The 72,089-nt window shown below is 41.2% G+C and overlaps 2 protein-coding genes across 5 annotated transcripts in view; both read right to left on the bottom strand.

Annotated features, from left to right (window-relative positions):
* LOC146521086 (butyrophilin-like protein 2) overlaps positions 1-6,276 on the bottom strand; it is an 83,243-nt gene extending 76,967 nt beyond the window's left edge. For both annotated transcript variants that reach the window (XR_014873142.1, XM_085154477.1), the window contains exon 1: positions 6,065-6,276. Coding sequence is in view for 1 of the 2 variants with exons in the window: in XM_085154477.1 (XP_085010603.1) it covers positions 6,065-6,209 (145 nt within the window). In the remaining variant the exon portion in view is untranslated. The remainder of the gene's footprint in view (positions 1-6,064) is intronic.
* A 14,179-nt stretch (positions 6,277-20,455) lies between these two features.
* LOC146521085 (butyrophilin-like protein 2) lies at positions 20,456-69,533 on the bottom strand. Of its 3 annotated transcripts, none has more exons than XM_085154379.1 (7): positions 66,701-67,916; positions 66,268-66,606; positions 66,003-66,101; positions 61,057-61,383; positions 56,981-57,310; positions 35,700-36,047; positions 20,456-21,219 (listed from the first exon to the last, which is right to left on the bottom strand). In XM_085154379.1, the coding sequence occupies exons 2-7, from the start codon at positions 66,407-66,409 to the stop codon at positions 20,753-20,755; spliced, it is 1,713 nt and encodes a 570-aa protein (XP_085010505.1). In that variant the 5' UTR covers positions 66,410-66,606; positions 66,701-67,916; the 3' UTR covers positions 20,456-20,752. The 3 variants fall into 3 exon arrangements, with proteins under 3 accessions (XP_085010505.1, XP_085010504.1, XP_085010506.1); XM_085154378.1 differs by lacking the exon at positions 66,701-67,916 and adding an exon at positions 68,772-69,533 and having other exon boundaries at positions 20,458-21,219; XM_085154380.1 differs by lacking the exons at positions 56,981-57,310; positions 66,701-67,916 and adding an exon at positions 68,772-69,533 and having other exon boundaries at positions 20,458-21,219.
* Positions 69,534-72,089: the final 2,556 nt, after the last annotated feature.

Below are 72,089 nucleotides of genomic sequence, written 5' to 3'. Positions count from 1 at the left end.
GACATCCTTTCAAACCACACACTCACAAACTGCAGTTGTTCTGTCCTCCCAACTGTTGTTCATGAGATCTGAGTTTGATTTCATCTTTTTGTTGTTTCATGTTTTAAACATGAAGCTGGATCCATCGTACTTCTCCGTCTCCTAAACCCACTCCGATATCTTTTATTTTCCACATAGTTTGTTAATCTGTTGTTTATCATCGTCTCCATTATGTTGCAGATGTTGGATGTTGAAACCATCCGTCTGCCATTTCCTGGTTTCATGTTGGTACAATCCTGCTTCCTTCCAGCTCTGTGGAAGTTTCCCACCCTCCCAAACTCTGTGATATTCTAATAAAATATCTTTAGAGATGATTTGACCTGATATAACAACAGAATACATGCCCCAAAATGTATTTTGTAACGTATTCCAATACGTTACTCAATGACAGTAACGTATTCTGAATACTTTGGATTATTTAATATATTACCATGCTTTTTACAGCTACATGAATGTACTATTGCTGTGATTTATTACTATTACTGAAGGTTACTTGCCATACCAACACCAACTAGATGTTTAAATCTTAATATAAATGAGTAACAGTAGGTGGACATTAGGCAAGGCTGCACTTTTTGCAGCGATCTCGTATAGAAAACTGTTTCACGCGTATATAAAACAGGTCCGAGGCTTGAACCGTAGTAAAGGGACCTCTGGCTAATACGTCGGGTTCTGTGTCGGCTCGTAGCTGAAAACTAGCTTTACTTTGTTGTCTGGGTCAACTTTGCTAGCAGAGACAGAGAGAGGCGTTGAAAGGCTGCTCCAACAGAACTTATTGTTTCAGAGGAAAACACGAACACGGTGTACAGTCGAGTCTTAATAGCTTACTTACAACTGGGCTCGTCAGGCTCTCTTCTTGGCTGCAGTGGTTATTATTATATTTACATGCTTCCAGCTCCCGTTTCTGCTCGATGACAGCTCGTACTTTTCCTTTTTCTCCCTCCTCGCTCACAGACACATAATGGGTATGACCGTTCTCCCTGCAGCACGGACTACACTGCCCATCAGGCTACATTCTTTAGGGCGATGCCTGTAACACTCTGCCTTTTGCCTTCATATTCAATAATTTTTTGAATAATAATTTTAAAAAATGTTTCTTCACGTCATCATGCAGCTGCAAGCAGAGGTGACATGGGCAGTGAGATTGAGACACAGACATTAAGCCTCTTAATCGTGTTTTGTTTGGGTTTCCACCAGCGTGGAATTACCAAAACTAGAGAGAGCATAGCCTAACATATGAAACAGGTAAAGACCGCGTGTAATCCATTATTTCAACAAAGTAACTGTATTCTCATTACCACCTATTTAAACGGTAACTGTAACAGAATACTCATATTTTGTATTTTAAATAGGTAACGCTGGTACATGTATTCAGTTACTCCCCAACACTGCTGTAATAACTCCTGATATTCTATAACTGTTTTCCTCACTAATATTATCTGAAACTATATTGATCTTTCACTGCTGTGACTTCACCAGCCTCCACTGTCACTGCTCCACCCTCCCCTACAGCTGAGCTACAGACCCTCCACAGATCTTTAATCACACTTTGTTTGTGACCTTCCCTCCTTTCTTCCTCATCGCCTGCTTTGCTGCTTCTAAATCAGCGTTACAAACAGAACAACTTAAATCATCAACACTCACATCACTTTGTACAGTTTACTAACAAATCTGAATGTCCTCCAGTCAGCAGCACTGAAACACCACTTCATCACCCCCTGTATCGCTCCTCTACACTCAGCTCTGTCTCATCCTTACAGGAGTGAGGTCACTTCCTGCAAGAGTGTCTGTGACTTCCTGCCATCAACAAACACCTGACAGCCAATCTGAGACCATCCTGAGATCAGCTGCTGACTCTGTCCCTGCTCTAATATCTACTCTTGTACAGCTTCTTTAACTTCATTCATTCTTCACTGACTGCTCTGCTCACTGTGACCATTAAAATCCCCACACCACATTATTTTCACTGCACTGGTTTCATCCACTGGTTCTGATGACAGTCTGCTACATGGGCTGTAAAAGCTGAGCTTAAACTGTCCCAGTGTACAATAACCAGCCTGTCCTCTCTCCTGGTCCTCCCCCAGTCTCTTATTAACATGACACGTCTCTGAGAGCAAACACGTCTCTGCTGCCTTCAAAGTTACTTTCATAGCCTCTCATGTGTCCATTTGTCTGTACACTTTATTACAGATGCAATGGGTAGAATCATCTTCTCTAAGCGCTGTATGAGCTTCCTGTATTTTTCTGACATCTGATTCTGACACTGAACAAATGTTTCTCGTCCTCTCCCTTCTTTCCTTTGACAGTTACTCTGTAACTTCATGTTATCGACTGCTCTGACTTCTTCTACTTCCAGCAGTTTGTAGCACAGCAGTGATCCTTCTATCAGAAACATGCTGCTTCTCCTTCATCCTCCTCTCATTGATCTGAATCAGCTGTTTTCACAGAGAAACGCTGCACAAATCCTTCACTCCACTATTTCTGTCAGCAGATGACTCGCTCTATCATGGCTGCTGCTCCTTTTTCACACACTCATTTGTGCTTTGAATCCAATCTGTTTCTCATCATCACCATGAACAGGCTGCTCATCAATCAGCACATTAGCTGTAGATCAGCTGCACACTGATGAAGATGCTCAGACAGACGGGCTGGGCACACAGAGGACTTTATGATCTGTTCTTAAATTCAGTCCAACATGGATCATTTCTGCTCACAGTCCAATCATCTCTGGAAACTTGTGCTTCCATGTAGGGCTGGGCGATATGACCCAAAATTCATATCTCGATATTTTTTACCTGGACGCCGATATAAGATATATATCTCGATTTTTTTTTTTTAAAGCCATAAAGTAAGAACAAAAAGAGAGTTCTTAGTCAAAGCTGTGTCCCAGATGTCACACAGGCACTTTTATTAACATAGAGCATAGATGTACATAAAATTTACTCAAAAATAAATTATGAGCATTTATTAAATAATCACGCTCCATAAATAAAAGAAAACAATGTTGTTTTTGTGCATAACAAAAGCTCACAATTGTGCAGTCAAAATGTAAACTAAAAGATGCAGAGCATAATAACAAAGACAGATTTCACAGCTGCTCTGTTCCCAACTTCTACTGTGTGACTGACAGCATTGAGTTTGAAATCCTCTTCGTAACCACGTCTCTTAACAGGTGCCATTTATGGTCCTTATACACAGTAGGGTAATATTACGTTGAAGCACAGTACGTATCACTCCGCGAGGCTACTCGGTAGCCGTAATGCTCTGACAATCCATCAAGCGGTGCTGCTCCGTAGCTTACCAAAGTCGTACTAAAACATTTTTTGACAGATTGCTGAGCGCTGTGTACCACATAAAATCGGTTCGCGACCATCAAGCACAACCAGAATTCATACATAAGGCGCACTGTCGATTTTTGAGAAAATGAAAGGATTTTAGGCTGTGCAGCGCCTCTGGGCTGCATGGCGTTAGCGTGGTTAGCTCGTTAGCGTGGTTAGCTAGCTAACACGTTGACGGCGTCCAGCCCCACGCACGGGGCGATGCGCAGTAACTCGTTAACGGAGATTTGCCGTGTCCATCTTGTCGCTTCCTGCAGGTGAAGCGATGGGGGAGGAGGGGGAGTTGTGTTCAAGTGAAGGAGAGGCGAGGCCGAGTAATGTTGCGTAAAGACAAAAGTGGATGAAAGAGAGGCAAACATTGCGGCTCCACAAGTAACATAGACTATATCGATATAAAGGATATTGTCACATCTTATATCTCGTATAAAAATATATCGATATTTTTAAAAACTCGATATATCGCCCAGCTCTACTTCCATGGCACACGGTGCGCTGGGCTGCTTCAACAAATAGCACTACACCTCTGGTTGTCAGCTTCACCTCTCCATCGCTCTCCCCGTGGCTACAGTACAAGTGAGCTGAGACATCCATCAGTGGAGACTGTGGGCCAGTAAGGAGCAGCAGCTGCCTGCAACATGGGCTTTACATTGCAAACAGCCACAAGTCTGGGCCTAACCACGCCTTTGACTTCTTCTTCATTTCCATGAGATTTACATTTCAGGGAGTTCCCCTGGAAAAAGAGCCATTTTGAAAGCTGTTTGCTGACTTCATCAATAATCTGCTTCAATCATCCAGATGAGAATCCTGAGAATGGAGCAGCCCTGATAGCAGCTCATAGGATCACAGTGTTTTTCATTCAGCTGATTGATTTCACAGGTTAGGAGGTGAACCATCTAACTGTGCTCCTCCTTCCACCTTTGGACCACTCATTTAGTGACAGCCAGGATTTGACAATCAGCTGTGACACAGGAAAACATGAGGTGGGAAACTCTGGAGAAGATTCTGCTTTTCTCTACAGGGAGGCTCGCACATCTGATCTGCTCACCATCACTCAACTCACTTCAACAACATGCTGACTCAGTCATTTCTGCACGTTTCCTCATGTTACAGCCCTGACTTCAGTTCAGCTGAGGAGGAGATGAAGGGAGGAGAGAGCAGTGGTGGAAGAAGAGGGAGGAGAAGATCCAAAGAGGAGGCAGGGGGAGAGGCTCAGGAACAGTTAGCATCAGAGACTTTGAGCCATCATGGACTCCCACTCCTTCCATCCAGCCCTGTGTGGATCAGCAGCTCCAAATGTCTGCTCACTCATGTTCTTACTGTCTGTGCTCTTCTTTCATTTCACTCATTATATATGAACTGCTCCTAAATCACACTGGATATGGATTTTCTGTCCATCCACACTAATTCTCTTCATTCTCACCTGATTGTTTGGATGCTCTTTGATAGCACATTGAAAATCCTCACAGTGACTTCTATTGCCACACTGACTGGACAAATACAAAGTTGAAGGCTTCATGTGTTTGGCACAAATAATACTTTGGTAGGTCTGAATTGTGTTTTGAACCATCTCTCAGGACCAAAGTCTTTTGCTTCATTCAAAAAGAGCTGAAGGCTTTTCCCTCACAGTTTGTCCTTTGATATTATTGGATGATGGACTGTGAAAACACAAATGTGCACTTCTTAATGGCTCATATGTGCTGTGAAAGAGCTCTTTGTGATCCTGAAGCTTTCAATAGTTTTTCTTTTGGCTGTTTGTAAAGTTTTCTGTGTGAACTCTCAGGAATCTGGAGCAGGTCTAATAGAAGTCTACTGGGGTATAGAGGGAGGAGCTTCTGTCAGACTCTTTCTGATGAGGAACTGAAGCTGCTCTCATGGTCTCATCAAATCCATCAGACTGAGAAAAACTGTCATGTGACCTCTCAGAACAAACAGCCTGTTAGTTTCCTGCTGCCTCCATCACTCACTTTCATTCACTCTCAATCACACCAACATGTTAAAGCAGCGCTATAGCTCACCTGGCTGAGCAGGTGGGCTGAAGGCGGGGCTTACTACAGGTGCCTGTGTGTTCCTCACTCTCTCCCCACTTTCCTGTCTACTCTCTGCACCTATATAATAAAGGCAAACATGCCTCCAATAGAAATCTACGTAAGCGGCCTCAGCTTCTTCCTCTTTCCCCTGTCTTCTTCTGCAGACGCTCCTCTGTAGCTTCAAGCTCTTTCTCTTTACAAGGAGAGCTACAAACCTTTGCATCCAGCCACAAACACCCCATGGGCTCCTCGGGATCATCACAACATTTTCACAATAAAAGCCTCATATTTATGGCTGCTCCACCTGACATGTGACAACATCCAAATGACTGGATCAAAGTGTTTGAATGATCTCAGCAGCTTTAAAACTATTGATATTTACATTTACACTGATTTGGACTAAACTAACAAAACTATTGATTTGATCCAAACTCAAATCATGCCAGAGGCTTTTATTTTGAAGTTAGGATCATTTTAATGGTCTTCTTAGTCTGTTCATTTAAACACACAGTTGCTCCGCCTGACATTTTTGGCTTCTAGATCAAAACATCAAAGAATTTATTTTATTTGAATGAACTGAAAATAGATTCAAACTAAAAGCTTTTAGAGAATAAACTCCTACATGACCTCTGACCTTTGACCTGTATCTACAGCACTGACCTCTGACTTTCAGCTTCACTTGTTTCGTCAGCAGGATGTTTCCCTTTCTGCTGTAGACGGTGCAGGTGTAGGTGTAGTTGTCTCCATCTGTGGGGTGTTTCAGGGTCAGACTGAGGTCTCCAGTTTTCAGCAGGTCTTCATTCATCTTCGTTCGGTCTCTGTAAAGCTGGTTCTGTTCTTCAGGCTGGTCAGAGCCGTTCTCATACACGTGGACAGTCCTTTGATATATGCAATTCCTTTCATATATGCTTTCCATCCACTCCACTTTAGCATCTTCAGGCAGGTGAAGTGTGGTGTTGAAGGGCAGCTGGACAGACTCCACCCTGAATCCACCTCCACCTGGGGGACTGAGAGGACAACAAAGCACAACATGAGCTTGGATGGAGACATTTGTGTTGACTCTAACAGGCTGATGCTGCTGCTTCACTGGGAGCTCACAGTTAGATAGAAAGTGGTCAGTGTGAAGAGGAGACGCAGCAGAAAGATGAAGACTGACAGGAAGAAAGCAGTGAACAGACTGTTGGAGCTGCTGTTAGTGGGACAGGACTTTATTCAGTCTCTGAGGACCAGATTTGACTTGATGAAGCAGAGAAACACAGTCTGAGTGTTTCTGTCACACTCACTTCATCACACAGCTCAGTTTGACAACATTTGGAAGAATTTGATAGAAGCGTTCCTTTAGTAAAAGCACCAAGAAACACCATGAAAACACCTCACTACACACAAAACTGCAGTACTGGCAAATTGTACATAAAGTATGAAAAGTCAAAGTACTTATTGTGCAGAACAATGTTCCCATCAGTGTTCTATGGATCAATATTACTGCTGCACATGTTTAAGGCTGAGCTCATTTCAAATCCTTTCTATTGTGTTGAATCTGCAGTAATGCATCATATTCTATAAAATCATATGTTTGTAGTGGCTGTCCTGTGAGGACCACGTATCTCTAAATAAACAGCTGTTAATGAGCTCACAAACACAGGCCTACAGCTGGATTTGAAAAAGTCCATTCAATAGAAAATCAACAATCACAGCTGGATTCAAAGGCTTGAGCTCTGTGTGACATGGTTACCTGTCAGTATCTACAGGGGGATTCAAATATGAAGGAAACATGAAGGTGGTGCATTAGAAAAACTGCTGCTTTCAAGTGCAGAGCAACAAACTGTTTGAACTGATCCAACTTTATTAACACAGACAAATATTTGTGCATCAGCTGCTGTAACATTTGTAATGAGCATTAATATTAATAAGTGTGAGTGAACAGAGCTGCTGCAACAGTGAAACTCTCACTGACTGATGTTACGTGAGGCCTTGTTGGCTCATTGTTAGTTCGCTGCACTGAAACAGGAAAATCCAGCTGTTAGTCATAATGTTTGTGTTTGTAAAGCACTTTATAACTGAGGACAGTGTGGAGGAGAGTCTGTGTGAGTCAGCTGCACCAGTGCTTCATGCTTTGCTGTTTTTAACATAAAGTCATCCCTGTAGACTGCTTTTAGTTTCAGTGTCCTTATTTTGCCCTCAGTTATTGGTTCTCACTGTCTCCAGATCAGGTTCAAACACAGAGGAGATCAGGGCTTTGCAGCTGCTCCTAAACTGTGGAACAAAGACCCCACGCAACATTAGAGACTTCAACACCCTCCATCCTCTTCCTCTTCTCCTTATCCCAGCACACAGAGAGGAGTGTCGGGGGAAAGGCCCCACTCAGGTGGTGGAAAATGACCTCAGGAACTTGTTGCTGTGAGGCAAACAATGATCAGCACCACCATACTGTTTGTTTCACTCATGGTTTTCTCATTTTATGTTGTTTTTAATCTGTTGAATATTTCAGGACTTTGACTCATTTAAATGTGCATCACTTGGTCAGCAGTCTGTTTCCAGTACACTTTATAACACGACCTGCAAATAAGGCTCAAGTAGCCTGTAGTTACCTGTAAGTTTGTGTAACAAGTAGGTTTTGTACAGAAAGAATAAAATAATTACACTGTAAGTACATTTAAGTACAGCGTCAGTCCATTTTAAGTGCTGGTTATTTCATGGGAAATCTCCAGAACAACAAACAATATTCCATCTTGTGTACTTTCCGGGCCGCGCTCATATTATGGAGCGACTCAGCCTAGCCTAACATCCTGGTATTTTATAGCAAAGGACGCTAAGAAGGAAACCCAGCCACACTGTAGCCGACTGTCTGCATTGTAATCAGGCTGCAATGTAGGGACGTGTCTACAAAGAAGCTCCAGCTGAAAGGATTACAGCAGGTTAGTGTGATGACAGATAGAGGTGTAAATGTACTGCCATGTAAAGAGGGTGTTGAGAAGGTGGAAGAGTGACGTGTGAGCAGCAGCTTCAAGAACAAGCACTTCAGATGTACAGAGAAGTGGCCAGGAAGTGTGGTAGTAATGGCTTGGTTTGTAAAAGCCAAAAATCAAACACATGATTTTAGCTCTGTACATTTGACTTTTTGGGTCTCCAGATGATAAAGAAAACAGATTTATTTACATCTATAACTGCTTATTCAGTTCCTGGTGGTGGGAGGTGGATTTAGGCCGATGTTCATCAAACCTAAATGAATTATTTGTCCTAACAGTAAGAGGGCCAAATGTATTAATGAGTGCTGAAAACCTCCATGTGTGTCTGTACAGGTGGAGATCCCTGGAGAAGCTGAAAGCTTTGGTGCTTTTCTACTAGTTGGGACGACTCTGTGAAAATCTGCTGACAGTCTGAGCAAGTTTTTGGACTCTTGCTCACAAAGTAAAAGACATTTTACAAAGTGAAGAGAAAAGAAACTTGTTCTGAGTGTAAGTGTTGTTTTGGATGCTGATGGATTGTTGAAGCTCATGTTTGAAGAGTTATGGATTGTTTCATGTTCTTCTGTTTTAAGTTGAATGAACAGCTCAGCTCGTCTCCATGTTTATAAGATCACATGATGCCTGTGCTCTCCACAGTTTGATCGTACGGATCAAAGTATCAGTGTGTTCATCACTGTGTTCATTTTATATGTAACATGTAAAGGACAGCTGAACAGTGAAACTTCCATTATGCAGAAAATGACTGAAGCAGAACTTACTCAGTATGACTTCGGCTGCTACGATACTGAAAATGATTCACAGACAATTTGCATCTTTCCTATAAAATACCTGAAAGTTAAACCAGATTAAGACTCCATGACACGGCCCACAGCCCAGGAGGTTCAGGGTACTTGTTTCATTGTTTCCTGCAGAAACCTGACTTGTTGCTGAAAATTACGCGTAAGTACAGGATACTTGTTTGCAATTAAATGAACTGATGAGAAGAAATATGTGGCGCTCGACTCTAAACACTCTCAGCTTTGAGCCGATTAACGCTCGTTCTGAAAACATCTTCCCCTCAATGTCCAAAGTCATGAACTCTCCTCAAAGAAACAATCACAACATCTCCATCTTTATTTACACTTTTAGGTTTTAAATTTTGTTCAGTTTGCAGTAAAGTTAGTGTCACAGACCTGAGGAACTCATTTTAATACTTTACTCCAAACTTTGTGCTCTGAAAGTGAAACTCCTACAAACACATGTGAAATAATCCAGCCACAGAAACTGTCCACAGCTTTCAGTCTGTTTGCTGCTATAGATATAATCCAGCTGATGTGGAGAACTACATGTGACACTTTGATGCAGCCATGAATCTGACTGATTTCTTTCCATTTTCAAAGGTTTATGCATCAGTTAAAGTCCTTAAAAAGCTCAGAAATAAAGAGAAAGGTTGGTTAAAGCAAAGAGAGGCACTGGCAGCATTGAAGACACCAGGCATGTGCAGAGGGGGGGGCTAGAGGGGCTTGAGCACCCGCCCCTTTCCTGATGGGTGCCCAAAGTGCCCTTTTGTTGAGGCAACTTTTAAAAAAAATTATTATTATTTTTTTTAATGTGTGTGGGCGTGCGGAGTCCCTGTCTGTGCCCCTCAACAATAATATTTAACTATTAATCACAGTTTTGCTAAATAAAAGGATCTGGCTTGCATCAGTCACATGATCACATTTAACCAATGATCGCCCTTGAGGGCAGAACGCCGCTGGTTACGAGCCGGGAACGAGCTCACAAAGAGCACGCGCATTTTTTGCGGTGCTGTAGGAGAAACACAAATTAACTCAGAGACACAGACTGATGCAACAAAACCAGTAAGTCGTTGTACAGCGTACACTGTAGTGTATAGCACACAGGAGTGTTAGCTTATTATGTACACGTTGGTAAGTTGTCTTGTTGCAACTGACGAACTGAAACAAACGAGCGTGCTGTGTGTGCAACAGCGCGACAAACATTACCTGTTCTTTATTAACTGCACAGGTAGTGCTGGTCATAGCTGCTGGCTACCTGTGTAAGGCTGTCATGGGTCTGTAGCTCTGTCACCGTTTTAGGGAACATATTTAGTTTTAAAGTTTCCGGGCTTTTCCTGCCTTTCTGGAGGGATTATATTTCACTAAAAACAGTCTAATATGCATGTCCACATAATTATGCATTATTATAATTATAATATATTAAAAAACACACGCTGTATTTAAAGAACATACATTAAGAAGCAGATTATATTAGATTTATATTTTAAATAAGACAAAATTTGGATTTTACAGCAGTAAAATGATTGTATCTCTACAGTTTAAAAATGTAATAAGCTTTGCCCCTGCACAGAGTGGATAGTGAAACAAATGGAATCATCATAAATACATTATTTCATATTTATTACTTCCCCCTCCTCATTGCTTTATTATTGTAGCTCTAGTAATAAATAATAATGTAAGGATTCTGGATCAGCACCGTGATGCCCATAGTATATACAGTATTCTGAAGAAGGTCTAAACTGTCACTGTGTGTGCGTGCATGTGTGTGTTTTATTTAGATGGATTTAAAAAAAAAATATTACTCATGATATAACATTGTCCAGACATGCCTGATAAAGACATGAGGAGGGAACAGTAGGAGCTGTGTGAGGCTACTAAAGGCAGTGCTATAACATTTTTCTATCATCATTTTATTATAGATTAAGTGCAAGAGTTGTTAGGTGTGGATAATTAAATTATAGTTTATTGCAATAGCAAGTTGTGCCTTGTTCTCAGATAGACAGCAAGTGGAGAGTGATATATGAAATGATGGGATGGAAGGAAGAAGAGAAGCAAAGAGTGATTCAGAGGCAGAGCCTAATTTATTTCTCACAGTTTTTTGTTGCCTTATGGTTCCAAGCGCTGTCACCAATCTTTGCATTTTGTTATTATCTCATGACACTTGTTTAATCAGCTACCATCTCTCCTATGGACTTTTTAATGTCTACAGTCCTCAGATCAACACAGCCCTGCCCTCCAGCACTATCCACAGCAACCCCTCAACAGCAACATTGTACCCATCAGGTAAAACATCGGCTACGTTTTCTTTGCCTTGTTGCCCATATTAGATTCTTAATGAATGTGTGTTGTTGTTATTCAGCCTGGCTCAATGTGCCCCTTTTAACTTTGAGCACCCGCCCTTTTAACCTCTCTGCACGGCCCTGGAAGACACTAAACAAGAGAAACAGATCAGAGAACATCAGGCTGAATAAGTGGAATTTTGTAAGTTTTTGTTACTCTGATTACTACTGAGCTGCTATTATTACATTTGGTGTGCATGTAGTAAATTATTATCATCATTTTCATTCTGTGCTCAGGATAAAAACATATGTTCATAAGTTAACCCTCTGGGGTCCAGGGTATAATTGGCCATTTTCAACTGCGTTTGATTTTACCTCTATATTTCACCTTTTAAAACTGTTTATCTTGCCTTGTTTGGTATCAATATTTTCAGCACAACCTCAAATATCTGAAATTTGAGTTATTTTTTCATTTTGGTATACTATATGAGCACAGTTGATCTAAATTCAGACAAAAAAAATCAAAATCCAGGTAGAAAAAAGTTATATTTTTTCTGTAAAAACCCACAAACGTTTTAATGAATCATTTTCATAACTTGAAATACAAATAGAAATTGTACATTTCTAAAAATTATGCACAAGTTTTGCAAACAACAAAGTTATTTGGTACTATTGACCTACAAATGCAGCCATGGCCTCAGTTTTTATAGAACCATTTAAATCTATATACAGAACAATCAGGTGTGCTGCATCAAATAAGAAGGCACACAAATTATTTGTGCCAGTCCAAAAAATAGTTTGTGTTCAGTATAAGACAGAGGAGAACAGCACAGGCCTAAACCAGGTCTGACAGCAGAGGTGCATCAGTCCAGTTTCCATGTGGGAACAGCGTTTACACTGGAATCTGCCTTTGACCGCCTTTTTTAGAGCAAATGTGACATTCAGCAGTCAAACTGACACACAATACAAAACAATAACAACACAACACACTAACTACAGCCTCCAAACACGCTAAACGTCACTAATGTCTCACATGTGAAAACTCGCTCACTCTCTTTCTTTCGCTCGCCCGCTTTCTGTCGCTGGTGTCACTCCTAAAAACTTCCCCTTCTCCCTAAACAACCAAATGTCACATGTTGCCTTATCATTTTTTTGATTGGCTGATATGCTAAACTCTAACACCAATAGGGAAGTGGTGTTTTTTTCTTTTTTCACTCACAAGCGGAGAGTGTTTGCTAGCGCTGTCTGTAGAAACGCCGTTTTTAACCGTTCTTCCGATGTAAACACCACTGTTTTGTTCAGAAAAAAACATCACGTGTATTTTTTATCATAACTCTGGTTTTACGTGGCCCGTCGACACAATTCAAAAACTGGTATATAGTTTGAAGTCCGCACTTTCGACCCAAGTTGTGAAATGGAGACTCTGAGTCGCTGTGTTGTCTTAAATTGATCATGTGATTTTGACGTGCCGGCGCGTCCCTCGACCCCAGAGGGTTAATAAAAAGTTTTAGTTTTACAAACAAGAAGACTGAAGATGAAGTAAAAACCTTGAACTTTACTTCTGTGTCTGATGTTTATTGAAGCTGTCAGCTGTCTGTCAAAGTGGACAAATGGACGCACAGTATTGACGAAACAGTAAAGCTCCTTCATGACGAGCAGAGACATTCAAGGAGAGAAATGCTGCTGATGCTGCTGCTGACGCTTGGCTCACAGCAGCATCGAGAGATGGATGACACAAAGAAATAACACAGCTGTCCGCTCTAGAGACCACCGACAGACTCAGCTGTTCACCAGCTAACAACCTGTGACTCCACCCAGATGAAGCTTTAGCACCACACCTGTAGAAACTGCCTGTTCACAACCGAGGAATGAATGAGAGCATTTCTAGGTCAGGACCACCTCAAGAACCAAGACTGTGATTTATCCCCACTCAGCACCTCACCCACCACACAGCATAAAGGAACAGTCTTCCAGTCATGACACTAGATGGCTGTTATTACATTTGGCACGAGGGGATCTCAAATAAGTGTCTCACAAAGTTTGACTGAGCACAGAAATCCTCTGTTCAGAAAGAATCAGTGAAGGGAAACTCCGTCCTAATACCCTCGTACACACAATAATAACATGGACTGAACCACCACTCACAACCACCAGCACTTTATATACCTCTGTAGAAATTATCCACATATCTCACTGATCTTAACTGCACTACTGTATAGTTCTGTGTAAATAATCATTCTGTACATACGATCATTTTTAATCCTACAACTGTTTATAACTTGCATAGTTCACATTTCTGTATAGTTTCATGTTTATATCCTGTTCATAGCTTGTACTCACCACAGCCTGTACATACTTATAGTTATAGCATATTCATAACATACTTCATACCGTGTACATTATAACATACCATAATAGACCCATTTCTGTAATATACTCACATATCTATATTATTGCTAATATATATTGTAATATATCTATATCATGGCTAAAGCACTTCTGGATGGATGCAAACTGCTTTTCGTTGCCTTGTACCTGTGACATGTGCAGTGACAATAAAGTTGAATTCTATTCTACTCTATTCTAAGTGTCATGGTCCCTTTGTCTGTCCGGCCTCCCAGCAAGGCTTCATGCATTTTTGTTTTGATTTCTGCTCTCCTGTCTTTCCTCTGCCTGGGCGGAGGTCTTGGCGGGCTCCCGCCTTCGGCTCACGCACCTCTGAGTAATCGCGGACATGTGGCTCATTATCCAGCCTTCCTCAGCTACTACTTAAGACGCTGGTTCAAAGCTTCTCGTCGCTGGATGTTGTTAGACACACATCAATGACACCCTGGCTCTTGTTATGTCTCGTGTTCATTCCTAGCGTTTCCTGGTTCTGATTCGTCTCTCGTTTACCTGTACATAGATTCCTGGACCCGTCCTGTAATATGACCTCCTCTCCTCTCTCCTTCCTGTGCTCCTCATTTCTCCTTACATTTTCTAGACCATCATCCTCTTTTTCTTCCACCCACTGCTTTCCCACCTGTCTGAACACCTGTGCTGTAAACTGACCAAAGATGAACCCGAGTCTGATCACATGACTCATCGTAGTGTTGTCATGTCTCCAGCCATCTCTCCTGTGTACACTGATACCATCATTGATCCTTTTCCTACTTTAACAATGAATGCTGTGTTTTGATTGGCTGTGTTCTTTGATGCATCTGTACAGATTTGAACATAACTGTGTGATCAGTGTTTGTACTGTGTGTGAGTTTAAAGTCAAAGCTCCCCTTGTTCTTTTTTCCAATAACATCAAACCTGCAGCATCAGGAGGATCCACGGCTGTACTGTTGGTACCAACACTGTCTGACTGACAGATTTTAACTTCAGCTCTTTTCTCTTTCTTCTGACATCCTTTCAAACCACACACTCACAAACTGCAGTTGTTCTGTCCTCCCAACTGTTGTTCATGAGATCTGAGTTTGATTTCATCTTTTTGTTGTTTCATGTTTTAAACATGAAGCTGGATCCATCGTACTTCTCCGTCTCCTAAACCCACTCCGATATCTTTTATTTTCCACATAGTTTGTTAATCTGTTGTTTATCATCGTCTCCATTATGTTGCAGATGTTGGATGTTGAAACCATCCGTCTGCCATTTCCTGGTTTCATGTTGGTACAATCCCTGCTTCCTTCCAGCTCTGTGGAAGTTTCCCACGCTCCCAAACTCTGTGATATTCTAATAAAATATCTTTAGAGATGATTTGACCTGATATAACAACAGAATACATGCCCCAAAATGTATTTTGTAACGTATTCCAATACGTTACTCAATGACAGTAACGTATTCTGAATACTTTGGATTATTTAATATATTACCATGCTTTTTACAACTACATGAATGTACTATTGCTGTGATTTATTACTATTACTGAAGGTTACTTGCCATACCAACACCAACTAGATGTTTAAATCTTAATATAAATGAGTAACAGTAGGTGGACATTAGGCAAGGCTGCACTTTTTGCAGCGATCTCGTATAGAAAACTGTTTCACGCGTATATAAAACAGGTCCGAGGCTTGAACCGTAGTAAAGGGACCTCTGGCTAATACGGTGGGTTCTGTGTCGGCTCGTAGCTGAAAACTAGCTTTACTTTGTTGTCTGGGTCAACTTTGCTAGCAGAGACAGAGAGAGGCGTTGAAAGGCTGCTCCAACAGAACTTATTGTTTCAGAGGAAAACACGAACACGGTGTACAGTCGAGTCTTAATAGCTTACTTACAACTGGGCTCGTCAGGCTCTCTTCTTGGCTGCAGTGGTTATTATTATATTTACATGCTTCCAGCTCCCGTTTCTGCTCGATGACAGCTCGTACTTTTCCTTTTTCTCCCTCCTCGCTCACAGACACATAACGGGTATGACCGTTCTCCCCTGCAGCACGGACTACACTGCCCATCAGGCTACATTTTTAGGGCGATGCCTGTAACACTCTGCCTTTTGCCTTCATATTCAATAATTTTTTGAATAATAATTTTAAAAAATGTTTCTTCACGTCATCATGCAGCTGCAAGCAGAGGTGACATGGGCAGTGAGATTGAGACACAGACATTAAGCCTCTTAATCGTGTTTGTTTGGGTTTCCACCAGCGTGGAATTACCAACACTAGAGAGAGCATAGCCTAACATATGAAACAGGTAAAGACCGCGTGTAATCCATTATTTCAACAAAGTAACTGTATTCTCATTACCACCTATTTAAACGGTAACTGTAACAGAATACTCATATTTTGTATTTTAAATAGGTAACGCTGGTACATGTATTCAGTTACTCCCCAACACTGCTGTAATAACTCCTATAACTGTTTTCCTCACTAATATTATCTGAACTATATTGATCTTTCACTGCTGTGACTTCACCAGCCTCCACTGTCACTGCTCCACCCTCCCCTACAGCTGAGCTACAGACCTCCACAGATCTTTAATCACACTTTGTTTGTGACCTTCCCTCCTTTCTTCCTCATCGCCTGCTTTGCTGCTTCTAAATCAGCGTTACAAACAGAACAACTTAAATCATCAACACTCACATCACTTTGTACAGTTTACTAACAAATCTGAATGTCCTCCAGTCAGCAGCACTGAAACACCACTTCATCACCCCCTGTATCGCTCCTCTACACTCAGCTCTGTCTCATCCTTACAGGAGTGAGGTCACTTCCTGCAAGAGTGTCTGTGACTTCCTGCCATCAACAAACACCTGACAGCCAATCTGAGACCATCCTGAGATCAGCTGCTGACTCTGTCCCTGCTCTAATATCTACTCTTGTACAGCTTCTTTAACTTCATTCATTCTTCACTGACTGCTCTGCTCACTGTGACCATTAAAATCCCCACACCACATTATTTTCACTGCACTGGTTTCATCCACTGGTTCTGATGACAGTCTGCTACATGGGCTGTAAAAGCTGAGCTTAAACTGTCCCAGTGTACAATAACCAGCCTGTCCTCTCTCCTGGTCCTCCCCCAGTCTCTTATTAACATGACACGTCTCTGAGAGCAAACACGTCTCTGCTGCCTTCAAAGTTACTTTCATAGCCTCTCATGTGTCCATTTGTCTGTACACTTTATTACAGATGCAATGGGTAGAATCATCTTCTCTAAGCGCTGTATGAGCTTCCTGTATTTTTCTGACATCTGATTCTGACACTGAACAAATGTTTCTCGTCCTCTCCCTTCTTTCTTTTGACAGTTACTCTGTAACTTCATGTTATCGACTGCTCTGACTTCTTCTACTTCCAGCAGTTTGTAGCACAGCAGTGATCCTTCTATCAGAAACATGCTGCTTCTCCTTCATCCTCCTCTCATTGATCTGAATCAGCTGTTTTCACAGAGAAACGCTGCACAAATCCTTCACTCCACTATTTCTGTCAGCAGATGACTCGCTCTATCATGGCTGCTGCTCCTTTTTCACACACTCATTTGTGCTTTGAATCCAATCTGTTTCTCATCATCACCATGAACAGGCTGCTCATCAATCAGCACATTAGCTGTAGATCAGCTGCACACTGATGAAGATGCTCAGACAGACGGGCTGGGCACACAGAGGACTTTATGATCTGTTCTTAAATTCAGTCCAACATGGATCATTTCTGCTCACAGTCCAATCATCTCTGGAAACTTGTGCTTCCATGTAGGGCTGGGCGATATGACCCAAAATTCATATCTCGATATTTTTTACCTGGACGCCGATATAAGATATATATCTCGATTTTTTTTTTTTAAAGCCATAAAGTAAGAACAAAAAGAGAGTTCTTAGTCAAAGCTGTGTCCCAGATGTCACACAGGCACTTTATTAACATAGAGCATAGATGTACATAAAATTTACTCAAAAATAAATTATGAGCATTTATTAAATAATCACGCTCCATAAATAAAAGAAAACAATGTTGTTTTTGTGCATAACAAAAAGCTCACAATTGTGCAGTCAAAATGTAAACTAAAAGATGCAGAGCATAATAACAAAGACAGATTTCACAGCTGCTCTGTTCCCAACTTCTACTGTGTGACTGACAGCATTGAGTTTGAAATCCTCTTCGTAACCACGTCTCTTAACAGGTGCCATTTATGGTCCTTATACACAGTAGGGTAATATTACGTTGAAGCACAGTACGTATCACTCCGCGAGGCTACTCGGTAGCCGTAATGCTCTGACAATCCATCAAGCGGTGCTGCTCCGTAGCTTACCAAAGTCGTACTAAAACATTTTTTGACAGATTGCTGAGCGCTGTGTACCACATAAAATCGGTTCGCGACCATCAAGCACAACCAGAATTCATACATAAGGCGCACTGTCGATTTTTGAGAAAATGAAAGGATTTTAGGCTGTGCAGCGCCTCTGGGCTGCATGGCGTTAGCGTGGTTAGCTCGTTAGCGTGGTTAGCTAGCTAACACGTTGACGGCGTCCAGCCCCACGCACGGGGCGATGCGCAGTAACTCGTTAACGGAGATTTGCCGTGTCCATCTTGTCGCTTCCTGCAGGTGAAGCGATGGGGGAGGAGGGGGAGTTGTGTTCAGTGAAGGAGAGGCGAGGCCGAGTAATGTTGCGTAAAGACAAAAGTGGATGAAAGAGAGGCAAACTTGCGGCTCCACAAGTAACATAGACTATATCGATATAAAGGATATTGTCACATCTTATATCTCGTATAAAAATATATCGATATTTTTTAAAAACTCGATATATCGCCCAGCTCTACTTCCATGGCACACGGTGCGCTGGGCTGCTTCAACAAATAGCACTACACCTCTGGTTGTCAGCTTCACCTCTCCATCGCTCTCCCCGTGGCTACAGTACAAGTGAGCTGACACATCCATCAGTGGAGACTGTGGGCCAGTAAGGAGCAGCAGCTGCCTGCAACATGGGCTTTACATTGCAAACAGCCACAAGTCTGGGCCTAACCACGCCTTTGACTTCTTCTTCATTTCCATGAGATTTACATTTCAGGGAGTTCCCCTGGAAAAAGAGCCATTTTGAAAGCTGTTTGCTGACTTCATCAATAATCTGCTTCAATCATCCAGATGAGAATCCTGAGAATGGAGCAGCCCTGATAGCAGCTCATAGGATCACAGTGTTTTTCATTCAGCTGATTGATTTCACAGGTTAGGAGGTGAACCATCTAACTGTGCTCCTCCTTCCACCTTTGGACCACTCATTTAGTGACAGCCAGGATTTGACAATCAGCTGTGACACAGGAAAACATGAGGTGGGAAACTCTGGAGAAGATCTGCTTTTCTCTACAGGGAGGCTCGCACATCTGATCTGCTCACGATCACTCAACTCACTTCAACAACATGCTGACTCAGTCATTTCTGCACGTTTCCTCATGTTACAGCCCTGACTTCAGTTCAGCTGAGGAGGAGATGAGGGAGGAGAGAGCAGTGGTGGAAGAAGAGGAGGAGAAGATCCAAAGAGGAGGCAGGGGGAGAGGCTCAGGAACAGTTAGCATCAGAGACTTTGAGCCATCATGGACTCCCACTCCTTCCATCCAGCCCTGTGTGGATCAGCAGCTCCAAAATGTCTGCTCACTCATGTTCTTACTGTCTGTGCTCTTCTTTCATTTCACTCATTATATATGAACTGCTCCTAAATCACACTGGATATGGATTTTCTGTCCATCCACACTAATTCTCTTCATTCTCACCTGATTGTTTGGATGCTCTTTGATAGCACATTGAAAATCCTCACAGTGACTTCTATTGCCACACTGACTGGACAAATACAAAGTTGAAGGCTTCATGTGTTTGGCACAAATAATACTTTGGTAGGTCTGAATTGTGTTTTGAACCATCTCTCAGGACCAAAGTCTTTTTGCTTCATTCAAAAAGAGCTGAAGGCTTTTTCCCTCACAGTTTGTCCTTTGATATTATTGGATGATGGACTGTGGAAAACACAAATGTGCACTTCTTAATGGCTCATATGTGCTGTGAAAGAGCTCTTTGTGATCCTGAAGCTTTTCAATAGTTTTTCTTTGGCTGTTTGTAAAGTTTTCTGTGTGAACTCTCAGGAATCTGGAGCAGTCTAATAGAAGTCTACTGGGGTATAGAGGGAGGAGCTTCTGTCAGACTCTTTCTGATGAGGAACTGAAGCCGCTCTCATGGTCTCATCAAATCCATCAGACTGAGAAAAACTGTCATGTGACCTCTCAGAACAAACAGCCTGTTAGTTTCCTGCTGCCTCCATCACTCACTTTCATTCACTCTCAATCACACCAACATGTTAAAGCAGCGCTATAGCTCACCTGGCTGAGCAGGTGGGCTGAAGGCGGGGCTTACTACAGGTGCCTGTGTGTTCCTCACTCTCTCCCCACTTTCCTGTCTACTCTCTGCACCTATATAATAAAGGCAAACATGCCTCCAATAGAAATCTACGTAAGCGGCCTCAGCTTCTTCCTCTTTCCCCTGTCTTCTTCTGCAGACGCTCCTCTGTAGCTTCAAGCTCTTTCTCTTTACCAGGAGAGCTACAAACCTTTGCATCCAGCCACAAACACCCCATGGGCTCCTCTGGATCATCACAACATTTTCACAATAAAAGCCTCATATTTATGGCTGCTCCACCCTGACATGTGACAACATCCAAATGACTGGATCAAAGTGTTTGAATGATCTCAGCAGCTTTAAAACTATTGATATTTATACATTTACACTGATTTGGACTAAACTAACAAAACTATTGATTTGATCCAAACTCAAATCATGCCAGAGGCTTTTATTTTGAAGTTAGGATCATTTTAATGGTCTTCTTAGTCTGTTCATTTAAACACACAGTTGCTCCGCCTGACATTTTTGGCTTCTAGATCAAAACATCAAAGAATTTATTTTATTTGAATGAACTGAAAATAGATTCAAACTAAAAGCTTTTAGAGAATAAACTCCTACATGACCTCTGACCTTTGACCTGTATCTACAGCACTGACCTCTGACTTTCAGCTTCACTTGTTTCGTCAGCAGGATGTTTCCCTTTCTGCTGTAGACGGTGCAGGTGTAGGTGTAGTTGTCTCCATCTGTGGGGTGTTTCAGGGTCAGACTGAGGTCTCCAGTTTTCAGCAGGTCTTCATTCATCTTCGTTCGGTCTCTGTAAAGCTGGTTCTGTTCTTCAGGCTGGTCAGAGCCGTTCTCATACACGTGGACAGTCCTTTGATATATGCAATTCCTTTCATATATGCTTTCCATCCACTCCACTTTAGCATCTTCAGGCAGGTGAAGTGTGGTGTTGAAGGGCAGCTGGACAGACTCCACCCCTGAATCCACCTCCACCTGGGGGACTGAGAGGACAACAAAGCACAACATGAGCTTGGATGGAGACATTTGTGTTGACTCTAACAGGCTGAATGCTGCTGCTTCACTGGGAGCTCACTGTTAGATAGAAAGTGGTCAGTGTGAAGAGGAGACGCAGCAGGAAGATGAAGACTGACAGGAAGAAAGCAGTGAACAGACTGTTGGAGCTGCTGTTAGTGGGACAGGACTTTATTCAGTTTCTGAGGACCAGATTTGACTTGATGAAGCAGAGAAACACAGTCTGAGTGTTTCTGTCACACTCACTTCATCACACAGCTCAGTTTGACAACATTTGGAAGAATTTGATAGAAGCCTTCCTTTAGTAAAAGCACCAAGAAAACACATGAAAACACCTCACTACACACAAAACTGCAGTACTGGCAAATTGTACATAAAGTATGAAAAGTCAAAGTACTTATTGTGCAGAACAATGTTCCCATCAGTGTTCTATGGATCAATATTACTGCTGCACATGTTTAAGGCTGAGCTCATTTCAAATCCTTTCTATTGTGTTGAATCTGCAGTAATGCATCATATTCTATAAAATCATATGTTTGTAGTGGCTGTCCTGTGAGGACCACGTATCTCTAAATAAACAGCTGTTAATGAGCTCACAAACACAGGCCTACAGCTGGATTTGAAAAAGTCCATTCAATAGAAAATCAACAATCACAGCTGGATTCAAAGGCTTGAGCTCTGTGTGACATGGTTACCTGTCAGTATCTACAGGGGGATTCAAATATGAAGGAAACATGAAGGTGGTGCATTAGAAAAACTGCTGCTTTCAGAGCAACAAACTGTTTGAACTGATCCAACTTTATTAACACAGACAAATATTTGTGCATCAGCTGCTGTAACATTTGTAATGAGCATTAATATTAATAAGTGTGAGTGAACAGAGCTGCTGCAACAGTGAAACTCTCACTGACTGATGTTACGTGAGGCCTTGTTGGCTCATTGTTAGTTCGCTGCACTGAAACAGGAAAATCCAGCTGTTAGTCATAATGTTTGTGTTTGTAAAGCACTTTATAACTGAGGACAGTGTGGAGGAGAGTCTGTGTGAGTCAGCTGCACCAGTGCTTCATGCTTTGGTGTTTTTAACATAAAGTCGTCCCTGTAGACTGCTTTTAGTTTCAGTGTCCTTATTTTGCCCTAAGTTATTGGTTCTCACTGTCTCCAGATCAGGTTCAAACACAGAGGAGATCAGGGCTTTGCAGCTGCTCCTAAACTGTGGAACAAAGACCCACGCAACATTAGAGACCTTCAACACCCTCCATCCTCTTCCTCTTCTCCTTATCCCAGCACACAGAGAGGAGTGTCGGGGGAAAGGCCCCACTCAGGTGGTGGAAATGACCTCAGGAACTTGTTGCTGTGAGGCAACAATGATCAGCACCACCATACTGTTTGTTTCACTCATGGTTTCTCATTTTATGTTTGTTTTTAATCTGTTGAATTATTTCAGGACTTTGACTCATTTAAATGTGCATCACTTTGGTCAGCAGCTGTTTCAGTAACACTTTATAACACGACCTGCAAATAAGGCTCAAGTAGCCTGTAGTTACCTGTAAGTTTGTGTAACAAGTAGGTTTTGTACAGAAAGAATAAAATAATTACACTGTAAGTACATTTAAGTACAGCGTCAGTCATTTTAAGTGCTGGGTTATTTCATGGGAAATCTCCAGAACAACAAACAATATTCCATCTTTGTACTTTCCGGGCCGCGGCTCATATTATGGAGCGACTCAGCCTTAGCCTAACATCCTGGTATTTTATAGCAAAGGACGCTAAGAAAGGAAACCCAGCCACACTGTAGCCGACTGTCTGCATTGTAATCAGGCTGCAATGTAGGGACGTGTCTACAAAGAAGCTCCAGCTGAAAGGATTACAGCAGGTTAGTGTGATGACAGATAGAGGTGTAAATGTACTGACATGTAAAGAGGGTGTTGAGAAGGTGGAAGAGTGACGTGTGAGCTGCAGCTTCATGACAAGAACAAGCACTTCAGATGTACAGAGAAGTGGCCAGGAAGTGTGGTAGTAATGGCTTGTTTGTAAAAGCCAAAAATCAAACACATGATTTTAGCTCTGTACATTTGACTTTTTGGGTCTCCAGATGATAAAGAAACAGATTTATTTACATCTATAACTGCTTATTTAGTTCCTGGTGGTGGGAGGTGGATTTAGGCCGATGTTCATCAAACCTAAATGAATTATTTGTCCTAACAGTAAGAGGGCCAAATGTATTAATGAGTGCTGAAAACCTCCATGTGTGTCTGTACAGGTGGAGATCACTGGAGAAGCTGAAAGCTTTGGTGCTTTTCTACTAGTTGGGACGACTCTGTGAAAATCTGCTGACAGTCTGAGCAAGTTTTTGGACTCTTGCTCACAAAGTAAAAGACATTTTACAAAGTGAAGAGAAAAGAAACTTGTTCTGAGTGTAAGTGTTGTTTTGGATGCTGATGGATTGTTGAAGCTCATGTTTGAAGAGTTATGGATTGTTTCATGTTCTTCTGTTTTAAGTTGAATGAACAGCTCAGCTCGTCTCCGTGTTTATAAGATCACATGATGCCTGTGCTCTCCACAGTTTGATCGTACGGATCAAAGTATCAGTGTGTTCATCACTGTGTTCATTTTATAGGTAACATGTAAAGACAGCTGAACAGTGAATCTTCCATTATGCAGAAAATGATTGAAGCAGAACTTACTCAGTAATGACTTCGGCTGCTACGATACTGAAAATGATTCACAGACAATTTGCATCTTTCCTATAAAATACCTGAAAGTTAAACCAGATTAAGACTCCATGACACGGCCCACAGCCCAGGAGGTTCAGGGTACTTGTTTCATTGTTTCCTGCAGAAACCTGACTTGTTGCTGCAAATTACGCGTAAGTACAGGATACTTGTTTGCAAATAAATGAACTGATGAGAAGAAATATGTGGTGCTCGACTCTAAACACTCTCAGCTTTGAGCCGATTAAACGCTCGTTCTGAAAACATCTTCCCCTCAATGTCCAAAGTCATGAACTCTCCTCAAAGAAACAATCACAACATCTCCATCTTTATTTACACTTTTAGGTTTTAAATTTTGTTCAGTTTGCAGTAAAGTGAGTGTCACAGACCTGAGGAACTCATTTTAATACTTTACTCCAAACTTTGTGCTCTGAAAGTGAAACTCCTACAAACACATGTGAAATAATCCAGCCACAGAAACTGTCCATGGCTTTCAGTCTGTTTGCTGCTATAGATATAATCCAGCTGATGTGGAGAACTACATGTGACACTTTGATGCAGCCATGAATCCGACTGATTTCTTTCCATTTTCAAAGGTTTATGCATCAGTTAAAGTCCTTAAAAAGCTCAGAAATGAAGAGAAAGGTTGGTTAAAGCAAAGAGAGGCACTGGCAGCATTGAAGACACCAGGCATGTGCAGAGGGGGGGGCTAGAGGGGCTTGAGCACCCGCCCCTTTCCTGATGGGTGCCCAAAGTGCCCTTTTGTTGAGGCAACTTTTTAAAAAAAATTATTATTATTTTTTTTTATCTGTGTGGGCGTGCGGAGTCCTGTCTGTGCCCCTCAACAATAATATTTAACTATTAATCACAGTTTTGCTAAATAAAAGGATCTGGCTTGCATCAGTCACATGATCACATTTAACCAATGATCGCCCTTGAGGGCAGAACGCGCTGGTTACGAGCCGGGAACGAGCTCACAAAGAGCACGCGCATTTTTTGCGGTGCTGTAGGAGAAACACAAATTAACTCAGAGACACAGACTGATGCAACAAAACCAGTAAGTCGTTGTACAGCGTACACTGTAGTGTGTAGCACACAGGAGTATTAGCTTATTACGGACACGTTGGTAAGTTGTCTTGTTGCAACTGACGAACTGAAACAAACGAGCGTGCTGTGTGTGCAACAGCGCGACAAACATTACCTGTTCTTTTATTAACTGCACAGGTAGTGCTGGTCATAGCTGCTGGCTACCTGTGTAAGGCTGTCATGGGTCTGTAGCTCTGTCACCGTTTTAGGGAACATATTTAGTTTTAAAGTTTCCGGGCTTTTCCTGCCTTTCTGGAGGGATTATATTTCACTAAAAACAGTCTAATATGCATGTCCACATAATTATGCATTATTATAATTATAATATATTAAAAAACACACGCTGTATTTTAAAGAACATACATTAAGAAGCAGATTATATTAGATTTATATTTTAAATAAGACAAAATTTGGATTTTACAGCAGTAAAATTATTGTATCTCTACAGTTTAAAAATGTAATAAGCTTTGCCCCTGCACAGAGTGGATAGTGAAACAAATGGAATCATCATAAATACATTATTTCATATTTATTACTTCCCCCTCCTCATTGCTTTATTATTGTAGCTCTAGTAATAAATAATAATGTAAGGATTCTGGATCAGCACCGTGATGCCCATAGTATATACAGTATTCTGAAGAAGGTCTAAACTGTCACTGTGTGTGCGTGCATGTGTGTGTTTTATTTAGATGGATTTAAAAAAAAAATATTACTCATGATATAACATTGTCCAGACATGCCTGATAAAGACATGAGGAGGGAACAGTAGGAGCTGTGTGAGGCTACTAAAGGCAGTGCTATAACATTTTTCTATCATCATTTTATTATAGATTAAGTGCAAGAGTTGTTAGGTGTGGATAATTAAATTATAGTTTATTGCAATAGCAAGTTGTGCCTTGTTCTCAGATAGACAGCAAGTGGAGAGTGATATATGAAATGATGGGATGGAAGGAAGAAGAGAAGCAAAGAGTGATTCAGAGGCAGAGCCTAATTTATTTCTCACAGTTTTTTGTTGCCTTATGGTTCCAAGCGCTGTCACCAATCTTTGCATTTTGTTATTATCTCATGACACTTGTTTAATCAGCTACCATCTCTCCTATGGACTTTTTAATGTCTACAGTCTCAGATCAACACAGCCCTGCCCTCCAGCACTATCCACAGCAACCCCTCAACAGCAACATTGTACCCATCAGGTAAAACATCGGCTACGTTTTCTTTGCCTTGTTGCCCATATTAGATTCTTAATGAATGTGTGTTGTTGTTATTCAGCCTGGCTCAATGTGCCCCTTTTTAACTTTGAGCACCCGCCCCTTTAAACCTCTCTGCACGGCCCTGGAAGACACTAAACAAGAGAAACAGATCAGAGAACATCAGGCTGAATAAGTGGAATTTTGTAAGTTTTTGTTACTCTGATTACTACTGAGCTGCTATTATTACATTTGGTGTGCATGTAGTAAATTATTATCATCATTTTCATTCTGTGCTCAGGATAAAAACATATGTTCATAAGTTAACCCTCTGGGGTCCAGGGTATAATTGGCCATTTTCAACTGCGTTTGATTTTACCTCTATATTTCACCTTTTAAAACTGTTTATCTTGCCTTGTTTGGTATCAATATTTTCAGCACAACCTCAAATATCTGAAATTTGAGTTATTTTTTCATTTTGGTATACTATATGAGCACAGTTGATCTAAATTCAGACAAAAAAAAATCAAAATCCAGGTAGAAAAAAGTTATATTTTTTCTGTAAAACCCACAAACGTGTTTAATGAATCATTTTCATAACTTGAAATACAAATAGAAATTGTACATTTCTAAAAATTATGCACAAGTTTTGCAAACAACAAAGTTATTTGGTACTATTGACCTACAAATGCAGCCATGGCCTCAGTTTTTTATAGAACCATTTAAATCTATATACAGAACAATCAGGTGTGCTGCATCAAATAAGAAGGCACACAAATTATTTGTGCCAGTCCAAAAAAATAGTTTGTGTTCAGTATAAGACAGAGGAGAACAGCACAGGCCTAAACCTGCAGGTCTGACAGCAGGAGGTGCATCAGTCCAGTTTTCCATGTGGGAACAGCGTTTACACTGGAATCTGCCTTTGACGCCTTTTTTAGAGCAAATGTGACATTCAGCAGTCTAACTGACACACAATACAAAACAATAACAACACAACACACTAACTACAGCCTCCAAACACGCTAAACGTCACTAATGTCTCACATGTGAAAACTCGCTCTCTCTCTTTCTTTCGCTTGCCCGCTTTCTGTCGCTGGTGTCACTCCTAAAAACTTCCCCTTCTCCCTAAACAACCAAATGTCACATGTTGCCTTATCATTTTTTTGATTGGCTGATATGCTAAACTCTAACACCAATAGGGAAGTGGTGTTTTTTCTTTTTTCACTCACAAGCGGAGAGTGTTTGCTAGCGCTGTCTGTAGAAAACGCCGTTTTTACCGTTCTTCCCGATGTAAACACCACTGTTTTGTTCAGAAAAAAACATCACGTGTATTTTTTATCATAACTCTGGTTTTACGTGGCCCGTCGACACAATTCACAAACTGGTATATAGTTTGAAGTCCGCACTTTCGACCCAAGTTGTGAAATGGAGACTCTGAGTCGCTGTGTTGTCTTAAATTGATCATGTGATTTTGACGTGCCGGCGCGTCCCTCGACCCCAGAGGGTTAATAAAAAGTTTTAGTTTTACAAACAAGAAGACTGAAGATGAAGTAAAAACCTTGAACTTTACTTCTGTGTCTGATGTTTATTGAAGCTGTCAGCTGTCTGTCAAAGTGGACAAATGGACGCACAGTATTGACGAAACAGTAAAGCTCCTTCATGACGAGCAGAGACATTCAAGGAGAGAAATGCTGCTGATGCTGCTGCTGACGCTTGGCTCACAGCAGCATCGAGAGATGGATGACACAAAGAAATAACACAGCTGTCCGCTCTAGAGACCACCGACAGACTCAGCTGTTCACCAGCTAACACCTGTGACTCCACCCAGATGAAGCTTTAGCACCACACCTGTAGAAACTGCCTGTTCACACCGAGGAATGAATGAGAGCATTTCTAGGTCAGGACCACCTCAAGAACCAAAGACTGTGATTTATGCCCACTCAGCACCTCACCCACCACACAGCATAAAGGAACAGTCTTCCAGTCATGACACTAGATGGCTGTTATTACATTTGGCACGAGGGGATCTCAAAAAAGTGTCTCACAAAGTTTGACTGAGCACAGAAATCCTCTATTCAGAAAGAATCAGTGAAGGGAAACTCCGTCCTAATACCCTCGTACACACAATAATAACATGGACTGAACCACCACTCACAACCACCAGCACTTTATATACCTCTGTAGAAATTATCCACATATCTCACTGATCTTAACTGCACTACTGTATAGTTCTGTGTAAATAATCATTCTGTACATACGATCATTTTTAATCCTACAACTGTTTATAACTTGCATAGTTCACATTTCTGTATAGTTTCATGTTTATATCCTGTTCATAGCTTGTACTCACTACAGCCTGTACATACTTATAGTTATAGCATATTCATAACATACTTCATACCGTGCACATTATAACATACCATAATAGACCCATTTCTGTAATATACTCACATATCTATATTATTGCTAATATATATTGTAATATATCTATATCATGGCTAAAGCACTTCTGGATGGATGCAAACTGCATTTCGTTGCCTTGTACCTGTGACATGTGCAGTGACAATAAAGTTGAATTCTATTCTACTCTATTCTAAGTGTCATGGTCCCTTTGTCTGCCCGGCCCTCCCAGCAAGGCTTCATGCATTTTTGTTTTGATTTCTGCTCTCCTGTCTTTCCTCTGCCTGGGCGGAGGTCTTGGCGGGCTCCCGCCTTCGGCTCACGCACCTCTGAGTAATCGCGGACATGTGGCTCATTATCCAGCCTTCCTCAGCTACTACTTAAGACGTTGGTTCAAAGCTTCTCGTGGCTGGATGTTGTTAGACACACATCAATGACACCCTGGCTCTTGTTATGTCTCGTGTTTATTCCTAGCGTTTCCTGGTTCTGATTCGTCTCTCGTTTACCTGTACATAGATTCCTGGACCCGTCCTGTAATATGACCTCCTCTCCTCTCTCCTTCCTGTGCTCCTCATTTCTCCTTTACATTTTCTAGACCATCATCCTCTTTTTCTTCCACCCACTGCTTTCCCACCTGTCTGAACACCTGTGCTGTAAACTGACCAAAGATGAACCCGAGTCTGATCACATGACTCATCGTAGTGTTGTCATGTCTCCAGCCATCTCTCCTGTGTACACTGATACCATCATTGATCCTTTTCCTACTTTAACAATGAATGCTGTGTTTTGATTGGCTGTGTTCTTTGATGCATCTGTACAGATTTGAACATAACTGTGTGATCAGTGTTTGTACTGTGTGTGAGTTTAAAGTCAAAGCTCTCCTTGTTCTTTTTTCCAATAACATCAAACCTGCAGCATCAGGAGGATCCACGGCTGTACTGTTGGTACCAACACTGTCTGACTGACAGATTTTAACTTCAGCTCTTTTCTCTTTCTTCTGACATCCTTTCAAACCACACACTCACAAACTGCAGTTGTTCTGTCCTCCCAACTGTTGTTCATGAGATCTGAGTTTGATTTCATCTTTTTGTTGTTTCATGTTTTAAACATGAAGCTGGATCCATCGTACTTCTCCGTCTCCTAAACCCACTCCGATATCTTTTATTTTCCACATAGTTTGTTAATCTGTTGTTTATCATCGTCTCCATTATGTTGCAGATGTTGGATGTTGAAACCATCCGTCTGCCATTTCCTGGTTTCATGTTGGTACAATCCCTGCTTCCTTCCAGCTCTGTGGAAGTTTCCCACCCTCCCAAACTCTGTGATATTCTAATAAAATATCTTTAGAGATGATTTGACCTGATATAACAACAGAATACATGCCCCAAAATGTATTTTGTAACGTATTCCAATACGTTACTCAATGACAGTAACGTATTCTGAATACTTTGGATTATTTAATATATTACCATGCTTTTTACAGCTACATGAATGTACTATTGCTGTGATTTATTACTATTACTGAAGGTTACTTGCCATACCAACACCAACTAGATGTTTAAATCTTAATATAAATGAGTAACAGTAGGTGGACATTAGGCAAGGCTGCACTTTTTGCAGCGATCTCGTATAGAAAACTGTTTCACGCGTATATAAAACAGGTCCGAGGCTTGAACCGTAGTAAAGGGACCTCTGGCTAATACGTCGGGTTCTGTGTCGGCTCGTAGCTGAAAACTAGCTTTACTTTGTTGTCTGGGTCAACTTTGCTAGCAGAGACAGAGAGAGGCGTTGAAAGGCTGCTCCAACAGAACTTATTGTTTCAGAGGAAAACACGAACACGGTGTACAGTCGAGTCTTAATAGCTTACTTACAACTGGGCTCGTCAGGCTCTCTTCTTGGCTGCAGTGGTTATTATTATATTTACATGCTTCCAGCTCCCGTTTCTGCTCGATGACAGCTCGTACTTTTCCTTTTTCTCCCTCCTCGCTCACAGACACATAATGGGTATGACCGTTCTCCCTGCAGCACGGACTACACTGCCCATCAGGCTACATTCTTTAGGGCGATGCCTGTAACACTCTGCCTTTTGCCTTCATATTCAATAATTTTTTGAATAATAATTTTAAAAAATGTTTCTTCACGTCATCATGCAGCTGCAAGCAGAGGTGACATGGGCAGTGAGATTGAGACACAGACATTAAGCCTCTTAATCGTGTTTTGTTTGGGTTTCCACCAGCGTGGAATTACCAAAACTAGAGAGAGCATAGCCTAACATATGAAACAGGTAAAGACCGCGTGTAATCCATTATTTCAACAAAGTAACTGTATTCTCATTACCACCTATTTAAACGGTAACTGTAACAGAATACTCATATTTTGTATTTTAAATAGGTAACGCTGGTACATGTATTCAGTTACTCCCCAACACTGCTGTAATAACTCCTGATATTCTATAACTGTTTTCCTCACTAATATTATCTGAACTATATTGATCTTTCACTGCTGTGACTTCACCAGCCTCCACTGTCACTGCTCCACCCTCCCCTACAGCTGAGCTACAGACCTCCACAGATCTTTAATCACACTTTGTTTGTGACCTTCCCTCCTTTCTTCCTCATCGCCTGCTTTGCTGCTTCTAAATCAGCGTTACAAACAGAACAACTTAAATCATCAACACTCACATCACTTTGTACAGTTTACTAACAAATCTGAATGTCCTCCAGTCAGCAGCACTGAAACACCACTTCATCACCCCCTGTATCGCTCCTCTACACTCAGCTCTGTCTCATCCTTACAGGAGTGAGGTCACTTCCTGCAAGAGTGTCTGTGACTTCCTGCCATCAACAAACACCTGACAGCCAATCTGAGACCATCCTGAGATCAGCTGCTGACTCTGTCCCTGCTCTAATATCTACTCTTGTACAGCTTCTTTAACTTCATTCATTCTTCACTGACTGCTCTGCTCACTGTGACCATTAAAATCCCCACACCACATTATTTTCACTGCACTGGTTTCATCCACTGGTTCTGATGACAGTCTGCTACATGGGCTGTAAAAGCTGAGCTTAAACTGTCCCAGTGTACAATAACCAGCCTGTCCTCTCTCCTGGTCCTCCCCCAGTCTCTTATTAACATGACACGTCTCTGAGAGCAAACACGTCTCTGCTGCCTTCAAAGTTACTTTCATAGCCTCTCATGTGTCCATTTGTCTGTACACTTTATTACAGATGCAATGGGTAGAATCATCTTCTCTAAGCGCTGTATGAGCTTCCTGTATTTTTCTGACATCTGATTCTGACACTGAACAAATGTTTCTCGTCCTCTCCCTTCTTTCCTTTGACAGTTACTCTGTAACTTCATGTTATCGACTGCTCTGACTTCTTCTACTTCCAGCAGTTTGTAGCACAGCAGTGATCCTTCTATCAGAAACATGCTGCTTCTCCTTCATCCTCCTCTCATTGATCTGAATCAGCTGTTTTCACAGAGAAACGCTGCACAAATCCTTCACTCCACTATTTCTGTCAGCAGATGACTCGCTCTATCATGGCTGCTGCTCCTTTTTCACACACTCATTTGTGCTTTGAATCCAATCTGTTTCTCATCATCACCATGAACAGGCTGCTCATCAATCAGCACATTAGCTGTAGATCAGCTGCACACTGATGAAGATGCTCAGACAGACGGGCTGGGCACACAGAGGACTTTATGATCTGTTCTTAAATTCAGTCCAACATGGATCATTTCTGCTCACAGTCCAATCATCTCTGGAAACTTGTGCTTCCATGTAGGGCTGGGCGATATGACCCAAAATTCATATCTCGATATTTTTTACCTGGACGCCGATATAAGATATATATCTCGATTTTTTTTTTTTAAAGCCATAAAGTAAGAACAAAAAGAGAGTTCTTAGTCAAAGCTGTGTCCCAGATGTCACACAGGCACTTTTATTAACATAGAGCATAGATGTACATAAAATTTACTCAAAAATAAATTATGAGCATTTATTAAATAATCACGCTCCATAAATAAAAGAAAACAATGTTGTTTTTGTGCATAACAAAAAGCTCACAATTGTGCAGTCAAAATGTAAACTAAAAGATGCAGAGCATAATAACAAAGACAGATTTCACAGCTGCTCTGTTCCCAACTTCTACTGTGTGACTGACAGCATTGAGTTTGAAATCCTCTTCGTAACCACGTCTCTTAACAGGTGCCATTTATGGTCCTTATACACAGTAGGGTAATATTACGTTGAAGCACAGTACGTATCACTCCGCGAGGCTACTCGGTAGCCGTAATGCTCTGACAATCCATCAAGCGGTGCTGCTCCGTAGCTTACCAAAGTCGTACTAAAACATTTTTTGACAGATTGCTGAGCGCTGTGTACCACATAAAATCGGTTCGCGACCATCAAGCACAACCAGAATTCATACATAAGGCGCACTGTCGATTTTTGAGAAAATGAAAGGATTTTAGGCTGTGCAGCGCCTCTGGGCTGCATGGCGTTAGCGTGGTTAGCTCGTTAGCGTGGTTAGCTAGCTAACACGTTGACGGCGTCCAGCCCCACGCACGGGGCGATGCGCAGTAACTCGTTAACGGAGATTTGCCGTGTCCATCTTGTCGCTTCCTGCAGGTGAAGCGATGGGGGAGGAGGGGGAGTTGTGTTCAGTGAAGGAGAGGCGAGGCCGAGTAATGTTGCGTAAAGACAAAAGTGGATGAAAGAGAGGCAAACTTGCGGCTCCACAAGTAACATAGACTATATCGATATAAAGGATATTGTCACATCTTATATCTCGTATAAAAATATATCGATATTTTTTAAAAACTCGATATATCGCCCAGCTCTACTTCCATGGCACACGGTGCGCTGGGCTGCTTCAACAAATAGCACTACACCTCTGGTTGTCAGCTTCACCTCTCCATCGCTCTCCCCGTGGCTACAGTACAAGTGAGCTGACACATCCATCAGTGGAGACTGTGGGCCAGTAAGGAGCAGCAGCTGCCTGCAACATGGGCTTTACATTGCAAACAGCCACAAGTCTGGGCCTAACCACGCCTTTGACTTCTTCTTCATTTCCATGAGATTTACATTTCAGGGAGTTCCCCTGGAAAAAGAGCCATTTTGAAAGCTGTTTGCTGACTTCATCAATAATCTGCTTCAATCATCCAGATGAGAATCCTGAGAATGGAGCAGCCCTGATAGCAGCTCATAGGATCACAGTGTTTTTCATTCAGCTGATTGATTTCACAGGTTAGGAGGTGAACCATCTAACTGTGCTCCTCCTTCCACCTTTGGACCACTCATTTAGTGACAGCCAGGATTTGACAATCAGCTGTGACACAGGAAAACATGAGGTGGGAAACTCTGGAGAAGATCTGCTTTTCTCTACAGGGAGGCTCGCACATCTGATCTGCTCACCATCACTCAACTCACTTCAACAACATGCTGACTCAGTCATTTCTGCACGTTTCCTCATGTTACAGCCCTGACTTCAGTTCAGCTGAGGAGGAGATGAGGGAGGAGAGAGCAGTGGTGGAAGAAGAGGAGGAGAAGATCCAAAGAGGAGGCAGGGGGAGAGGCTCAGGAACAGTTAGCATCAGAGACTTTGAGCCATCATGGACTCCCACTCCTTCCATCCAGCCCTGTGTGGATCAGCAGCTCCAAAATGTCTGCTCACTCATGTTCTTACTGTCTGTGCTCTTCTTTCATTTCACTCATTATATATGAACTGCTCCTAAATCACACTGGATATGGATTTTCTGTCCATCCACACTAATTCTCTTCATTCTCACCTGATTGTTTGGATGCTCTTTGATAGCACATTGAAAATCCTCACAGTGACTTCTATTGCCACACTGACTGGACAAATACAAAGTTGAAGGCTTCATGTGTTTGGCACAAATAATACTTTGGTAGGTCTGAATTGTGTTTTGAACCATCTCTCAGGACCAAAGTCTTTTTGCTTCATTCAAAAAGAGCTGAAGGCTTTTTCCCTCACAGTTTGTCCTTTGATATTATTGGATGATGGACTGTGGAAAACACAAATGTGCACTTCTTAATGGCTCATATGTGCTGTGAAAGAGCTCTTTGTGATCCTGAAGCTTTTCAATAGTTTTTCTTTGGCTGTTTGTAAAGTTTTCTGTGTGAACTCTCAGGAATCTGGAGCAGTCTAATAGAAGTCTACTGGGGTATAGAGGGAGGAGCTTCTGTCAGACTCTTTCTGATGAGGAACTGAAGCTGCTCTCATGGTCTCATCAAATCCATCAGACTGAGAAAAACTGTCATGTGACCTCTCAGAACAAACAGCCTGTTAGTTTCCTGCTGCCTCCATCACTCACTTTCATTCACTCTCAATCACACCAACATGTTAAAGCAGCGCTATAGCTCACCTGGCTGAGCAGGTGGGCTGAAGGCGGGGCTTACTACAGGTGCCTGTGTGTTCCTCACTCTCTCCCCACTTTCCTGTCTACTCTCTGCACCTATATAATAAAGGCAAACATGCCTCCAATAGAAATCTACGTAAGCGGCCTCAGCTTCTTCCTCTTTCCCCTGTCTTCTTCTGCAGACGCTCCTCTGTAGCTTCAAGCTCTTTCTCTTTACAAGGAGAGCTACAAACCTTTGCATCCAGCCACAAACACCCCATGGGCTCCTCTGGATCATCACAACATTTTCACAATAAAAGCCTCATATTTATGGCTGCTCCACCCTGACATGTGACAACATCCAAATGACTGGATCAAAGTGTTTGAATGATCTCAGCAGCTTTAAAACTATTGATATTTACACATTTACACTGATTTGGACTAAACTAACAAAACTATTGATTTGATCCAAACTCAAATCATGCCAGAGGCTTTTATTTTGAAGTTAGGATCATTTTAATGGTCTTCTTAGTCTGTTCATTTAAACACACAGTTGCTCCGCCTGACATTTTTGGCTTCTAGATCAAAACATCAAAGAATTTATTTTATTTGAATGAACTGAAAATAGATTCAAACTAAAAGCTTTTAGAGAATAAACTCCTACATGACCTCTGACCTTTGACCTGTATCTACAGCACTGACCTCTGACTTTCAGCTTCACTTGTTTCGTCAGCAGGATGTTTCCCTCCCTGCTGTAGACGGTGCAGGTGTAGGTGTAGTTGTCTCCATCTGTGGGGTGTTTCAGGGTCAGACTGAGGTCTCCAGTTTTCAGCAGGTCTTCATTCATCTTCGTTCGGTCTCTGTAAACCTCGTCCTGTTCTTCAGGCTGGTCAGAGCCGTTCTTATACACGTGGACATTCCTTTGATATATGCAATTCCTTTCATATATGTTGTCCATCCATTCCACTTTAGCGTCTTCAGGCAGGTGAAGTGTGGTGTTGAAGGGCAGCTGGACAGACTCCACCCCTGAATCCACCTCCACCTGGTGGACTGAGAGGACAACAAAGCACAACATGAGCTTGGATGGAGACATTTGTGTTGACTCTAACAGGCTGAATGCTGCTGCTTCACTGGGAGCTCACAGTTAGATAGAAAGTGGTCAGTGTGAAGAGGAGACGCAGCAGAAAGATGAAGACTGACAGGAAGAAAGCAGTGAACAGACTGTTGGAGCTGCTGTTAGTGGGACAGGACTTTATTCAGTCTCTGAGGACCAGATTTGACTTGATGAAGCAGAGAAACACAGTCTGAGTGTTTCTGTCACACTCACTTCATCACACAGCTCAGTTTGACAACATTTGGAAGAATTTGATAGAAGCGTTCCTTTAGTAAAAGCACCAAGAAAACACCATGAAAACACCTCACTACACACAAAACTGCAGTACTGGCAAATTGTACATAAAGTATGAAAAGTCAAAGTACTTATTGTGCAGAACAATGTTCCCATCAGTGTTCTATGGATCAATATTACTGCTGCACATGTTTAAGGCTGAGCTCATTTCAAATCCTTTCTATTGTGTTGAATCTGCAGTAATGCATCATATTCTATAAAATCATATGTTTGTAGTGGCTGTCCTGTGAGGACCACGTATCTCTAAATAAACAGCTGTTAATGAGCTCACAAACACAGGCCTACAGCTGGATTTGAAAAAGTCCATTCAATAGAAAATCAACAATCACAGCTGGATTCAAAGGCTTGAGCTCTGTGTGACATGGTTACCTGTCAGTATCTACAGGGGGATTCAAATATGAAGGAAACATGAAGGTGGTGCATTAGAAAAACTGCTGCTTTCAAGTGCAGAGCAACAAACTGTTTGAACTGATCCAACTTTATTAACACAGACAAATATTTGTGCATCAGCTGCTGTAACATTTGTAATGAGCATTAATATTAATAAGTGTGAGTGAACAGAGCTGCTGCAACAGTGAAACTCTCACTGACTGATGTTACGTGAGGCCTTGTTGGCTCATTGTTAGTTCGCTGCACTGAAACAGGAAAATCCAGCTGTTAGTCATAATGTTTGTGTTTGTAAAGCACTTTATAACTGAGGACAGTGTGGAGGAGAGTCTGTGTGAGTCAGCTGCACCAGTGCTTCATGCTTTGCTGTTTTTAACATAAAGTCATCCCTGTAGACTGCTTTTAGTTTCAGTGTCCTTATTTTGCCCTCAGTTATTGGTTCTCACTGTCTCCAGATCAGGTTCAAACACAGAGGAGATCAGGGCTTTGCAGCTGCTCCTAAACTGTGGAACAAAGACCCACGCAACATTAGAGACCTTCAACACCCTCCATCCTCTTCCTCTTCTCCTTATCCCAGCACACAGAGAGGAGTGTCGGGGGAAAGGCCCCACTCAGGTGGTGGAAATGACCTCAGGAACTTGTTGCTGTGAGGCAACAATGATCAGCACCACCATACTGTTTGTTTCACTCATGGTTTCTCATTTTATGTTTGTTTTTAATCTGTTGAATTATTTCAGGACTTTGACTCATTTAAATGTGCATCACTTTGGTCAGCAGCTGTTTCAGTGACACTTTATAACACGACCTGCAAATAAGGCTCAAGTAGCCTGTAGTTACCTGTAAGTTTGTGTAACAAGTAGGTTTTGTACAGAAAGAATACAATAATTACACTGTAAGTACATTTAAGTACATCGTCAGTCATTTTAAGTGCTGGGTTATTTCATGGGAAATCTCCAGAACAACAAACAATATTCCATCTTTACCATACCATACCATACCACCTTTATTTATAAAGCACTTTAACATAAAACCAGAGTTCACAAAGTGCTGTACATGCTAATAGCATAAGTAAATAAAAATTAAAATGAGATAAGATAAGATAAGATAAAAAAATAAATAAATAAATAAATAAATAAATAGAAACATGTTAAAACAAATAGAGTCAGCCCCTCTAATCAATGCCAAAGGCTTGAGCAAATAAATATGTTTTAAGAAAACTTTTAAATTCATAAAGAGAAGAAGCCTGCCTAACATGCAAAGGTAGATCATTCCACAACTTTGGAGCAACTACAGCAAAGGCACGATCACCTTTAAATTTAAACTTAGTTTTCGGTACCTTAAGGAGCTGCTGATTGGCGGACCTAAGGGAACGGGCAGGTGTATATGGTTGTAGTAGCTCCGAGAGGTAGGGGGGGGCTAGGCCATTAAGAGATTTAAAAGCAAATAAGAGAATTTTAAAAACAATCCTAAAATGTACAGGTAGCCAGTGGAGTGAGAAATCATGGGAAATCTCCAGAACAACAAACAATATTCCATCTTTGTACTTTCCGGGCCGCGGCTCATATTATGGAGCGACTCAGCCTTAGCCTAACATCCTGGTATTTTATAGCAAAGGACGCTAAGAAAGGAAACCCAGCCACACTGTAGCCGACTGTCTGCATTGTAATCAGGCTGCAATGTAGGGACGTGTCTACAAAGAAGCTCCAGCTGAAAGGATTACAGCAGGTTAGTGTGATGACAGATAGAGGTGTAAATGTACTGACATGTAAAGAGGGTGTTGAGAAGGTGGAAGAGTGACGTGTGAGCTGCAGCTTCATGACAAGAACAAGCACTTCAGATGTACAGAGAAGGTCAGGAAGTGTGGTAGTAATGGCTTGTTTGTAAAAGCCAAAAATCAAACACATGATTTTAGCTCTGTACGTTCGACTTTTTGGGTCTCCAGATGATAAAGAAACAGATTTATTTACATCTATAACTGCTTATTTAGTTCCTGGTGGTGGGAGGTGGATTTAGGCCGACGTTCATCAAACCTAAATGAATTATTTGTCCTAACAGTAAGAGGGCCAAATGTATTAATGAGTGCTGAAAACCTCCATGTGTGTCTGTACAGGTGGAGATCACTGGAGAAGCTGAAAGCTTTGGTGCTTTTCTACTAGTTGGGACGACTCTGTGAAAATCTGCTGACAGTCTGAGCAAGTTTTTGGACTCTTGCTCACAAAGTAAAAGACATTTTACAAAGTGAACAGAAAAGAAACTTGTTCTGAGTGTAAGTGTTGTTTTGGATGCTGATGGATTGTTGAAGCTCATGTTTGAAGAGTTATGGATTGTTTCATGTTCTTCTGTTTTAAGTTGAATGAACAGCTCAGCTCGTCTCCGTGTTTATAAGCTCACATGATGCCTGTGCTCTCCACAGTTTGATCGTACGGATCAAAGTATCAGTGTGTTCATCACTGTGTTCATTTTATAGGTAACATGTAAAGACAGCTGAACAGTGAAACTTCCATTATGCAGAAAATGACTGAAGCAGAACTTACTCAGTAATGACTTCGGCTGCTACGATACTGAAAATGATTCACAGACAATTTGCATCTTTCCTATAAAATACCTGAAAGTTAAACCAGATTAAGACTCCATGACACGGCCCACAGCCCAGGAGGTTCAGGGTACTTGTTTCATTGTTTCCTGCAGAAACCTGACTTGTTGCTGCAACTTACACGTAAGTACAGGATACTTGTTTGCAAATAAATGAACTGATGAGAAGAAATATGTGGCGCTCGACTCTAAACACTCTCAGCTTTGAGCCGATTAAACGCTTGTTCTGAAAACATCTTCCCCTCAATGTCCAAAGTAATTCACTCTCCCCAAAGCAACAATCACAACATCTCCATCTTTATTTACACTTTTAGGTTTTAAATTTTGTTCAGTTTGCAGTAAAGTTAGTGTCACAGACCTGAGGAACTCATTTTAATACTTTACTCCAAACTTTGTGCTCTGAAAGTGAAACTCCTACAAACACATGTGAAATAATCCAGCCACAGAAACTGTCCACGGCTTTTAATCTGTTTGCTGCTATAGATATAATCCAGCTGATGTGGAGAACTACATGTGACACTTTGATGCAGCCATGAATCTGACAGATTTCTTTCCATTTTCAAAGGTTGATGCATCAGTTAAAGTCCTTAAAAAGCTCAGAAATAAAGAGAAAGGTTGGTTAAAGCAAAGAGAGGCACTGGCAGCATTGAAGACACTAAAGAAGAGAAACAGATCAGAGAACATCAGACTGAATAAGTGGAATTTTGTAAGTTTTTGTTACTCTGATTACTACTGAGCTGCTATTATTACATTTGGTGTGCATGTAGTAAATTATTATCATCATTTTCATTCTGTGCTCAGGATAAAAACATACGTTCATAAGTTAACCCTCTGGGGTCCAGGGTATAATTGGCCATTTTCGACTACTTTTGATTTTACCTCTATATTTCACCTTTTAAAACTGTTTATCTTGCCTTGTTTGGTATCAATATTTTCAGCACAACCTTAAATATCTGAAATTTGAGTTATTTTTTCATTTTGGTATACTATATGAGCACAGTTGATCTAAATTCAGACAAAAAAATCAAAATCCAGGTAGAAAAAAGTTATATTTTTTCTGTAAAACCCACAAACGTGTTTAATGAATCATTTTCATAACTTGAAATACAAATAGAAATTGTACATTTCTAAAAATTATGCACAGGTTTTGCAAACAACAAAGTTATTTGGTACTATTGACCTACAAATGCAGCCATGGCCTCAGTTTTTTACATAACCATTTAAATCTATTTCCAGAACAATCAGCTGTGCTGCATCAAATAAGAAGGCACACAAATGATTTGTGCCAGTCCAAAAAAATAGTTTGTGTTCAGTATAAGACAGAGGAGAACACCACAGGCCTAAACCAGGTCTGACAGCAGGAGGAGCATCAGTCCAGTTTTCCATGTGGGAACAGCGTTTACACTGGAATCTGCCTTTGACGGCTTTTTTAGAACAAATGTGACATTCAGCAGTCGAACTGACACACAATACAAAACAATAACAACACAAGACACTAACTACAGCCTCCAAACACGCTAAACGTCACTAATGTCTCACATGTGAAAACTCGCTCTCTCTCTTTCTTTCTTTCGCTCGCCCGCTTTCTGTTGCTGGTGTCACTCCTAAAAACTTCCCCTTCTCCCTAAACAACCAAATGTCACATGTTGCCTTATCATTTTTTGATTGGTTGATTGGGGTGTTTTTATTTTTCTTTTTTCACTCACAAGCGGAGAGTGTTTGCTAGCGCTGTCTGTAGAAAACGCCGTTTTTACCGTTCTTCCCACTGTAAACACCACTGTTTTGTTCAGAAAAAAACATCACGTGTATTTTTTATCATAACTCTGGTTTTACGTGGCCCGTCGACACAATTCAAAAACTGGCATTGTGAAAAGATTTGACCTTATTACCTTTATGTTTAGCTTTATTTTAATTGCACAGTAATGCCTGTACATAGCGTGTCAGCAAATTCTTTAGCTGCAACAAAGTGATTACATGAGGAAGTTGCTCAAGTTTAGACAACACCCACGTGTATTGTTCTAACACACTACAAGATCGTTAATCAACTTGTCCATCTTCGTCTTGCAAGGTTGCATCCTGTGCAGCCTCGTATGCAAGCAGCAGATAAGAAGTTGTTTTTTCCTAACTTGTACTCCACCCATGAGTGTTACGTGAGAGGACAGTATATAATAAACTCTGAGTGAATGCCTGGCGGGCTTTGCCTACACTTTCTGTAGTCGACGGAACGTGTCAGGCAATCGTCCATGTACATGAATTAACTCTGGGCCCGTGATTCTTTGCTTTCCTGAGGTTTTCCTCCTTACATTTCTTGGTCCTCCGAGTCGGAGCTGGAAAAAGCAACTCAATTGTTGTGACTCCAAACCAGAGATCTACGCTGTATCCTGACGTCATTGGGACCCCGCACCGAGGTTTTTTGACACCCTCCTCCATGGAAGGAGTGGCCGGTGTTCTTATCAGTGGTCCACGATGCTGGGATCCAGTGAAAGACCTCAAACATAGATGGAGAGATCTTGGAAAGGTAAAAGAATCCACTCAATCACACTCGCGTAAAACAGAAATAGGTTTCACCCGCCGAAAGGGTTTGATAGTCTAATCCATTGTACGGATTTTAAAAAATACGTGTAATAAGGTTAACCCACTGTAAGGGTTCAAAGGACTAATCCGCCGAAAGGATTGTAAAGTAAAACACGTTAAAGGTCTCACCCGCTGTAAGGGTTTAGGAGTGATCCGCCGTAAGGATCTGCGCGACTGTGTATAAATGTCTGTTTTCTGTGTGTTGGAAGTAAGTGATTTTTTATAGCACATTAAGTTGCTGAACTACTTCCATTGTTATTGTCTTTTTATTTACTGTAAGGAGCTCAAGTACTGGTGACAAAGGGGAAAGGTTGGGTTTCATCCCATAAAACTGGCACCGCTTCCTGATTAGCAGGAAGTAGAAGGGCATGTCAGCAACCACCCCCGCGTCTCGTGCCAGAGACGGCTCTGCAGTTGTGTGATAATGGGTAATCAGCCCACCAAACTCACTGCTGACGAGCAGTGAAAAATGTCCAGGCGCCGGACAAATTAGTGTTTATACATGGAGATCAAAGTAGTTTAAAGTAGTTTAAAAAGGGTTGGAAACAGACCCGACTGAATAATGAAAAATAAACGAACGGCAAAATTAAATTACAACTTATCTTTAATGTATTCATACTAATAATAGCAAGGATAACAACCTGTAAACTGGTGTTAATGATGAAATAATATTAATATGAAGAGACACCTCAGTCAGTTATGATGTGAGGTGGATAATTGTTGAAAGTAATCTGCATTAAGCTTAGGGTTGCTCAAATTCAGTACAATGACATATGAAGTAAAATAGGTAAATATTTGAACTAATTAAGTGCATAGAGGCACTTGACCTGCTTGAAAACTTGTCATCCTGGATGAGACTTTGCTGAGATACAGAGCAAACCTATAATAACAACTAATATGCTGAACCCTGTATGAAACAGCTGAAAACTACATGACGGAGAAGCTGAATTGAATATGAAAGTGCAAGTCTTTGCCACTGTGGGCAAAGCACGCAACCACTGTGTGAGGTTGCGTTGTGGTCTCTTCTGAGCTGATGAGCAAGCTACACATTATCAGATCAGGAGCTGGCTGAGAACTCTTCAAAGAGAGGGAAACAGAACTATGATAACTGTGATAACTGGAGTGTGCAGAGTTTCCGTGAGCAGTTTTCCTGCATCTTGACTCATGTGTGTAGAGAGTTCATAGCATCATGTTTTTGTTTATTTGTTTTGGTGGGTTGAAAAATAGTTAAATAAACTTGTGATCATATTTATGGATCACGTTAGCACATGCCATTGGCCAAATGATTTATTTACGCAGATGAAAAAAGTGAGTGTTAATGTGTCTGACGTCACAGTGTTTTTGTGCGCTGTGTAAAAGTAATTGCCTCATATTGTGAGAGCGGTGATTCTGCAGGTCACCAGCTATTAAAAAAAAAAAAAAAAAAAAAAAGAGTAAAAAAGAGACAAAAATTACATTGTAGATGAAAAATAATCATAGGAAAAAGGTTTTGTGTTGATCAGCCAAGAACAACTACAATCTCATTTTCTGCTTTTAAGAAAGGACAGTTCACAAAAACAGAGAGAGGGAGATGTGTGTTGATTAAGCAGTGATAATAATAATGAATATGTTTTAGTTTGTCACTTTCAGGTGACAGGCAGACCTGAATCAATTTTCCATCATTAGAAACATTCAGGCCAAGTTTCTGGCTAATGTATTTACAGCTCCATGTGTCCCTCAAACTCACAAGCGAGCTCTCACTCCTCCCTGAAGACAAGGAATTCAGTTCCAAAGAGCAATGACATGGCAGATAAAGAGACAGCAGCAGAGTCCTGGGCAAAGAGTCCCAGCAAGCAGCAGCAGTGTGGACAAACAGCATGAGAGAAGAAGAGCAAACCCATCATCCTGCCTGATTGGATGAATGGCACTGTGTTTCCAACAAGCGGCAAATTCACTGTGCATGTGACAAGAACATTTGAGGAGAACTGAGGAGACTGATGGAGTTTGACATTTGCCACCTTTGGAGTAAAATGGCAAGAAGAGACAGTGAAACACAGGACAAAGCTAAAGGAGAACTGCCTGCTATTGGACTGTTGAAGTGGGAGAGGACAACAGAGTGAGAGGAGTGGTGAGAACACATAGGAATTTTGTTGTTTAATCTGGGAAATCAAAATTTGGGTTAGCAAACCTGGGGAAAAGAAAACTGACTGCTTAAGTGGGAAAATTGTGAAAGAGTCTGAAACACTGCAAAAAGAAACATACACAAACACACACACACAAGCAGAACATGCATTAACCCTACTAACACAAACACAAGAGAACTCATGAAGATTAGACAACATCTTAAGGATGTGAGTCTGTTTACCATCTTGTCCAAGTCACTTAGTGTGATGAGAGGTGATGCAAAGACCAGTGGACTCATAGCACATCAGTTACAAAATGATTAAATAATAGCAGAGAAATGTGTAGGAAAGGCAGCTTTAAGAACATGCTCTGCTGGATATGCAGCTCCACAGACATGCATTAAACCTGCCTAATAACACAAACACCCATGCAATGAAAATTAGCTTGTTATCTCTCATCAGTGTTAAAATAGTGTGAATTTAACAGACACTTGTTATCAAATGCTGAATTTATCCAATAATAAAAAAAATTGACTCTCTAGGTTGCAGGACAACAGTTTAACTTCTGTGGGAAAAAAGATTCTGGTTTGACCACCCAGTGATCAGACAATAAACTTAGTTGTTAATATAGTAAATTGGGAGATGTTTTCTGCTTGTTTGATGCAGCACAAGTAATTTACTGTATGAGGGAAATTCTATTTTTGTGATAACATTTTGAACATGCATTTCTGTTGTCCTGTCATCTTAGTGGGTTAATAGCTGATATGCAAATTAGTTGATCATTCTTAGATTGAGGAAAGGTGACTGAATTCTAGCATGAGTGAATGGGATGTGTTGGAGTTTGTTAGAGTGGAGACTCTAAAACACTGAGTTTCCTGTTTTGATGTGTGAGTGTATCCTGTACCTAGATACACAATTCTGAATACGTCAGAACAAACTTCTTTTGTGAAGTGCATGACAACATGTCACATGTTTTATGATGAAGGGAAAAAGGAAAACTGAATAAAATGGGTGTGTGGGGCCTAAATGAGTGAAGAGCACAGACCTGGGGATTAAACTCATAGCTAATAACATATTAGGCTTATGTTGTGTGTTGTGCAGCTAATGGTTGGTTTGGAGTGAATCTAGCTGATGATTTTTCTTTTGTTGTGAAGTTGAGCCTGCCAATTAGTATGATAGTATGATAAACCATGCTAATGGTATGATTTGACCTCCTGAGATGAGGAGCTTGTGTCATGACGTAACAAGGCCTTTTTATTTTGATACTTTCACAGTGCACTGAAAGTTTTGTTCAATAATCTCTGTCTGAGCAGATCTGCATGATTAGAAGCGCTATACGACACATTGTCAAGAAAATTGTTACAAGTGAGTTTCTCCACATTAAAATGGGCTCAGGAGAAAGCCACTTTTTTGGGACGATTAGAAAATGAGAGTCCCTGCCTAAAAAGGATTCAGCGAGGTAATCCGATCTAAAATTCTTCTTTTTTCTTTTGAAATGACGTCATTTTGCTGAGGGTGGAAATCAAATGTGGCAATAGTTTCCACTATCAGCAAAGAAAGAAAGAAAGAATGGATGAATGAATGAATGAATGAATGAATGAATGAATGAATGAATAAATGGAAATAAAAACAAACTGACTGACTGATAAAACCTGACAAGACTTGACCACGACTCAAAGTTAACCTCCACCTAGACAGGTCAAAAGGGTGGATGAATTTATGTGTTTCTTTTTACAGGAGCAGAAAGATGACAGCAACATCCGAGGTTGCATACCGATTTAACTTTTAAATGCCACTTTCTGTGTTTGTGAATCTACTAGGGGTGTGTTATTCATGGGTTTGTGTTGTTCATAGAGATTACTGTGAGAAAGAGTGTATACACCTGCGCAGCGCTAACATTTACATTTCTTTTCTACAGCATTACAGTTCTTCATGTGGTTTGATCATGTGATTTATACCAGAACAACTAGTTAATGTTTTTCTACTACAAGATTTCTGGGTTTATGTGTGATGAAACTGTGTCTATAGGTTATGAGTGGTGATGCTGTTACACTGTGTTTTAGGGAAAATGTGAAGGTTATTTTGATTTCACTTCCAGATCTTGTTTTTCAGGCCATGATGGTGTGTATGCCGGCTCCTGGCAGAGCCAGTTTTTAAGCAAGCTTAATATGTAAATCACACTAACATCTTTTATTGCAGGATTATAGGTCCGAGGTGGTGCTGCTCCAAAGGGGGAGATGCCCTGATGTTGCCTGGGACATGATCTAGCTAACCTTTTTCTTTAAGACAGGAATTTGGTTTTGATGAGTTGACTCATGGGAGTGTCCATGCGTCAAGAGGAGGGGCCCAGGATTAACATGAAACAATGAATTAACATTAAACTATATTTTATATGATTTTTGCAGCGATTTGTGTGATTAACAGTTCATACAACGGGTATCAAACCTATGCAAGTGGTGCAACCATGTTCAGATGAGGCTTTGATGGCCTATAAGTGAAGTTCACTGAACTAAAGAATGTGGTTTGATGATTGTTGACATGCTCTCCAAATAGAAGTTTTTCCTCTTAGCAAGGAAATACAGGTGCAGCAATCATCTCCTGAGAAATCTTCAGAGGCCCGGTGAGAAGCAAGAACCATTCCAGGCATAGCTGAAAGCCCAGACAGTGGTTGAGGTCAAAGGTCGAGCTGGTAGGGGCCCATCATGAGATTGGACTTTGGAGCCACAGCAAGGACCACGAAGCTGCGTTGGAATGAGAGCTGTGCCAAGGGGCATTTCCAGAGGCCAACAGAGGAGATTTTGGACAACAGACGGCCACCTGAAGGATGAGGGGAGCGTGCCAAGCTCCATCGACAGCGCAGGGGGAGTCCGAGGATGACATTATGATCCTGTGAAAAGCACAGGAACCAGAAGCTATGGTGGTGATGACAGCAGTTTCCTATGAACATCACCTAATGCTGTGTCACTGTACTGTGCATACAATGACACTCTGAAGACTGCTGGGATCATCACAGCAGTAAGATAACTGGACCCACCACCCTTTCCACAGAGGGGTTTTTTTCTGCAGTAGAAGAGTCATAAGTATTCCTATCACAGGACAGAAAGTTCTTCACGCCCTTTTCCCATGGATAGGGACTGGAAAACATGCTCTCGGAAGTGAGACACTGGACTATAGATTCGGCTTGTTCCTCAATGCATCCTGCAAGGTCAACGAGGGACATAACCAAGAAATGGACGCTCTCTGAATTGCTGTAATGCAATATCGTGTAGCACTGGACATGATCCTGGCTGAGAAAGGAGGATTGTGTGTCTTATTCAACACCATGTGCTGCACCTACATACCAGATAATGTACATTCTTTAAACATGGCTTCAGATTCTAAAGAGACTGTTGATCGGCGTTGGAGTTTTCCTGGTTTTATTTTACTTTATTATATTTTATTTTATTTTGCTTTTCTTTACTTGTGTTATACCTTGTTTAAAGGCTGTAATTTCACAGATGATAAGTTTATCACTTACGCAGATGTACCACAAACCGATGAAGACCATGAAGACTTCTTTTCCTATTTGTTAAATGAAGATGAAGTGCAACTAATTATGTAGTAACTGAAAATGTGAAAGACAAGTAGTTACTTACTGATGACTATGATGTAGACTCTGATACAAGTGTCTAAGTAGCCCATAAAAACCAGCAAATGCATTTTATGACGAACTAACTGAAAATACATGTTGTAAGAAGTTATGTCCTGATAAATGATATGTGTTTTGCCGTACAATTCAAATTTGCTAAAAACAGGCTGGAATGTGAAAAGATTTGACCTTATTACCTTCATGTTTAGCTTTATTTGAATTGCACAGTAATGCCTGTACATAGCGTGTCAGCAAATTCTTTAGCTGCAACAAAGTGATCACATGAGGAAGTTGCTCAAGGTTAGACAACACCCACATGTATTGTTCTAACACACTACAAGATCGTTAATCAACTTGTCCATCTTCGTCTTGCAAGGTTGCATCCTGTGCAGCCTCGTATGCAAGCAGCAGATAAGAAGTTGTTTTTTCCTAACTTGTACTCCACCCATGAGTGTTACGTGAGAGGACAGTATATAATAAACTCTGAGTGAATGCCTGGCGGGCTTTGCCTACACTTTCTGTAGTCGACGGAACGTGTCAGGCAATCGTCCATGTACATGAATTAACTCTGGGCCCGTGATTCTTTGCTTTCCTGAGGTTTTTCTCCTTACAGGTATATAGTTTGAAGTCCACACTTTCGACCCAAGCTGTGAAATGGAGACTCTGAGTCGCTGTGTTGTCTTAAATTGATCATGTGATTTTGACGTGCCGGCGCGTCCCTCGACCCCAGAGGGTTAATGAAAAGTTTTAGTTTTACAAACAAGCAGACTGAAGATGAAGTAAAAACCTTGAACTTTACTTCTGTGTCTGATGTTTATTGAAGCTGTCAGCTGTCTGTCAAAGTGGACAAATGGACGCACAGTATTGACAAAACAGTAAAGCTCCTTCATGACGAGCAGAGACATTCAAGGAGAGAAATGCTGCTGATGCTGCTGCTGACGCTTGGCTCACAGCAGCATCGAGAGATGGATGACACAAAGAAATAACACAGCTGTCCGCTCTAGAGACCACCGACAGACTCAGCTGTTCACCAGCTAACACCTGTGACTCCACCCAGATGAAGCTTTAGCACCACACCTGTAGAAACTGCCTGTTCACACCGAGGAATGAATGAGAGCATTTCTAGGTCAGGACCACCTCAAGACTGTGATTTATCCCCACTCAGCACCTCACCCACCACACAGCATAAAGGAACAGTCTTCCAGTCATGACACTAGATGGCTGTTATTACATTTGGCACGAGGGGATCTCAAATGAGTGTCTCACAAAGTTTGACTGAGCACAGAAATCCTCTGTTCAGAAAGAATCAGTGAAGGGAAACTCCGTCCTAATACCCTCGTACACTCAATAATAACATGGACTGAACCACCACTCACAACCACCAGCACTTTATATACCTCTGTAGAAATTATCCACATATCTCACTGATCTTAACTGCACTACTGTATAGTTCTGTGTAAATAATCATTCTGTACATACGATCATTTTTAATCCTACAACTGTTTATAACTTGCATAGTTCACATTTCTGTATAGTTTCATATTTATATCCTGTTCATAGCTTGTACTCACTACAGCCTGTACATACTTATAGTTATAGCATATTCATAACATACTTCATACCGTGTACATTATAACATACCATAATAGACCCATTTCTGTAATATACTCACATATCTATATTATTGCTAATATATATTGTAATATATCTATATCATGGCTAAAGAACTTCTGGATGGAAGCAAACTGCATTTCGTTGCCTTGTACCTGTGACATGTGCAGTGACAATAAAGTTGAATTCTATTCTACTCTATTCTAAGTGTCATGGTCCCTTTGTCTGCCCGGCCCTCCCAGCAAGGCTTCATGCATTTTTGTTTTGATTTCTGCTCTCCTGTCTTTCCTCTGCCTGGGCGGAGGTCTTGGCGGGCTCCCGCCTTCGGCTCACGCACCTCTGAGTAATTGCGGACATGTGGCTCATTATCCAGCCTTCCTCAGCTACTACTTAAGACGCTGGTTCAAAGCTTCTCGTCGCTGGATGTTGTTAGACACACATCAATGACACCCTGGCTCTTGTTATGTCTCGTGTTCATTCCTAGCGTTTCCTGGTTCTGATTCATCTCTCGTTTACCTGTACATAGATTCCTGGACCCGTCCTGTAATATGACCTCCTCTCCTCTCTCCTTCCTGTGCTCCTCATTTCTCCTTTACATTTTCTAGACCATCATCCTCTTTTTCTTCCACCCACTGCTTTCCCACCTGTCTGAACACCTGTGCTGTAAACTGACCAAAGATGAACCCGAGTCTGATCACATGACTCATCGTAGTGTTGTCATGTCTCCAGCCATCTCTCCTGTGTACACTGATACCATCATTGATCCTTTTCCTACTTTAACAATGAATGCTGTGTTTTGATTGGCTGTGTTCTTTGATGCATCTGTACAGATTTGAACATAACTGTGTGATCAGTGTTTGTACTGTGTGTGAGTTTAAAGTCAAAGCTCCCCTTGTTCTTTTTTCCAATAACATCAAACCTGCAGCATCAGGAGGATCCACGGCTGTACTGTTGGTACCAACACTGTCTGACTGACAGATTTTAACTTCAGCTCTTTTCTCTTTCTTCTGACATCCTTTCAAACCACACACTCACAAACTGCAGTTGTTCTGTCCTCCCAACTGTTGTTCATGAGATCTGAGTTTGATTTCATCTTTTTGTTGTTTCATGTTTTAAACATGAAGCTGGATCCATCGTACTTCTCCGTCTCCTAAACCCACTCCGATATCTTTTATTTTCCACATAGTTTGTAAATCTGTTGTTTATCATCGTCTCCATTATGTTGCAGATGTTGGATGTTGAAACCATCCGTCTGCCATTTCCTGGTTTCATGTTGGTACAATCCCTGCTTCCTTCCAGCTCTGTGGAAGTTTCCCACCCTCCCAAACTCTGTGATATTCTAATAAAATATCTTTAGAGATGATTTGACCTGATATAACAACAGAATACATGTCCCAAAATGTATTTTGTAACGTATTCCAATACGTTACTCAATGACAGTAACGTATTCTGAATACTTTGGATTATTTAATATATTATCATGCTTTTTACAACTACATGAATGTACTATTGCTGTGTGATTTATTACTATTACTGAAGGTTACTTGCCATACCAACACCAACTAGATGTTTAAATCTTAATATAAATGAGTAACAGTAGGTGGACATTAGGCAAGGCTGCACTTTTTGCAGCGATCTCGTATAGAAAACTGTTTCACGCGTATATAAAACAGGTCCGAGGCTTGAACCGTAGTAAAGGGACCTCTGGCTAATACGGTGGGTTCTGTGTCGGCTCGTAGCCGAAAACTAGCTTTACTTTGTTGTCTGGGTCAACTTTGCTAGCAGAGACAGAGAGAGGCGTTGAAAGGCTGCTCCAACAGAACTTATTGTTTCAGAGGAAAACACGAACACGGTGTACAGTCGAGTCTTAATAGCTTACTTACAACTGGGCTCGTCAGGCTCTCTTCTTGGCTGCAGTGGTTATTATTATATTTACATGCTTCCAGCTCCCGTTTCTGCTCGATGACAGCTCGTACTTTTCCTTTTTCTCCCTCCTCGCTCACAGACACATAATGGGTATGACCGTTCTCCCTGCAGCACGGACTACACTGCCCATCAGGCTACATTCTTTAGGGCGATGCCTGTAACACTCTGCCTTTTGCCTTCATATTCAATAATTTTTTGAATAATAATTTTAAAAAATGTTTCTTCACGTCATCATGCAGCTGCAAGCAGAGGTGACATGGGCAGTGAGATTGAGACACAGACATTAAGCCTCTTAATCGTGTTTTGTTTGGGTTTCCACCAGCGTGGAATTACCAAAACTAGAGAGAGCATAGCCTAACATATGAAACAGGTAAAGACCGCGTGTAATCCATTATTTCAACAAAGTAACTGTATTCTCATTACCACCTATTTAAACGGTAACTGTAACAGAATACTCATATTTTGTATTTTAAATAGGTAACGCTGGTACATGTATTCAGTTACTCCCCAACACTGCTGTAATAACTCCTGATATTCTATAACTGTTTTCCTCACTAATATTATCTGAACTATATTGATCTTTCACTGCTGTGACTTCACCAGCCTCCACTGTCACTGCTCCACCCTCCCCTACAGCTGAGCTACAGACCTCCACAGATCTTTAATCACACTTTGTTTGTGACCTTCCCTCCTTTCTTCCTCATCGCCTGCTTTGCTGCTTCTAAATCAGCGTTACAAACAGAACAACGTAAATCATCAACACTCACATCACTTTGTACAGTTTACTAACAAATCTGAATGTCCTCCAGTCAGCAGCACTGAAACACCACTTCATCACCCCCTGTATCGCTCCTCTACACTCAGCTCTGTCTCATCCTTACAGGAGTGAGGTCACTTCCTGCAAGAGTGTCTGTGACTTCCTGCCATCAACAAACACCTGACAGCCAATCTGAGACCATCCTGAGATCAGCTGCTGACTCTGTCCCTGCTCTAATATCTACTCTTGTACAGCTTCTTTAACTTCATTCATTCTTCACTGACTGCTCTGCTCACTGTGACCATTAAAATCCCCACACCACATTATTTTCACTGCACTGGTTTCATCCACTGGTTCTGATGACAGTCTGCTACATGGGCTGTAAAAGCTGAGCTTAAACTGTCCCACACTGAAAAAAAGGGATTGGCCAGCTCTTGGATTTACGTAAGCATCTTGCGTGTATTTAACACAATTGCCTCATGCTTTAAAGTTAAGTGTAACTATATAGTGTAGAAACTACATGATATGCAGAGAGGGTAGATTCAATTGTTCATATCATGTTCAAGTGAAATAAGTCAATAATATAGCAATGTTAAATCCCGCGACACTGCACGGGATTTCAGTCTCGCACTCTTTGGATCGTGGTTTCAGGAAGGCATCCATTACAGTCAAGTCGAAGAGCCACCTCTGGGTGGTTGTTACATTAAAAAAGTCTACCTTGTAATTTGAACACAATAATTTCATGTTTCTTTGAAATTAATTAAATCATGTAGGATTTGCATGGAATTCAAAAACTTAATTTGTTCTTGTTGAGATGACACGATACAATCTAGTAAGAGTGGTTAGTTGCTGAACTCATGAAATTCACAAGATCGCACAAGATTTCAAACTGCAGGAAAATCACTGGAGTTATAAGAGGCAGAGAACTACACACACACCACGTGCATGCTATTGCTATTTATTGTGGATTAACCTGTCGAGGACAAAAACAAAAAAATTCTGCATCAAATACAGGAAATCATAGCTTTCCTGTATTTCCTAGATTGTTGGCATGGTGGTTAGTGCTGTTGCTACACAGTAAGAAGGTCCTGGGTTCAAATGCACATTCTGGCTAGTTTGCAGTGGCTTCTCTCTGGGTATTCTGGTTTCCTCCCACAGTTAAAAGTCATGCAGTTATTAGAGTTAGGGTTAACTGGTGATTCTAAATTACCCGTGAATGTAAGTGCACGTGGTTGTTTGTTTCTATGTGATAGACTGGTGAGCTGTCCAGGGTGCACCCTGCCTCGTAACTTATCACTTCAGGGTTATTTCCCAGCCCTCCTGCAACCCGGAGGATGGTAGTCATTGTAAATCCATTCAATTTTTATGGTAACCAGACTGTAGATTTTGTTGAAAATTATGTAATATGAAGACAACATGTAGTATTTAAGTGACCAAGTAGCATTTGGATAAAATTTATTGAATAGTGTTGAAATAAAATGACAAAATTGTGAAGGATTAAAATATTCCAAGAGCTCAACTTACTTCATCTGAACATGTTTCAATCGTGTTTTATGAACACAAAATGCACAGGTTTACTGAATATGAAAAAGTTGTGTTGATTTAACTCAGTTGTTTAGGTTTCTGCCAAAGCAAAACATTTGTGTGCAACAAATGTCCACTATTGAATCAAGTAAATCCAACATGGCCTTTTTTTCAGTGCAGTGTACAATAACCAGCCTGTCCTCTCTCCTGGTCCTCCCCCAGTCTCTTATTAACATGACACGTCTCTGAGAGCAAACACGTCTCTGCTGCCTTCAAAGTTACTTTCATAGCCTCTCATGTGTCCATTTGTCTGTACACTTTATTACAGATGCAATGGGTAGAATCATCTTCTCTAAGCGCTGTATGAGCTTCCTGTATTTTTCTGACATCTGATTCTGACACTGAACAAATGTTTCTCGTCCTCTCCCTTCTTTCCTTTGACAGTTACTCTGTAACTTCATGTTATCGACTGCTCTGACTTCTTCTACTTCCAGCAGTTTGTAGCACAGCAGTGATCCTTCTATCAGAAACATGCTGCTTCTCCTTCATCCTCCTCTCATTGATCTGAATCAGCTGTTTTCACAGAGAAACGCTGCACAAATCCTTCACTCCACTATTTCTGTCAGCAGATGACTCGCTCTATCATGGCTGCTGCTCCTTTTTCACACACTCATTTGTGCTTTGAATCCAATCTGTTTCTCATCATCACCATGAACAGGCTGCTCATCAATCAGCACATTAGCTGTAGATCAGCTGCACACTGATGAAGATGCTCAGACAGACGGGCTGGGCACACAGAGGACTTTATGATCTGTTCTTAAATTCAGTCCAACATGGATCATTTCTGCTCACAGTCCAATCATCTCTGGAAACTTGTGCTTCCATGGCACACGGTGCGCTGGGCTGCTTCAACAAATAGCACTACACCTCTGGTTGTCAGCTTCACCTCTCCATCGCTCTCCCCGTGGCTACAGTACAAGTGAGCTGACACATCCATCAGTGGAGACTGTGGGCCAGTAAGGAGCAGCAGCTGCCTGCAACATGGGCTTTACATTGCAAACAGCCACAAGTCTGGGCCTAACCACGCCTTTGACTTCTTCTTCATTTCCATGAGATTTACATTTCAGGGAGTTCCCCTGGAAAAAGAGCCATTTTGAAAGCTGTTTGCTGACTTCATCAATAATCTGCTTCAATCATCCAGATGAGAATCCTGAGAATGGAGCAGCCCTGATAGCAGCTCATAGGATCACAGTGTTTTTCATTCAGCTGATTGATTTCACAGGTTAGGAGGTGAACCATCTAACTGTGCTCCTCCTTCCACCTTTGGACCACTCATGTAGTGACAGCCAGGATTTGACAATCAGCTGTGACACAGGAAAACATGAGGTGGGAAACTCTGGAGAAGATCTGCTTTTCTCTACAGGGAGGCTCGCACATCTGATCTGCTCACGATCACTCAACTCACTTCAACAACATGCTGACTCAGTCATTTCTGCACGTTTCCTCATGTTACAGCCCTGACTTCAGTTCAGCTGAGGAGGAGATGAGGGAGGAGAGAGCAGTGGTGGAAGAAGAGGAGGAGAAGATCCAAAGAGGAGGCAGGGGGAGAGGCTCAGGAACAGTTAGCATCAGAGACTTTGAGCCATCATGGACTCCCACTCCTTCCATCCAGCCCTGTGTGGATCAGCAGCTCCAAAATGTCTGCTCACTCATGTTCTTACTGTCTGTGCTCTTCTTTCATTTCACTCATTATATATGAACTGCTCCTAAATCACACTGGATATGGATTTTCTGTCCATCCACACTAATTCTCTTCATTCTCACCTGATTGTTTGGATGCTCTTTGATAGCACATTGAAAATCCTCACAGTGACTTCTATTGCCACACTGACTGGACAAATACAAAGTTGAAGGCTTCATGTGTTTGGCACAAATAATACTTTGGTAGGTCTGAATTGTGTTTTGAACCATCTCTCAGGACCAAAGTCTTTTTGCTTCATTCAAAAAGAGCTGAAGGCTTTTTCCCTCACAGTTTGTCCTTTGATATTATTGGATGATGGACTGTGGAAAACACAAATGTGCACTTCTTAATGGCTCATATGTGCTGTGAAAGAGCTCTTTGTGATCCTGAAGCTTTTCAATAGTTTTTCTTTGGCTGTTTGTAAAGTTTTCTGTGTGAACTCTCAGGAATCTGGAGCAGTCTAATAGAAGTCTACTGGGGTATAGAGGGAGGAGCTTCTGTCAGACTCTTTCTGATGAGGAACTGAAGCCGCTCTCATGGTCTCATCAAATCCATCAGACTGAGAAAAACTGTCATGTGACCTCTCAGAACAAACAGCCTGTTAGTTTCCTGCTGCCTCCATCACTCACTTTCATTCACTCTCAATCACACCAACATGTTAAAGCAGCGCTATAGCTCACCTGGCTGAGCAGGTGGGCTGAAGGCGGGGCTTACTACAGGTGCCTGTGTGTCCCTCACTCTCTCCCCACTTTCCTGTCTACTCTCTGCACCTATATAATAAAGGCAAACATGCCTCCAATAGAAATCTTTGCAAACACAAAGTCCCACAGCAGCCCCGTGTTCTCCGGCTAAAATGAGAGTTTTTGTCAGTGGAGTCTGGTGGCTTTAACCACACAAACATTACAGCTGCGCTCAAATATCACAAAGAGCTGTGACAGCAGAGAAACACATGAAAATCCTCCAAAGATCATCTAGAAATAGAAATCTGTCCACTGTGGGACGTGTGAGGCTGACATTAATATGTCTTAAAGTGGGAGATGAAGAAATGCTTCCAGGGCCCAAATCATGGAGACAAACATCAATCCACACTTCACTTTGTTTCCTGTCTCTAAAGTGGGAATATTTCAGTGTGATGAACAAACGGCCTCCAACAAATAAAGCTAATTTCCTTTTCCTGTCTTTTCTCCAGCGGCCTCAGCTTCTTCCTCTTTCCCCTGTCTTCTTCTGCAGACGCTCCTCTGTAGCTTCAAGCTCTTTCTCTTTACAAGGAGAGCTACAAACCTTTGCATCCAGCCACAAACACCCCATGGGCTCCTCTGGATCATCACACTCAGCATTTTCACAATAAAAGCCTCATATTTATGGCTGCTCCACCCTGACATGTGACAACATCCAAATGACTGGATCAAAGTGTTTGAATGATCTCAGCAGCTTTAAAACTATTGATATTTATACATTTACATTGATTTGGACTAAACTAACAAAACTATTGATTTGATCCAAACTCAACTCATGCCAGAGGCTTTTATTTTGAAGTTAGGATCATTTTAATGGTCTTCTTAGTCTGTTCATTTAAACACACAGTTGCTCCGCCTGACATTTTTGGTTTTTAGATCAAAACATCAAAGAATTTATTTTATTTGAATGAACTGAAAATAGATTCAAACTAAAAGCTTTTAGAGAATAAACTCCTTCATGACCTCTGACCTTTGACCTGTATCTACAGCACTGACCTCTGACTTTCAGCTTCATTTGTTTCGTCAGCAGGATGTTTCCCTCCCTGCTGTAGACGGTGCAGGTGTAGGTGTAGTTGTCTCCATCTGTGGGGTGTTTCAGGGTCAGACTGAGGTCTCCAGTTTTCAGCAGGTCTTCATTCATCTTCGTTCGGTCTCTGTAATCCTGTTCTTGTTCTTCAGGCTGGTCAGAGCCGTTCTCATACACGTGGACCTTCCTGTTGTATCTGTTATCCATCCACTCCACTTTAGCGTCTTCAGGCAGGTGAAGTGTGGTGTTGAAGGGCAGCTGGACAGACTCCACCCCTGAATCCACCTCCACCTGGGGGACTGAGAGGACAACAAAGCACAACATGAGCTTGGATGGAGACATTTGTGTTGACTCTAACAGGCTGAATGCTGCTGCTTCACTGGGAGCTCACTGTTAGATAGAAAGTGGTCAGTGTGAAGAGGAGACGCAGCAGAAAGATGAAGACTGACAGGAAGAAAGCAGTGAACAGACTGTTGGAGCTGCTGTTAGTGGGACAGGACTTTATTCAGTCTCTGAGGACCAGATTTGACTTGATGAAGCAGAGAAACACAGTCTGAGTGTTTCTGTCACACTCACTTCATCACACAGCTCAGTTTGACAACATTTGGAAGAATTTGATAGAAGCGTTCCTTTAGTAAAAGCACCAAGAAAACACCATGAAAACACCTCACTACACACAAAACTGCAGTACTGGCAAATTGTACATAAAGTATGAAAAGTCAAAGTACTTATTGTGCAGAACAATGTTCCCATCAGTGTTCTATGGATCAATATTACTGCTGCACATGTTTAAGGCTGAGCTCATTTCAAATCCTTTCTATTGTGTTGAATCTGCAGTAATGCATCATATTCTATAAAATCATATGTTTGTAGTGGCTGTCCTGTGAGGACCACGTATCTCTAAATAAACAGCTGTTAATGAGCTCACAAACACAGGCCTACAGCTGGATTTGAAAAAGTCCATTCAATAGAAAATCAACAATCACAGCTGGATTCAAAGGCTTGAGCTCTGTGTGACATGGTTACCTGTCAGTATCTACAGGGGGATTCAAATATGAAGGAAACATTAAGGTGGTGCATTAGAAAAACTGCTGCTTTCAAGTGCAGAGCAACAAACTGTTTGAACTGATCCAACTTTATTAACACAGACAAAGATTTGTGCATCAGCTGCTGTAACATTTGTAATGAGCATTAATATTAATAAGTGTGAGTGAACAGAGCTGCTGCAACAGTGAAACTCTCACTGACTGATGTTACGTGAGGCCTTGTTGGCTCATTGTTAGTTCGCTGCACTGAAACAGGAAAATCCAGCTGTTAGTCATAATGTTTGTGTTTGTAAAGCACTTTATAACTGAGGACAGTGTGGAGGAGAGTCTGTGTGAGTCAGCTGCACCAGTGCTTCATGCTTTGGTGTTTTTAACATAAAGTCATCCCTGTAGACTGCTTTTAGTTTCAGTGTCCTTATTTTGCCCTCAGTTATTGGTTCTCACTGTCTCCAGATCAGGTTCAAACACAGAGGAGATCAGGGCTTTGCAGCTGCTCCTAAACTGTGGAACAAAGACCCACGCAACATTAGAGACCTTCAACACCCTCCATCCTCTTCCTCTTCTCCTTATCCCAGCACACAGAGAGGAGTGTCGGGGGAAAGGCCCCACTCAGGTGGTGGAAATGACCTCAGGAACTTGTTGCTGTGAGGCAACAATGATCAGCACCACCATACTGTTTGTTTCACTCATGGTTTCTCATTTTATGTTTGTTTTTAATCTGTTGAATTATTTCAGGACTTTGACTCATTTAAATGTGCATCACTTTGGTCAGCAGCTGTTTCAGTGACACTTTATAACACGACCTGCAAATAAGGCTCAAGTAGCCTGTAGTTACCTGTAAGTTTGTGTAACAAGTAGGTTTTGTACAGAAAGAATACAATAATTACACTGTAAGTACATTTAAGTACAGCGTCAGTCATTTTAAGTGCTGGGTTATTTCATGGGAAATCTCCAGAACAACAAACAATATTCCATCTTTGTACTTTCCGGGCCGTGGCTCATATTATGGAGCGACTCAGCCTTAGCCTAACATCCTGGTATTTTATAGCAAAGGACGCTAAGAAAGGAAACCCAGCCACACTGTAGCCGACTGTCTGCATTGTAATCAGGCTGCAATGTAGGGACGTGTCTACAAAGAAGCTCCAGCTGAAAGGATTACAGCAGGTTAGTGTGATGACAGATAGAGGTGTAAATGTACTGACATGTAAAGAGGGTGTTGAGAAGGTGGAAGAGTGACGTGTGAGCAGCAGCTTCATGACAAGAACAAGCACTTCAGATGTACAGAGAAGGTCAGGAAGTGTGGTAGTAATGGCTTGTTTGTAAAAGCCAAAAATCAAACACATGATTTTAGCTCTGTACGTTCGACTTTTTGGGTCTCCAGATGATAAAGAAACAGATTTATTTACATCTATAACTGCTTATTTAGTTCCTGGTGGTGGGAGGTGGATTTAGGCCGACGTTCATCAAACCTAAATGAATTATTTGTCCTAACAGTAAGAGGGCCAAATGTATTAATGAGTGCTGAAAACCTCCATGTGTGTCTGTACAGGTGGAGATCACTGGAGAAGCTGAAAGCTTTGGTGCTTTTCTACTAGTTGGGACGACTCTGTGAAAATCTGCTGACAGTCTGAGCAAGTTTTTGGACTCTTGCTCACAAAGTAAAAGACATTTTACAAAGTGAACAGAAAAGAAACTTGTTCTGAGTGTAAGTGTTGTTTTGGATGCTGATGGATTGTTGAAGCTCATGTTTGAAGAGTTGTGGATTGTTTCATGTTCTTCTGTTTTAAGTTGAATGAACAGCTCAGCTCGTCTCCGTGTTTATAAGCTCACATGATGCCTGTGCTCTCCACAGTTTGATCGTACGGATCAAAGTATCAGTGTGTTCATCACTGTGTTCATTTTATAGGTAACATGTAAAGACAGCTGAACAGTGAAACTTCCATTATGCAGAAAATGACTGAAGCAGAACTTACTCAGTAATGACTTCGGCTGCTACGATACTGAAAATGATTCACAGACAATTTGCATCTTTCCTATAAAATACCTGAAAGTTAAACCAGATTAAGACTCCATGACACGGCCCACAGCACAGGAGGTTCAGGGTACTTGTTTCATTGTTTCCTGCAGAAACCTGACTTGTTGCTGAAAATTACACATAAGTACAGGATACTTGTTTGCAAATAAATGAACTGGCTTAGCGATGAACACACATGAAATAATCCAGCCACAGAAACTGTCCACAGCTTTTAGTCTGTTTGCTGCTATAGATATAATCCAGCTGATGTGGAGAACTACATGTGACACTTTGATGCAGCCATGACTCTGACTGATTTCTTTCCATTTTCAAAGGTTGATGCATCACTTAAAGTCCTTAAAAAGCTCAGAAATAAAGAGAAAGGTTGGTTAAAGCAAAGAGAGGCACTGGCAGCATTTAAGACACTAAACAAGAGAAACAGATCAGAGAACATCAGACTGAATAAGTGGAATAAAGTGAAACAGAGAACTAACGCTCCCTAAGAATGGAGCTGTCAGAGGAAGAGAGCAGCAAACTGAAAGTCTCTGTTAGCTGCAGAGCTCTGAAACTTCACACAGCTTTGGATGATAACATGGAGAAAGGATGTGGAGATGTTCACACTTCTGCTAGAAATCATCTTCTAGTTATTGTGACTCAGATATGACTGATTATAGATGAGGACCAAAGAAGGTTTTCACTGAGATTTGAACTGACTTAGCTTAGCCTGTGTTTTAGCCACATGCTAAACAAACACATGTTCAGAAACTAGAAGATGTTACCTTTCAGATGAAGTCTCACACATGAGCTTTGCTCCTACAGTTCATCTGCTGAAGCTTTTACATTTGGGTGGAAATCAAATAAAAATCAAAACAGCCACAAACATCAGACATGCTAACACTGTAACATTATTGGATGGAGCCCACTGAGACTGAACCATCATCATGAGTCTGACCTCTGACCTTTGACCTGTATCTACAGCACTGACCTCTGACTTTCAGCTCCACTTGTTTCTCCATCAGCATGTTTCCCTCCCTGGTGTAGGCGGTGCAGGTGTAGGTGGAGTTGTCTCCATCTGTGGGGTGTTTCAGGGTCAGACTGAAGTCTCCAGGTTCCAGTAAGTTTCTCTTCATCTTTGTTTGGTTCTTGTATTTATAGTCCTGTTCTTCAGGCTGGTCAGAGCCGTTCTCATACACGTGGACCTTCCTGTCGTCTTCATCCTTCCACTCCACTTTAGCATCTTTAGGCAGACAAACTGTGGTTTTGCAGATCAGCTGGACAGACTCCACCCCTGAATCCACCTCCACCCAGGTGACTGAGAGGACAAAAAAGCACAACATGAGCTGTAGTGAAGGTTACTAATGTTCTCCTTATGACCTGTTACAGAGGACTTATTTCTGTGCTTGTCCTGTTAGACCTCAGTGTAGACCACAACATTTTACTACAAACACTAGAACACACCAGAGTTATTAAAGGAAATTCACTGCAGTGGTTTGAATCATATCTGATAGATTCCAGTTTTCTCTACAAAAAAAGTTATTCATAGATTAGTATCATTTGCAGATGATACACATTTAATTTTTACCATTAACACAGTTAAATCAGTAACAAGCATGTCTTAAAGATATAAAGGCCTGTATGGCCTCTATTTACTGTTTCTAAATTCATCACATTGATCCTGGACCTGTACATATAAATAAATCATATTTATTTATTTATCTATAATTAACACACCCTTGTTGTTTTATTCAAGTGATATCACTGTGTGATCGCTGCAGTCAGACAGCTGAAGCTCCCAAAATCCTCAAATCATTTTTAAACGAGATTTTAAGAATTAAAAGTAAATCTCCAAAGAGTATATTATGTTCATCTGGACGCAGCGTTTTGTGGGAGAAACGTTTCGTCATCATCCAGGTGACTTCTTCAGTCTAAACAGTACATTTGCATAATGACTGAAACCAGCCGACTGAAGGAACAGTTTCTTAATCTTAATTATGCAAATTCTCATGAAATTTTTGTAAAAAACTTCATACGACAGCTGAAACAGAATCAACCTCTTCACTGATGAGGAGCTGGGATGGAAATACTTTAATGATGTTTTGATAAAAATATAAATAAACGTGTCCATCATTAAATTTAGAGTAAACCACAGAAACAATGCTGGGGTTTCTCCTCAGCTGTCCAGCCTCCTTAAACAAAGAGATGCTGTCTGAGCTCAGACCAGAGAAACTAAATCTGAGGCAGACTGTTTGATTTTTAGACCCTTTTTTTCTAACACTCAAAAAACACTAAACATCTGAATGATCCTAACAAACAAACAAAAAAAACACCTAAAAATTAGGATAATAATAAAATCTTAAGGATATATCCACCTAAATGGCTGCTAAAAGACTGACATACTTTACTAATAATTTGATATTTTGAACTGCTTTAATGAACATTTTGTTTCTTCGGGTCTTTACGTGAATCTTTACATCAGATTTCAAACAGCTTAACGAACAGGAGGCTCTCTGTAACCACTCAAACTCAGTCTGTGCTTCAGTCCTTCAGCTTTTCTCCTCTGAATGTCCTGGAGGTCCACAGCACCTTAAATCTGTTGGATCCAAATCTGCAGGACCAGATCAACTCCATCCTTACCTCTAACTTATATTTTTAATTTCAGCTTTTGAACAGTGAGATCTCTGAAATATGGAAACCTGTCCATGTTCTCCCTTTGAAAAGAGTTGATCCTTCAGATGTTCATAACTACAGGCCTGAATCTAAATTATGTGTGTTTAGTGAAAGTTTACAAGAATCTTATTAGTGAACAACTAAAAAATGTTCTGTACAAAAATGAAACTCTTTCTCAGTGTAACAGCGGCCCTTAGCAGCTGGAAACACAGTGAGATGGACCAAGGCCAGTGTAGTGGAACAAAAGTATTTATTTGCTATGCAGCTCTACTTACAACAATTAACTTGTCGAGCTTCTTCACAGCACAAAATCCACACTCTAATGACAACCGGCAGCCTTAAATATGTTCAGCTGTCACAGACTTAACCATTATTCCACTCTCAGGTAAATCTTAAATCCCAACCTTCCACCACAGTATACAATATATCAATTAGAATAAATAAATACACAAATACATTTCACATTTTCATATTAATAAATATTTCACACTTTAATGTTACACCAAACCCAGTATTACAAAAACCCAGAAACCCAAGCACAACAAGATTCACCACCCTCTCTCTACCAATGGTCTCTCCCGGAACCTTTAAATGGTGTCTGGACCCCCGGGGAAACATTTGTCCAAACACCTTGAAGAGGACACAGGCAAGAAAGGTGAGTAATCATTATCTTACACTTATTTGCACCACTTTTATCCCTAGATTTCACACACACATTTACATTAGTTTTCTTTACTGGTAAACCTTAATCACAATCTCAATCACCATTCTTCTCTCCTGACAGACAACCACCACATTCCTTGATGAGGAGCAGCTGTGCAGGATCTGAAATAAGGCTACCAACTGATTTTAAAATTCCCAATAAATAGTCAATAAATAATTAAAATTCTTGTGTGCAAATCCATGCTTAAAGTGCAATGCTAAGTAAAGTGCTTGATAAGGTGCTTTTAATAAAGTGAAAGGTGGGCTCTAAAGTGCTATACAGATAATATAAATAAATATAGTAAGGGAGTCCTCTTCCTTACACTCAGCATCAGTCAGGATTCAGAAAACAGCCCAATAACTGCTGCTGTTGAAGTGGTGAACGACATCATTGATGAGCTGCTCTTTGTTTTGACTTATTGAAGGTTTTTCACAGAGTTTTCATTTTAGTAAACAGACTAAACAATGTTGGTCTCTCTGTAAATGCTGTGAGTTTGTTTTTAACTCATCAGCTACAACTCAGTGTGTCCACGTTGTTTTATATTAGGACCACTGTTCTTTTCTCAATAAATAAATAAACTCCATCTTTATGCAGAGGACAGATTGTTTGTCTCCTTCAGTCTTACAAAAAGTTGAATTTCTGAAGACTTTGATGTTGTTCAGTCCCATTTAACTTAAGTTGATGTTAAATGCAGAGAAATCCAAGTTCATGTTATTATTAAACAGCAAAGAGTTGTTATCAATGTTTCCTAAGAACAAACCCATTCAAGGAGCTGAAACTGCAATGGTCACATCTTATAAGTATCTCAGTATCATTATAGATCAGAATTTGTCATTTAAAGCTCGGTTTGAAAGGATCGGGTCCAAGCTGAAATTTAAAAATTTAAATTTTGGGCATAAATCTTGATTCTTCTCCAAATGAGGAAAAACTTCATCTCTGTAACTTTTTTGTGTTTATTGGATTACAGTGATCTGCACCCATCCTGTACCAAAACAGATTAGATAGTGTCCATCGTTGTGCTTTGTTTTATTGCTGGCTGTAGAAATCGTGTACATCACTGTTCTGTGTGCTGATGCTAAATGTCCATCTCTGTATATCTGTAGATTTTCCTGTTTGGTTTTTATCTATAAATCCCTGTTTGGCTGCTTTAAGTCATTTTTAAAGAAGTAAGAGAGCTCTTTTAGTCAGTCTGACACTCTTGTAGTAATCTGTTTTTTCACATCATTCACATTTTGTGTTCACTTGTCTGTGTGGAATATTGTATTATCTCTTTACTAATATTGTTGTTTGTAATGTCTGCTGCCCTCTGCTGGTCTCTCTTGGACTTTAATCTCAGTGAGACTTTTACCTGGTTAAATCCTGTTAGACCTCAGTGTAGACCACAACATTTTACTACTATATACTACTGTATTTTATTGTTTTTCACTAAGTTTATTATTTTATCGTATTTATTATTCTTATTATATCTATTATGTTTCTATTGTTCAGCACTTTGGTCAGCCTTGTGTGTTTTTAAAGTGCTATATAAATAAACAATGATGATGATGATACTACAAACACTAGAACATTATTAAAGAAAATTTACTACAGTGATTTGAATCATATCTGATAGATTCCAGTTTGAGGAGCTTTCTTCACACACAAAGCTTGCTGCTTCTAAATTCATCACATTGATCCTGAACCTTTATATAACTATAACCAACACACACATATTAGATGTCAGTGACCACTGTGTGAAAATAATAAATATTAATGACAGTATAATAAAATAAATGTATAATCAAATCTTATCATGGAGATCTCTTTAACGTTGTTTTTTTTTTTTACCTTTATTGGATTACAGTGATCTGGTGTACATTGCATTGTAAATGGTAAAAGGACCCCAAAGCGCTTTACACAACCAATCATCCACATATTCACACGCTGGTGATGAAGCTACATTGTAGCCACAGCCACCTGGGGCGCACAGACAGAGGCGAGGCTGCCGGACACTGGCACCACCGGGCCCTCTGACCACCAACAGTAGGTGAAGTGAAGTGCCCAAGGACACAATGGCTAAGACTGTCGGAGGGCTCGAATCAGCAACCGTCCAATTACAAGATGAGCTGCAACCTCGTGAGCCACGATCGCGATTGTATTGTAAAGTTACAATATTATTCACATGTCTGTGTTCTCGAGTATTAGTTGGGTTTTTTTTGTAACCTCTGCTAACTCATGACCAATCACAGTGAAACTTTTGGTAAAAAGTAAAACTGGTTAAATTGCAGATAATGAAAGAACAGCTTGTCCACATGCAGCCTCTGTGTCAGATCAATGCTGTGAAGCACACACACTGTTTAGTAAAGTCATGTTGTGGAGCTGTTTCACTGATCAATGACTGAGTCTGAAGGAGGTTTTCTGACTTCTGGAACAAACCTGGAAGTTTCTCTTCAGCTCTCTGTATCAGCTGTTTGTAACTCTTTCAGCTTCTGGAACAAGTTTGTGTGAGCCACAGTCAAGGAGCCACCAGAGGACACCTGCTGACCATTGGCATTATGGGTAGTGTAGTAGGAGACACTCACCTGACATGAAATAGTGCCGGAAATAATATAGAAGACCTCCAGAAACCACAAGAAGAACCAGAAGAACCAGGAGAGCTTTGGCCCAGGATGGAAACTGTTCTGTGGAGAAACACAAAGAACATCGTGACCTTTGACCTCTGACTGAATGAATTTAATGAAGAGGCCTTTACTCATAAAGCTAACATGATTATTCTGACAATTTTAAAATAATAAAGTTTTATCTGAGTGATGTCAGATGTATCTACAGCAGGTGTTTGTTGCTGACCTTTGACCTGCAGCTGTACATCACTCCGACTCCATTCATCTCCAAATTCTCTGATGGAGCAGGTGTAGGTGGCGCTGTCAGACAGTTGGAGGTTGGTCAGGTTCAGGCTGAGGTCTCCAGTACCCAGAGCATCAGTCTTCATGGATGTTCGGCCGCTGTAACGCTGGTTTTGATCTTTCAGTTTGTCTCCTTGAAGCTGACGCTGGTGAACGGTTGGAGGACTGAGGTCGGAGCGACTCCACACCACTGAGGGGTCAACAAATCTAAAAGTGGGAAACTGACAGGGCAGGATGAACGAGTCCCCCTCATATGACTCCACCGCTGAGGCATGCTGGGAAACTGAGGACACACAGACAGAGACTCCATGAGTCACTTTGAGGTGAAGAAACCAGGAGACAAAACGACAGAAATATTCAACATTTTAACAACTCACAGAAAAAAAAGTAAGAGGCAGGAAGTCCAGAGGAAGTGGAGGAACGAGCTGATGTGAGGCTTTAAAAGTGATGAATACAAGTTTAAAGTCAGGTCTGTATCTAACAGGCTGCCTGTGCTGTGAGGATGGACTGATGAGGACTCGTCTGTTTCAGTTTGTTAAAAATCTGTCAGGTTAACTGTGGATGAGCTGGAGGACACTTGGCTGAGAGCTGAGTAAAGAAAAGTACAACAGTCCAAACATGAGATGTTGGAGGACTTTTTCAAGCCCGTTTCTTATAAAAATGTGTGATATTTGTTTTATTTCTTAAAGGGGACATGAAACCTGACACAGATAAAGGCTCATTTACAGCACTGAGCCCTGCTCATAGATGTAACTCTGTCTGTGAAGCTGGATTTAAGAAATAAGTGCTTAAAGTGAAGTTTTATAAACATGGTTCAGAACTGAAGAAGCCTCTCAGATGAGAGGTGAAACGTCTTCTAGCAACTTAAAGAAGTCCAGACGCTTTTCTTTGCAAGCTCCTTTGACTACGATGACCTGGATGACTGAGAACCTTCACAGACATATTTTATAAACATGTTTAGCGCCATCTTGTGTCAGTACGGGACGTGACATCATGTGGTTGGTTGGTTGGGGCTAATAGACTTACATTTTTACATGCTTTACATCTTTACATGTTTCTATATCTCTGCTGTGATCACTGAGCCATGGAGGACATTATATTTCTGATGTTTCACCTTCAAGGACAGATTTCCATGTACATATTGAAATGATCTAAGAGTCCCTGAGATCAAGGCTATGAGGGCAGAGACAGCTAAGAAGCTGCTGCTGACTCTGAGTTTAGATGCAGGTTTGTGAGCAGGAAACAGAAGCAAGGATGGAAGATAAGATCCTCGTGACCACAGACAAGAACATCAAGCATTTCAACATTACTCAGAGAGATGCCAGAGAACAGCACACGCTCAGATCACTGCAGAGTTTCACCTGCAGATAAAAATGTTTGGTGTCCACCAAAAGAAGTTTTGGCCTCCACCAAAGGAAAATCAGCAGGACTGTGATTTTACAGCATTTTAATAAATGCACTTTCATTTAAGCTTAAATACATTTGAGTTTGTCAAAGAGCCAAAATAGCAGGAACACAAACAGACTGGTGTAAATTCAGCTCACACAGACTCTTTGTGTTCACTACATGCAGACCAGCTGTGCTCATATGTGCACTTACGGCTCATTTAGAGGCAGGAATATCCTGCTATGTCCCTGTCAGGACCTGCTTCTGTCAGGACCTGCTTCTGTTAGGACCTGCTTCTTTGACTGCTCACCACTCAAACAGCTTCATGACATTAGCAGTAAGAGCAGATGTGGATCCACAGCAAACATGTATGTTGGTCACAATCAATGAAAGAAGCTCAGAAAGCTCTTCAGTAAAACCAGTGTTAGAAATGAAACACAGCACAGCATGCTGGGTAATTACAAGGACTCCCATCAGGCACAGGGAGGCACGTCCCCCTAACTACTCATGCTTATTAACACAACACACACATGTTACATGCACTTCTCTCCACGACCACTAGATGTCTCCACACTCTGTGATGACTCCAATGATCAGAGCTGCTGAGCCTGTTTGCAGACAGAGGAGGAGCTCCTGCTGATCCGTGTGGGACTAAAAAGCTCTGATAACGTCCATCCAGCAGCTGATAACAGGGACATTTGGTGCCATGTCAGAGCTGCACAGTCAGTCATCAGTTTGGCTCTTTAGTTTGAAGAGTTCAAAGCAGCAGCAGAGAGTCTAAAGTGTGTCACACAGCACCAAGTTTCCTTTGGTCACGTATGAAATGTGAGTCAGAGCTTCAGCTACACAACAACACACACAGCAGCTGATTGTAACATGAGCTCATCTGAAAGCCACCAAGAAGAATCCAGAGATTTGAAAGTTGCTGCTTTGGATTGTTAGTTTGATCTGAATCAGAATCCAGTGTTTGATGGAAATCTCCTCCTGCTGCACTTCAACACATTAAAGAGAGAGAGAGGAAAGAAAAGCTGATGATGAGAGCAGAGAGGAAGGTGTACTTACCGTGCAGGAGGATCACAAACACCACAAACATCTTCATGTTCCTGTCAAACTCAGAGACTCTTTCAAAGCCCTTCAGGACATCAGCTCACAGCAGCTTCACTTTCCTCTGCTGATCATCTACTGACACTCTCACACTCTCACACTGTCACAGCTCAGAGTTCAGCTTCACACTTTGTTAAAGCACATCTGTGGAATGAAGTCCGGCCAGCCACAGATCACTTCTGAGGAAAGAGGAGGACGTCGGCTTTCCTCGTAGTTTCACGCCCGAGCGCTCCGGTCGGAGGCGGCTGCTGCGGCCTCACCCTGACACGCACAAAGCTCCGCCTTCAGTCCTGACACTGAAACATCCACTGTAGCTACAATGATGCAGATGTGACCCTCAGCAGCTGGATTTCCTCTCCATAGATGTGTTTCCATGCAGATCATGGACATAAAGCAGCTCCAGGATGAAGAGTGTGAAAGAACTTCTTCCACTACAGTATTCATTACAGCACTGTGGCACTCCACAAACCCTCACACTGTCTCAATCCCTGTTTCCAGTTTACTGAGAGAAGGCCTGAAGCTCAGCCAATCACAGGACAGGAAGTGATCAGCTGACAGTGATTTGAAGCTGTCAGGGTGAGGCTGCTTCATGCAGGTGTGAAACTATGAGGAAGCTGAACGCCTCCTCTTTCCTCAGAAGTGATCTGTGGCAGTCTGCCATCATGTTTGGCTGCACACACTGAATGTGACTCACTGAAAGCAAAACCACACGTACACAGGTGTGTGTCAGGTATATTTAATTTTCTGTGAGGGACTGAAACTAACAAATATTTTCAGACACAGGAAGATTTTTGGAGCCAAAAATGTGTCTTTAAATGATATTTAATCAAGTTTGGATTCAAACATTTGTAAAATACTTCATGTTATTTTGTTATTTGTGTCTGGATTGAGGCACAAATGATTTTGTTTGTATATCTTAGTTTGTGCCTGATGATCACATCATACACAGCTGCAACTCTCAGGAGGCCAAATTCTTTCTGCATTATTTATTAGATTTTTACGCACCTCTACCGTCGTTTACAGCTCTGTCGACGGCTGTTGGGTTTTTTTGGTTTTTTTTTAAATGACCTCCGACAAGAGAGCCTCATTTCTGCTGTTTAATATGGAAGAAATTTAAACTTTTTGAAATGATGCCAAACTGCAAAACGCTTGGCTGTCTCTAATAAAACCTCTGTAACTTTACCTGATGCTGCTGAAGAGAAGCAGAGAAGTGTTCATATGTTGATTCATGCTTTTCCTCAGTTGGGGGGGGGGGGAGTGTTTACATTTGGAAGAGAGTGGCTTGACCACTTTCCCTGGCTAAAACACAGTAAAGCTGACAACATGATGCACTGAACTTTCTGTGGTGAGTGTGGAAAGTCTGTATGGACAGCAATTTAAAAAAAAGTGCACTTATAAAACTGAGGTGTTAAAAATTTGGGTGCGCCTAAGAAAAAAAGTTGGTAGTTGCACCAGTGCAACCGTGGCAAAAAGTTAGTGTAGAGCCGTGTAATTAATTTACATAATGTGAGTAATAAAAACTTCTCCTCTTCTCCAGAGTTGGGCAGTAAGTACTTAAGTACAATTTTAAGGTATCTGTACTTTACCTGAGTAGTTTTTTTTTCTGACTACTTTTTACTCCCTACAATTTTAAACACATATCTGAACTTTCTACTTCTTACATGTGTTGTGATTTTCCCGAGTGCATCATTACTGCTTTTGCTATAATGGTCATATTTTATTAGAAATGTATTAGGAGTTTTTATTTTGAGATATTAGAATCCGAACAGAAAAGAAAAAGAAAGAAAGAAATTGGTGAGGAAGTTAACAGAAGGAGAGGGAGAGAAAAAAAACACTGAGGATCTGCTCCAAACAAACAAAACAAAAACAATCAAACACACACACACAACAAAACCAAACAACAGAGAAACCACAGACATGGTGCTGAAGTCACAGGGGGCCTCAGCAAGGAGCCAGAGCAGAGATCTGAGACCCAAAGACTCCCTCACCCCCAAGCAGGCGTCTGACAGAGCCAGGGGACCAGGCCCCACCAAGCAGCCATTAGCCAGTACACACCCAGAGGATGGGGTACCAGCCACAGACAGAGAGTGTGTTGGGGTGAAAATAGTGTCTATTTTGATAGTTTATTAGAGATTTCCATCATGAATTCATTGTGGAAACTGACCACAAGTTAAAGACCAAACACAACTAAATGACGTGTTTATCATACAAATATAAAAGGGTGTTATAATAATATGTGGCTTACACGCCTGTTAAAACCTGCCTGGTGACAGATGACACTGACAGTAATCTGCTGATGATTGAACTGCAGATTTAATGCAGGAATATTTCCTGTTTGAACTCTTCAGGGACCCGTGTATTTCCTGAGCAAACACTCTTCTCCTCATGCTGCTGCTGTGCTGTCAGCTTTAAGATGGAACAATAAATATTTCTATTGATTTGCACAGAAAGCTTTTAAAAAGCAACAGAACAATAAAAGCAGCAGCAGCTCTGACTGTGTTAATACCAACTTAAATATGTCAAAGTCAGGTTTCTGTTTAAAACAGATCACTGAATATTTGAGTTACAAATACACAGATTTAACTACATTAACTTAACTGTGGTATAAAAACTGGATTTATTGACTCCTGTAATGTTTGCATGCCTCAAACATTAATGTTAACCTTCAGTATTTCTCAGTTCCATTCTTTAATTCTCAGGCTTGCAGCGGCAACACAGTCTGCAGCGCTAACTTGTTCATCTACCGTTTTTTGTTGTCTCCTCTTTTCTATATCCTCCTTCCGCCTTACATTCGACCTTTCAAAATAAAATTATTGTAAACATCACAATCACCTCCTTTTTTTTTTTTTTTAACAAACTTAGGTACTCAGCGAGGTGAATTATTAATCTGAACCTATGACAAACAAGCCTGATAAAATTACTTAAGTTTCTCCACACCTAAACATCAATTGAACAGTACTGCATTTGCGCAGATCTCTGACTAAACACTATCAACATTCAACACTAGAATACAGGTGTTAGATTCAGGCACATCAAACATGTTCACACAGCGTAGCCTTCAACTGGTCACTCAGATGTTCAAGTCTTAGATCTGATGCAATCAGACAGATGCATGGGTACGTTAGGTCTGACTGGGTATCTGGGCTTGTCTGTTAAGGCGGGGTCGACATGCAGTCCAGGCGGGGCATTTTCAAGTCCATGTCATGTTTTCTTGAAGAATGACGCATTCCTGACAATCGAGTGTCCATCCCTTGTAATTAATTAATTAATTTCAGA

This window comes from Neolamprologus multifasciatus, chromosome 3 (genome assembly GCF_963576455.1).
Source record: "Neolamprologus multifasciatus chromosome 3, fNeoMul1.2, whole genome shotgun sequence".
Taxonomy (NCBI): domain Eukaryota; kingdom Metazoa; phylum Chordata; class Actinopteri; order Cichliformes; family Cichlidae; genus Neolamprologus; species Neolamprologus multifasciatus.
This window is presented reverse-complemented; position numbering and strand designations above follow the sequence as displayed.

Bases quoted from the DNA above. Each gene is read 5' to 3' on its own strand.
- LOC146521085 (XM_085154378.1), bottom strand. From the start codon at position 68,808: ATGAAGATGTTTGTGGTGTTTGTGATCCTCCTGCACG. The intron at 66,102-66,267 runs GTCAGCAACAAA...GTTTCTCCACAG, and splicing joins TGTACAGCTGCAGGTCAAAG to AACAGTTTCCATCCTGGGCC. The intron at 21,220-35,699 runs GTCAGTGCTGTA...TTGTCCTCTCAG, and splicing joins AGTGAAGCTGAAAGTCAGAG to TCCCCCAGGTGGAGGTGGAT.